Source organism: Struthio camelus, chromosome Z (genome assembly GCF_040807025.1).
Source record: "Struthio camelus isolate bStrCam1 chromosome Z, bStrCam1.hap1, whole genome shotgun sequence".
NCBI lineage: Eukaryota > Metazoa > Chordata > Aves > Struthioniformes > Struthionidae > Struthio > Struthio camelus.
Window position 1 is genome coordinate 36,245,883 of NC_090982.1, and position 64,545 is coordinate 36,310,427.

General features: G+C 40.7%; 1 protein-coding gene across 5 annotated transcripts; it reads left to right on the forward strand.

The window, feature by feature from the left end:
• Positions 1–5,678: 5,678 nt before the first annotated feature.
• On the forward strand, positions 5,679–60,679 carry LOC138064477 (tyrosine-protein kinase SYK). 5 transcript variants are annotated; one of them, XM_068927299.1, is made up of 15 exons: positions 5,960–6,055; positions 7,682–7,769; positions 27,881–28,332; positions 29,869–30,029; positions 40,088–40,226; positions 41,659–41,740; positions 42,135–42,184; positions 47,186–47,254; positions 53,581–53,674; positions 54,424–54,601; positions 55,902–56,111; positions 56,550–56,739; positions 58,157–58,297; positions 58,542–58,654; positions 60,261–60,679. In XM_068927299.1, exons 3-15 carry the CDS (start codon positions 27,919–27,921, stop codon positions 60,331–60,333), a joined length of 1,914 nt encoding a protein of 637 aa, XP_068783400.1. In that variant the 5' UTR covers positions 5,960–6,055; positions 7,682–7,769; positions 27,881–27,918; the 3' UTR covers positions 60,334–60,679. The 5 variants fall into 5 exon arrangements, with proteins under 5 accessions (XP_068783398.1, XP_068783397.1, XP_068783401.1 ...); XM_068927297.1 differs by lacking the exons at positions 5,960–6,055; positions 7,682–7,769 and adding an exon at positions 5,679–5,793; XM_068927296.1 differs by lacking the exon at positions 7,682–7,769 and having other exon boundaries at positions 5,919–6,055.
• Positions 60,680–64,545: the final 3,866 nt, after the last annotated feature.

Consider the following 64,545-nt stretch of genomic DNA (forward strand, 5'->3'; position numbering starts at 1 on the left):
GAGAACTTCAGAGATAGGCTGTGGAAAAGTAAAGTCAGGGCTAACAAGCCTCAGAAACCAAAATACGATGGAAAACTGGAAAGTGCTACTTGTGCACCTTTACGATATAACTTGCATTTCACTTCCTTGGGTCACAACATCCCAGGCATATTGCTTCAGCATGAAGGCTCCAGGTACTCTGCAGCAGCAAACAAACTAAAACTACATTATCTATGAGGAGCTATAGATGTTATCTGGTTGGAAAATTATCTGTCACTGGGATGCAGGGTCAGCTCAAGTCTGCAAGGACTTGTTAGGTCAGGTGCAGTGATATGGAAATGCCATACCTCTTCCAGGGCCATTACTAATCCAGAAACAGTACATCTGTTTTTGTGCATTTACCAGATTCTGTGCCAATCATAAACGGGCTTCATGAAGAGACAGACTGGGTGTGTCCATGCCATGTTCTCAAAAAGAAGAGTACTTCTTGCGATTGCAAACACTCGCTGTGCTTCCTCATGGAGCAGTGTAGGTCCAGCTTAGATTATTAGCTCTGAGCACTATGGGTTCCTGCTAATTCACTGTCTGGAAGGGTTTAAAAGTTTAAATACAAATGCACAGACACAGACTAGCCCGGCATTGCCTCTAAGCTATTAAGAGGTCCTGGGCTATAGTGCAGAGATACTGACTGGCCCCGTAGGAAACAGTCTGCATCTGTTATAGCCAGAATAAAACTTAAACTGGATCCAAGGTGACTCTTGCAGTCTCACTCTCTCTCATGTCTGCTCTGTGCTTCCAAGTCCCTGAGATTAGAGACGGTCTAAAGACCAAAGGCACCACATGAGATCCCCAGCTAATAAAAGGTTCTCTAGAACCTAGAGTTTGGGAGAAAAACTGCAGAAAGGCACCATAAGCATGGCTGGGTACTAAACTAGGTTCATACTATTTGTACGTGTGTGTGTGTACGTGTGTGTGTGTGTGTGTGTGTGTGTGTGTGTGTGTGTAAATAATACTATTAAGTACTTTGTACTGTTTATGAATTACACTAACTCCAACTGTGCTTCAGCTGTAAATAAAAAAACGGCAAGTTCTGTACGCCACTTAGTAGGCTTATGTTGGGAACATGTTCTTACATCCTCATTTCTACAGCCTCTTAAGGATCTGTGGTTTTTGTCCAGGGGTCTCTGTATTCAGTGATGCCCTAGTTTCAGCATAAGTATGGGTGCTTTTACTATACACATGAGGATCTAATAGTCTTAGAAGGAAATTTTGGACTCTTAGATACCAAGTCCTGGGACCAGGAGTTTTAACAACTAATAGTACCTCATGTCTCACGCAACACAGTCCCTTTTAACAGTATGTTTCCATTCAGTACTGTCTTGCTCTTTCATTCCTAGGATAATCACACAGGAGTGCCAATTTAGGCACTAAAAATTACACTATACAATGGGTGGAAAGGTGGTTTACTCGGTCAGTTCATTGATCGCCCAACCAGGGGACATCCCAAATGGAAGAGCACCAAAAAAATAAGCACTCCAGCACATCCTCTCCATGCTTCATGTCCATACACAACGGATGATGAAAACAGGCTTACGTAGATGGCGTAGCTTTATGCCAAGGCAATCCCCAGCCCTGACATACTGGCTTCCAACACTGTTCTCATTTGCTGATTGAGATGGACCAAGATAGTTCTCGGAAGTCTCCATATCCAGCATTCCGTAGACTGAAATAATTCTGGAAATGATGCCAAAGCAGAATCTTCCCCCATAGGTACTCAATCCTCTGACAGTTAAAATATGATTATATAGTCTCGAATTCTTTGTCTTTATCCTGGTTTTAATCCAAACCAGAGTTTACCCACTTTTTTACTAATAGTTTCTTCTAGGACTTTGTTCAAGACTTCCTCACAACCTGATAATCAGTTCCCTGCTATCCACTACTTTGGTTATTTTCTGTGCTACAAGTGTGCCGTTATTTTGAAGAACAATTTTACTCTACTAAAGCTCTGCTTTTTGTTCCATCATTTGTTTTCCTTCTACATGCTTTTGCTTTCTCTCAGCATTAGTCTCTCACAATGTGCCTTTCTTCAACACAGCTTTAAACACTCATATTGTTGCTGTAAAATCAAATCTTAAAACTGTTAACCTAAAGTCTTAGGCATGTGGTATATGAACAGTCATAAAGAAAGGATTGGCCCAAGCATGCATCATCACTTTAACATAACTACATATTTTCCATGGTCACCTAAATTCAGCAAATGTCCTTTCTCAGTCAATCTACAATCTTAGCCTGCATTGTGCCACAAAAATTTAAAAAATGTAGATACCGTACATATCATGTTCTCTCAGACATAATGAATGCATCCTGTAACCACTCTGATCACGAGTGAGCAAAAATACCACTAGTTTATTACAGATATGTATATCGAGTGTATTCATTTTTGTTTAAAGACTGTTGGTTTTAGGTCAAAATAGAGGGTAAGACTGACAAATGTGGCTATTACATGCAAAATTCTAGTACTTAAATGATTATAATTACATAGAAAATAATGCACATCTCATTACATTTAGTGTGTATAGATAAAGAAAATGATATTTTGATGGCCTTGCATTTTCTAATTATCATTCTTACTTCATATAGGAAAGAATCTTGCTGTTGACATTTTCTAGTCAAAGCAGCAAATCACTGTATATATGAAAGTCATAATTGATAGATACCCACACTGAACAAGCTGATCTTTACTTTGTTGGGCATTTCTCCCAGTTTATTTCTGTGGAATTGAATTCAGTCTTCCCTAGAGATTGCCACTACTATTTTCCCCTTAAATCCAGATATGTGTAAGTCGAATCCTAATGATTCACATAAAGAGCTGGTATTTTCAATGTATGAAGTATGTTCAGGCTTGGTTCATATGTACAACAGGGGTTTTTGCTGCTTCTTGCACAGCAGAAATAGGCCAAAGCATATGAGAGTATGCTCCTTACTTTCTGAAGCCTGTGATCCAGTTCTGTGATCCAGTTCTTTCTGACTCTAATATATGACATTTGTTTTTGTGTCACAACATTGCTTTCAGACTATAGGCTTTTGATTTTCTCTAATGTTTACTGCTGTTGTGCTAACACTGAATTACTGCTTCCTTCAAAGTTGAAATGAAGTAGATAATAAATAACTCCCAAATAACACGCATTTTTGTTCAAACCATGACCGAATTCAATGAACTGTACAGAAATTTTATATTCCTTAGGCAAAATGAGTCACTTTTGCATTCTTCTCTTTGTATGTACACAGAGCCCCATCTTACTGACACTAATTGTTTTTATCATGGAGACCCTTGACTTTTAGCCGTAGGTATGATAAAGTGTCAAGAATTTGACATCTGGACCCTAAATGCGATTGTCTGTCTACGGTGTGGTATATTTTGTTGTTACAAATTTTTGAGAATCGTTTTTGAGAATTTAACATTAATTTGGACAACAAAGCATCAGCCTTGGTTACAGCCTCCCCTTTTACTGATGGTCTTTTAAAAAACACTTAGCATCAGCCTATTCTTACCTCTGCAGTAAGCAGCAGTAAGACTCTTTCGGCTGGAGCAGAATTCCCCTGGTGCAAATTACCTCTACAAAAGTACTTCCGCAAATTCCACTATGTCTATAAGGCAGAAACTCATCTACAGATTCCATTTGTAATATGAATTTCTTTTTTTCAGTATGGTGGCTTAACTGAAGAAAAGCCTATCTGAACATACCTATTTGTATTTGCCGTCAACAATCTATTCCCTGTAGCAACGGATGGAATTTGGAAGATGGGCAGTGGGAAGGCAACTGAACACGTAGGTCATGAATTCAAATTTCAGAAATTTGGAAAGGCCTGTTTATAGAATTACTTTTTATAAATTATATTCATCATGGAGTCAGTATAGCAAAGAAATCAGAACTGCGAATGCCTTTTAATCAACTCTGTTTTGATTCATGATAGCATAAAAAATAGACTTGAAACAAATTTCATCACCATCAACAGCAATACCCCTCTGTTTACACTTGTTGCTTCATTGTCAGTTCAGGAGGTCATCCAAGTTGTTTTCACTATTCAGGAAAAACTGGCAGATCACGCATGGAACCAGAGCAGCTGATAACTGTGACAGTGTCACAGTATGTGAGAAATTATTATTCATTTTGTATTATATCGGTATTTTTCAGTCTGTTTATATCAGGGAAAATCTGGGCTGCATCTAAAGTAAAAGGCCAACTTTAGGCAGACGAGTCCAACTTTACCAGAAAGAGATGAGACATTTCACCCAATCCCCATCTATCCCCTTTCCTACTAGTATTGACTGACATAGGACACAGTCTTGTAATTGCAAAGCCTCCCACAGTAGATCTCTCCTGGCCTTAGATGAACAGTCATGTCTACTGAAAGTGGAGGTCTTTTCACATCAAATGGCAATGACAACAGTGCTGAAACTCCTTCAAATGCTAAAAAAATGTTTGGAGGATTACAAAGTTACTTCTTGTTGCTGTATGGAATAACCTGTGGCAGGCTATTGGCAAACTACTGGTTTCTACTGTACATATTCATATTGGATAGGAGATTCCTCAAATTTATTGAATGTCTCCAGAAGCAGTAGACATACTCTGATTTTGCCAGGCACAGCGCCCCCAGCCCCCAGAGAGGAATTCCTTTATCGATTACTGGCCTGCTTGTATGGAGTGCAGCCATGCACAACAGAAAGGCTTCGGGATGTTAACAGATAGGAGACCCTCTCCAAAAATCAGCGTAGCAGAACTCCATTAAAACCTCACAGAAAATAAAAGTAAACTGTGAACAGCAGCCAGAAATATGTATTCGCCTTACTTGACTTCCTCTCTACTGCTCAGGTTTAACTGCAGGCCCTGTAGTACCGGTGAGCAGTCTGGACAGCTCCCGGCGAAGGACACTCGCCACCTTTGGGTTGTGTGGGGTCGTCCACGGTGGGAATCCATTCCCCGTCCCACAGGGTGCTCGGGAGGTTTTGGGAGAGGGACTTCTTTCAGCTCGATGTCTTCACGGAGCTGGGCACACTGGAGCTGCCTCCGTGCCGGGCGTTCCTGCAAAACACTGACATTTTTGACTGAATGTATTTTTGGAGTGAAAACATGACAGGAAGGGGAGATGCTGCGTTAAAGCAGGCCCTTGTGTCGCGCCCCACGCCCAGGAGTCACGCTCCCGTCGAATAGCGCTCACGAAATTTCGGGGCGCACAAAAAGGGCGCTTTTCCTCCCTAGCGGACAGCTCCACTGGACGCGCCGCGATCCTCCTGCCCCCCGGGCGGCACCGAGGGCAGCGGGGCCGCTTCAGCGAGCTGCCCGCCCGCAAGGCCACGCCGCACTCGGGCTCCGCGGAGACCCACGGCGCGGGGGTCCCGGGCAGGCGGCGGCGGCGGCGGCGGCGGCTGCTGCTGCGTCCTCGGCGCAGGGAAAGGCGACGGCGGGGCGAGGGGAGGCCGCGCCGCGCCCGGGGCCCCCCGGCGGGGCTGCCAGCCAAGCGGGGGGGCAGGGGGAGGCGGCTGCGCCCGCCGCCGAGCAGGCTGTGTGCGCGCTGACACCGGCCTTGAGGAAGTAGCCGCGGCGGCCCCAGAAAACGAGGAAGCGGCGGCTGCGGCGGCCCCTGAGCGCGGGTGCAGCCCGCTGCCGGGCACCCTCCGCTGGGCGCCCGCCGCGCCGCCCCGCGCCGCCCCCTTCCCGCCCGGCGGCAGCGGCCCCCGCCGCCCCCCACAGGTAGGAGCCGCCGGGCGGCGGGAGGAGGCGGCAGCGCCCCGCCAAGCGGCCTGCGGCGGCGGTGAGTAGCGGCCGCCCGGCCTCTGCGCGGCGCCGCCGCCCGCCCGCCCGCCGGGGGTGGGGTGTCGGCGCCGCCTGAGGCGCGGCCGGGGCGGGCGGACCGTTATTACCGGCCGCCCGGCGGGTGCGGGCGGAGGTGCGAGCGGGGCGGTGGCGGGAGGGCGAGGCCGCCGCCGGGGTCCGCGGCGGGGGAGACAGCAAAAAGGCGACGGCCGTTGGGTCGCGGGAAGCCAGCAGCGTGCGGTGCTTCGGGGCAGGGAAGGGTGAGTGGAGCCGCCAAACGGGAGCGAAGCGGGAAAACCGGGGCCCCGGCGGCGCTGGCGTGAGGGGGCGGGCAGCCGGCCTGGGCAGCCGGCCTGAAAGGCGGCAGCCTTACCGCGCTTTGGAAGACAGTAAATGCGATTAACGTAACATTTCAATACAGAAATCAGGTTTAATTACGTCTTGGTCTCTTCTGGTGGCGGTAGGTCTTTACGTAGCAAAGTTTGCACAAAACGATCGTAGCAGTGCCTGTAACGGCGTGAGGGTAGCTCAGAGGTTTGAAGATTGGCAAAATGGCTTTGAAAATGTGCTGCTTTCTTATCGGACTTCCTTATTTTGCTTCCAAGAAAACAGCGGTACGGTGTTACTGGAAGAGCTGAAATTAGTTGGATGCTGTGGGCCTGATGCCTGACTCAAGGCTGCGCGTTTCATGTGTCCTGCCGACGTTATTTCCTTCTTTGCCCCGGTGCTGCCTAAACTTGTCGTGGTCGTTGGCCAGGCCAGTGTACCGTGGTGGTTTTTGGACAAAGTCAAGCAACACTTTTTGTTAGGTGCTGCTGACGCCGACTCCAGCGGCAAACAGGGTCCCCGTTCGGCCAAATTGCAAGCTATATTGGAAAGTGTTTCCGTTTCAGAAGGAAACGTATGCCTTTTAATGCAGTGAAATGCTCATAATTTTTGTTGATGCTCTTTTCTGTCGAGCTTCTTTCATCCTTTTGTCCACAGAAACACAGATCTCCTGAGCCTTTGGGTTGAATCTGCCTGATCCATAGGCACAGCTGTCCTGTGCAGATCTCGTATCAGAGCCTAAAGCCATATATTTTTACGGGATCAGAGGCTGTAAATTGTAGCAGCGTAGAGTACTTTAAGGCAATGCACTTAGAGGAACTGACTTTTTTTTTTTTAATCCCTCTGTTGAGCACTGAGTGATAAACACACAAATAAGGAAGTTTGAATGTTCTCAATATTCTGACAGTTTTCCTGTGGGGGAGAAAGATCATGGTTTGGCGAGGATAAAATAATTTGGACTAAAGGGTTTGGAATCAGTTAGGATGATCAAAACAGCTGAAATAGAGAAAACAAAATAATTGCTGCAATTGTTTCAATTTTCGCATTCAGTTGAAATAACTGCAAAATCCCAAGAAGAAATACAGTTAAAGTGGTCTGGTTTTGTTTCTGTTAAAAAATATTAACACACTGTGAAATCAAAGGTAAGCTGTGCTACTCTTCCATTTTCTTGCTGTTGTGGTTATAATGTTGTAAGAACAGAATTTGATCTGAAGTCTCAAGAAGACAGAAGCTGAATTTATTTTTAGAAGCAGCTAACAGGTGTCTTTTTAAAAGTTATGCTGAGCACAAAATAGCATTTCAGAAGACTGATGGTAAAATTATAAATTAGATTTAAGCACTTTTAAAGATACTGATGGGAAAATAAGTTGCATGGGGCATTTCCTTAGTCTCCCATCCTTTCTTTTGCTTCTGCCCTGCCAGGGACACTGGAAGCAGGAAAAGTCACTTCTGAAATGTATGTCGTGGTCAGAAGGCATGAGATCACAGTAATTGTTTTTTTAGCAAATTACACTTCTTTTTTCCTTCCTAATGCTTTTCCAATATACAATATTTGGCAGCCATCATGAGTCCGAGGCGCTGCTGATTTGAATATGGTGATTGTAAGAAACTGTTTGCTGTGGCGTCTGGATGCACTGGAGCTATTAGGTAGCGTTATCCCTTTTTTCAGCTTTATAGGCTTTTGGATCAGTGCCTAGAGATCTGTGGTATACACATGAGACTGACTGGGCCAAAATCTGCTTTCAATTGCATATGTTTAGTTCCAGAAAAACACAGCTAAAAAGGGGAACTTGTCTGCTTTTGTAGCATAATTACAAAGACTACAATGCATGTCTTTGAATGTGAGTAGTAGTTACAAACAGACCATTTAAATGAGCCATATAAAATGACTGCTTTTGTACTTAAATGTAAACATGTGCTTATGTGAGGTACTGCACTGCGGCTGGAATTCTTGTACCATTCAAGGTACCCATTTCTTTAGTTCTAGCTCAACTGATCCTTTTTTAAACCTGAAGCTGGTCTTGCAGGTGTTTGAGTAGTAACATTCAGTCATAAGAAGGAAAACTTCTCACCTTGCAAGGATCTGCAGGATCAGGTTGTTAATTTTTCACTTAGGGAAAAAAATAGTAAAACAAGTTTCATAATCAAAATTTAACAGTAGTCTTGCTTGCATTTGACAAAATAAGAAAATCTTGGGGGAGGAGATGAAGGTAGCTCACCTGATATGTCAACTGGCGTTGATAGAAACACTTTTACAGCAAAACATTTTTTCCTGATATTTATAGTTGTAATTTGATTAAGCCCTTGTTATTCTCATGAGTAAAAACAGATCTTAGATTTTGCTGGATCAGACCCTATCGTGTATGCAGTATAGCACGTTACAACACAATTATTAGTATTTATTTTGAGCACAGTAAAAATATTTTGATCACAAAGCTGATAGTTAACATTTGCGTTTTCCTTCTGTAATTTCACGTTTTAGCAGCAAGGTTACATAGTTGGTGCAGTGTATTGTAATTTTAAGCTTTTCATTTTACAACACAATGAGTACTGTGGAGGCATAGAATTAAGCAGAAGAGCTGGGAGCAGAAAATACTCTCTTTGCGTTACGGCTGAAAGCGCTTGGCCGCCGACTTCTGCATTGCTTGTCGGCAACAAGGAAACGGTAGCACTGCAACTGCCAGAAGTGTGGAGAAGCTTGTATGCTCCTGCATCAAAAGCAGTGAATCCAGGATTTGCTGTAAGAAAGGATAAAGGATAAATGTTCATAATGTTTGACACAAAATATCATCTGCCTCAGAAAAGTAAAATAAAATTTGGTAGCTTGTCTTCACATTCCAAAGTTAAAATTAGGTCGTAACTTCCTGTCTGTGCACATGCAATGACTAAGTGGCCACTTTTGTAAGCATGTATGTGTAGTAAGAAGAAAAGAAAGGGGAAAATATTTTTGCGACCTTGTGGGATCCTAGAGTTCTAAGGGCACTCCAGGATATGTAAAATGCTGCAGCCATGCCGCTGTACCAGATACCAGAACAACTGCAAACTGAACAAATATTAGAGCCTAAATAACCAGTATACAGAGGTAGGATACGGAGTACTACTCTGTGCAGTTTCACTATCGTTGAGTTTGTAGCTAGCTGATGGTGGGATGTATTAATCTGAACAGCTAGGAATACCACGCCATTTCTCTAGTTTTGTCCTGATTTACTTTGGCACAGTGTTCTCCAGAACAGATGAGGGATGCCAGATGTCCTGGATGGACAAAATGTAATATGCATAACAACTCCTCCTTTCAAAATTCAAGGAAACGGTGTAAGGAATCTTCCGGCCCTGGTGCTCCATAGAGGTAAGCTGTGAGGTGCTGAAAGCTTTTGTAAAGCTGTAGGACTTGAGGCACTGTAGTACCTAAATCCAGCCACAATAGCGAAGCAACCTCTAGGCTGGGAATGGAGTTGAGTTTGGCAGGAATCACAATTGTGGTTGGAGGTAGCCCGAGGAGAAAACACGGTCAGTAATCATAGGAAAAGTTGAAACAGAATATGTACAAGGGAAATAAGCACAGAATTACGTAAATATTTTAATGCTGTCAGGTACAAAGATATAGCCTAACTATTTTTAAAAGGACTTAAAAATCCTTATCTGAAGCTACAGATTGAATAAAATGACTGGTAGTCATCATCATCTCATGCGCCACCCACAGTTATCCTTCCCGTACCCTCCCAGACAGCCTTTCTCTATATTTTTTCCCCTACTTGGTTAAGATAATGAAGTAAGTGAGGAAAAAAGAAAAAACAAGTCCACATTTTTGAGACCTCAGCGTAGAACCTGTAGAAGTCAGTGCTGTTTCTCTTAGCTAAACCCAATGCAACTGAGAGCAGAATTAGACCCGTAGAATGCTAGATGTAAAATGCTAAAATGTGTACTGACCACCAGGTGTGAAGTTCTGTTTTTAGTAATACTAGTTCAGATTCCAAAAGTGACTGTACAAGTTTCAGAGGAATTAAACTTAATGATGTTTGAAATGATCTCTCAATAATTTTTAGCAACTGATTTTCTTTTTTTTTCCTTTTTTTCTTTTTTTTTTTGGTAGAGTTGCGTGAAGAGTTTATTTCTTAATGTAGACTGCAAAACTGAGGTTAGAAACTGGCAATGAGTTTTTTTCAATTCTCTTGAAAAATATAGTAGAGCAAAATTTGAAATGCAAATTTTTTTCCAGAGTTTCGTTTGGAAAGAACATAGAAAAGCAAGCCAGTAGGTATTGTAAGCAGGTATCTGTGGATAAGCTCCCACCCTGGGAAACTCAGCACAAATTTGCTAACCTAAATCAAAATAACTAATTCACTCTACGTAAAACCAAACCAAGGTTCTGACAAGGTGAAAATCTGACATTTGAAATAGGAGGAATGTAATTAAAGGAAGCGACAGTAATGCAGTCTGTCTCTGAGATAAAAAGTTAAATTTTACTGCATTTCAAAGAATACAAACGATTTCCACAGTATTTTCCTCAAAAGTTAGTCAAGCAAATAGCAGGTTGGTTAAGTAAGGATTATTTTTGTAAATTAGATAATGGGATTAGCAATGTTTTCAATCAGTGGAACATCTCGTAAATGTATGAGAATGATGTCTTCGTTAAAATAGCGTCAAGAGGAAGAAAGCTCTTCAAAGCAATTCTGACTCTGAGGCTATCGTTGATGTGGGAGTCTGAGTATGAACAAGGTAGATGGCAAGGGAGATGTTAAGTGAATGTTCTGTCCTCAGTCCTAATAAGTGATTGATAAGAAATCATACACTGCTTCAGTGAGCTGAACTGGTCTGTCTTCATCCAGTGAAAATAATGCAGATCTGGTCAGCCCAGTATGCACTGTTATTCGCAGAAATGCAGGAAAAAAGTCTCGTAAGGGGAGAGTGAACTAAAATCCAATGGAGTTTTTTTCTACAGAGGGTGCAGCTCAGTTCACTTGAAAGCAGTGGTGTATTCAGGAACAGACGTTGCTAGCATGAAAACTAGTTGCCTTTGACTCCTGAGACCCAAGTCTGGTCAAACGCGGGCAGCTTTTTGGTAGCTTTATGCCTGGACCTGTAGCAAACCCATGAAGTCACTTGAGTGCTGAGCCCATCCAACAGGTGGAGGGCAACCACGCTATCCTGTTCCATATCCAGGTGTTGGGAGCATCAGAGCCTCCATATTGCACTGAGGCACAGAGCCTGTGAGAATGGGTGTGCAAAGAGGAGGGCTTCGCAGCTGCCCTGCTGCAGGCATGCTACTTCCCACAGAAGCTGCTTGGCACCTGGCGGCCCTGGCACAGCACAGAGTATGCTTGTGTTGCGAGCCTTGCGGCTGGGCCGAGGCCGGGGAGGAAGGCCGTACCTGTCCTCCTTGGATGGTACCCATGCACCTGCCAACCAATTACTGGTAGCAGAAATTACTGTTGGATCATTCGTCAGCGTACCAACTGATACGTGGAGGATGGCACAAGGTAGGAATACAAACCTGACTACAACATATTTTTTCCAGCTTGGCAGTTTGTGATGCAAGAGCTCGGGAAATACAGCCTGCTGGCCCAGAACGTGCGGAGGCCAGGTGCATCCTCTCTGTGCCCAGCACACGACAGGGGCCTTTTCGAGAGCATCACACCCGTCCAGACGCAGCCAGTAGGCTTCCTCTGTGGGAGGGGAGGAGAGGGCTCTGCTCTCCGTAGTAGCATTTCTGAAACGCTTCTGTGTGAGAGGTGAAGCGTATGGTTAATCCAAGTGGTCATTTGCTGGCTAGAAGGGATTCCTGCTCATTAGGAGACTGCTTGATCCATCATTGCCTGTAGCAATTAGGGTTGAACTTTAGCTGGCTGAGCAGTGCTGTTCGTGCTGAGGATACAGGATGGGGTGAGGAGAGGACACAGACTTAGACTGTGTAAGCTCTTGATTCACTGACGTGCTAAACGGTATCAGGTGCTTTTTGTTATGTAATCTGCCTTTCTGATACATGTCTCCTCACAAAAGCTGGTCAGGAAGAGTTGCCTCCGTTGTTGGAGGATGCTGTTGTTGGAGAAGCCACCCTTTGGGTAGCTTCCTAATTAGAAAGCCATTATACAGAAGAAATTTACTGAAGAAATTGTTCCTTAATGTTTGCAGTGTAACTACATGAAGTAGTATCACACCTTCCTTTCAAAAAAAAAAAAAATTTTGTCCTCCTTTCTTTCATACTTTCCCAGGTGTGAACTGTTCCTGAGTAATTGCCAGCAGGAGATGAGCCAGTGTCAGTTACGCTGCCTTTGCAGCAGAGCATTAACCTTGCTATTTCCTCATACCAGGAGCATTTCAAAGAAGAAAGTAACCTAGCATAGTTTTTACAGGCTCTAGGAAGCGGCACTGAAGAATCTCTGTCAGTTCTGTAGCAACTTGCCTGTTCTAGGAGCAGGGAAAGCAGGCTATTTTTCTTCCTGTAAGAATTTTCTACCTTGTATAGAGCAGGATGCTGCAGACTGTGTTTCAGGTGACAGATAACCCTGACCTGAAGGAGGAACCTGCCTAGGTTTGCCACTCTAACTCACAGTGAGTTCATTGAGGCTTCCATTCAGCAACAGGTTCTAGGAATCCTGGAGATAGAATCAGTGTTTCAGTGAAACAAAGTAACTAAAATTGGATGCAAATGTTTTTGTTGATCGCTTAACAGTGCCTGATTGCTGATATTCTTGTCTGAAAAACTGAGGTCATTGTGTACGTTTGTATGTTTTAGACCAGGAATTAAAGCTGAGACATGCAAAGCTGCACAAAGAAGGGGAGTCCACACCCTCCTAGTAACTTTGGAAATGTCAGCCTGTAACAGCTAGTTGAAAAAAATGTTGTCAAATGCTTTATGGAAGCAGAAATCAAACAGATCTTTTGGATCTGCACGCTACTAAAAACAGAATGTTGTTTGTTCCCAATTTTGAATGAAATGTGGCCCTGAATAGTTCTAAAAATGAGCCAGGCATTTTGTTCTAGTCATGTGATGGCTTTGTAACTTCTAAACAGCTGGAACGATGTTCAACTTCCGCTGGGATATCTTTTACTTTTGAGGGGGAAGTTTTACTTTTCTTCCACCTTCTGTTTGATAGTGGTGACTTCTGTCTAGACCTGATGGCACTTGAGTTCAGAGAGAGGTCTTGTTTACCAGAGTGTATGCAACAACAACGACAACAAATCCTACCGAAGGACAAACAAGCAAAGCTATGGATTGTGTTTGTATGCAAGTTCAGGGCCTGACCCTTCTGAATGAAGCCAAGCTATCTCTCTTCTCACAGTAGTAAGAATCCACAGCACCACCAGCTCTGTGCTCAAGACTGCAGTTTCTTCAGATCTTTTTGTGTCTGGAAACCAGGAAGTTCTTCCAAGGTTTGTCTTTCTGGAAAATGAATATTGCCCTTCTGCTACATTCTAGTAGGTCTGCTGCTTTTAAGAAGTACTGAGTTTTAAAAAATAAGAAAACAGAGAACCTTGAAAAAAGATTTGAGAGTCACTTTTAGTGAAAGCTTAATGGAAGCTTGATGTGTCTTAGCTTAACTGTTTTGCCTTGCCCATAACTGTTTTGTCATAGCAGCCTCTGGATTACAACCACAGTCTTCTGTGAAAAGAGAAATGTATTCCATCTGGAAACATGCTGTGATGACATACGTAATAACACTGCATCACTGAACCTGAAAATATCCAGGCCATTGGATAGAGAGATACAGTTATTTTTTGGTGATTCTCCTTGCAAATATACTGACAGTATTTTTATTTTATTTCTCACGTGTTCTCAACAACTTTGTAAGTTCATTTCACAGCTCTGTCTGAACTGCAGTAATAGCTTCTACGTATCGTATCTCCATTGTGAGTTTTAGTTTTTACCCTGTAAGTGCTAATAATTCTCTTCACTTGCATCTTTTTCAGTTCTGACCTTGCTTCCATTTCAGTTCATTCTTTCTCTTTCATGACATACTTTTAAGAGAGCAGATAGTCTCCACCCTATGATGGTTAAATATGAACTTTGAGAACAACTTAAAGAAACAAAATCTGACTAGTAATCAAACAGGTGTAAACACATAAGATACAAGACAATATTATGCCTGCCAGGAGGGGCACTGTCAGGCAATAAAACAGTCAAGTCCCAAAAGTAAAATCTTACATAACGCTTCTTTTTCTCTGAGTAGCCAATTGTGCTGCCCTGTAGTGATGAAGGTTTGAGTCTACCTGTTTCACAGCTCCAAAGCTGGGCAACAAGGACACTAGATGAAGAAGGGAATGTGCTTGCTAGTGAGTTCCTGAGTAATCTTTTAGCAAAGATCAAAGGTATCTTGCAGTGCCCCTTCCTCTCTCATATATCTGCATCAGACTCCAGATGTTTTTTGAACAGCTCTTGGTTGTGTTTTCATATAGCAGTGAGCTGCCTGAAAGTGCTTGCTGGATCACAGACATAAATTCTGAAGCTCTACTTGAATACTCTTCTCTTGAAGGACAACGTCCAACTTTGGAAAGATACAACATTTTAATAAAAGTGTATGAATATGTGGAGCAATGGAGGATTTGCTTTAAGTATTCACAGAAAGTCTAAATGAAAGCATTGCCCTACTAACAGCTAAATTCATTCTGCCCTTGATTCCTATGCAAGTCAGAGAATTTTTAGCTCAGGTGAGTTAGAAACAGGATTGAGCTCTGCAATTTCTGTATTCTCAAATTTTATGAGCAGTGATTAGAATGATTACATTGCTGTACAGGTAACTTTGTTTTGGACAGCAGAATTCACTCTGTGATCCTTGGATATTGATGAATTTCTCTTAAAAGAGTTCATAAAAAGTAGTTTAAAAGAATCAAACTCTTCTTTAGTAGGTCTGGTTTTCACACATTTACTGGAGAATTTGGGGGAATCTGCAAGTGAAAAGAAGCTGAGACTTACTGCTTTGGTGCATCAAATTATTATTTACTTTCCTTAACTTGAAACAACAGCAGAGAGGTACTTTATATGTCATGTAACTCAGCTCAATAGTTTCTGAGGCATTCAGAGGTAGCTTTTGGCTCCTTCAATGGACTTTTGCTGCTGTGCACCCCAACCCAGGCTTTTCTGTCAGCATTGGGAAGAGTCAGCTCTCCCTGTACTCTTTGTAGTCATTGCAGAGCCCACAGCTGGTGTTGGTGAAGCTCTGCCTTTGCCCAAAGGGGTTTGTTCACACCTTGTCACAGCAAGGAAGCTGTGACAAGAAGACTAGAGAAGGGTCTGCCAGGAGTATCTTGAATGCTTTCCTTTGGATGTTAGTAAGTCCCCACTGGCTCTGCTCTTTTTATGGTGGCTTAATGGGTACCAATTACAGTAAACTACTTTACCCAAAAGGGAGCATGTTTCCATGCAAACCATGTAGTCTGTTTTCAGGTGGAAATGTTTGCTTTGACAGGAGGCATCTTTCTGCCAGAGGCAGTGGTTGTATTCATGGCAGCATAAGAGTTCCTTAGGCAGGAGGCTCAGGAATGGTTAGCAGAGCGTTGCCAGGGTGGGGAAGGGAGTGTTGACGTTAATTTTCAAAAGAAAAAAAAAAGGAACAAGGATTTTCTGTTGTGGTGGTTTTTCGGTTTTTGTTTTGTTTTGCTTTGTTTTGTTTTTTGCTAAATATATGTGAAAATGATAGGGTTTCTACCCCCAGGGAAAAAAGCAGCTCTAATTAATAAATGCCTGACAGTATTTTATTAAGCTTTTTCAGCTCTTTAAGCTTTTTTTTTTTTTTGAGCTTTTTAAAAGCTCAAAACATAAATAATTTTTCAGAGGAAAACTATGACATGTGAAAAGGTTGCTGGAGTTAGAGGAGTCCCAAAAGGAAGATACTATGAAAGAGACAGGATGGAGTCCCAGCACTGAAGAAGAACGATTTCTACTGAGCTCTGCCTCTCCATGATCTCAGTACAAAAGCTCGTGGAAGACACCAGAGAAGTTTTAAAAACACCAAAATAAATTCAGTTTTTTAGAATTCACACTCTGAATATAGGAAACCCCTAAATAACAGAAGAATACTATGATACTTTTTCTAAGCATCTATTTACCTAACAGCTGGGCAGTAATAGTGTTGCCAAGTCAAGTAGTATTTCCTGAGGAAATATTTCAAGAGCTACAGTGCCTGTAGTCATCAGATGATATCAGGGTGTTAGCTGCAATTTAAAATAAGTGAGGGCCATTCTGACATGCTTCAATGTAGATAAAAACATCTATCTAACTTTTTTCCACATAGGTAAAAATGACTCTGGAAAGCAAATCCAAAGACCAATGTTTTTTAAATTGCTTTTTTTTTAATCTGATGATACTTTGAGGTGTGTTTGTGGGTTTTGGGCTCTTTTTTTTTTTTAAGGCTTTGGATGAATGAGTCTATATGATATAAGAGGGAAGAAAAATATCATTTCCTTGAAATCTGGTAAATGAAGCCCCAGTATCACCTGTACAGCAGGCTGTTTTGTGTTCTTGAGTGGTCAGAAAGCTGAGGACCTGCATGACTAGGAAAAACATTTTTCCTGTTAAGCTGAGAAAGCCGCTAGCCACAACTCTCAGAAGCAGGAGAACACACAAAACCTGCCACAGATTGCCAGTCCCACAGATTACTGCGAGTGTTGTAAGGTCCAAGTTGAGAACCCCCCTGCAAGAATGTCTTCTGAATCCAAAGCTACCACATGCCTGCCTTGCTCCCTAAGTAGAGTTCTGCTGAAGAATACATTTCTGTTTAAAAAACCTAGCAGGAACACAGTAGTTGTCCTAAGAACATTGCAAAAAATCTCAAGTGCATGAAAGAAGGAGAATGTTCCTGAAATTGACCTGCTATACAGTAAAATAGGCACCCAAAACAGAGACCTCTAGTAAAATACTAAGGAAAGAGACCAAAATTGAAGCAGCAGTAAAAGTGGAATGTGTTTAAATAATAACAGATACATTTTGTGCATCTGTCAGTGTGGAGTGTGTGGAGCAACAGGCAAGCCTTTGAAGCAGAAAGAAGGCATATTTTAGAGTCTGAAGTGCAGAGAAAGAATAGTTGACCTTGATGAGGGAAGTGTGGTGGTGTTGGAGTCTGAAGGAACAGCATAATGCAGTGATGTTCAGGAAGAAGCTGCAGAGATCAGAGACCTCCTTTTGATCATTTAAGGAAAGCAATTTTCTTTTCATGGAGACAGAGGCCAGAGCAGGAGCGGTGGAAAAGTTGCTGTAGGTTGTAAGGTGGTTAGAGAGGCAACAGGTGGAGACTGAGGCATGCTGCCTTAGGCTTCAGTGTGTAGTCAGGGCTATTCCCTGAGGAAGACCAGGATCCTGCAAGAAATGTGATGATGATCCCATGGACCTCACTTTTCCCTTTGAGCCAATACCAAACCCATCTTCTTCAGTATGGTGAACGGGACATTATATGGAGATGCCACTGTCTACAAAAGGTGTAAAACTCGTCATTGTTACCAGCTAAATTAAGGAAGATCTCAGATTTTTTGCAGTAGATCAGAACGTTCACCCTGGTGTCCTAATCAAATTCTAGTTTGCTAGAACTTCAGCTTCTGCTCCACTTCCTTCCCTAGCTACTTACTGTTAAACACTCACTGCGTTCTTCCTTGATATCTGCCTAATTTTCTCATAAAAATTCCTCTCCTAAGGTCTGGATCGAAATACAATCTTCATGTTTATGCAGGAAGGTAAAGCAGGTGTTTAAGTAATCTGGTGAATCAAATTAATACCATCATTTAGCTTCCTAGACAGACTGGAAGGTCATTTTAAAGCTGAAGATGAAGAAGTGAGCATTGAATGATCTGTTAAATCCATTTTATTTGTTAAAATACTATAAAAATGTAAATATCTGAAGCAGTAACAATGGATTTGTAGTACCTTTCTGGTACTGATCTCAGAATTTACATCAGTATGGAATGTACCATTAAGATTATACTTACCCCTGAAAGTACTACAGTACTTAATGCACTTGATGAAATAACCATCAAATGTATATTTCTCATTCTATGCATGCTTAATTCATTTCAGCTTTTATGTGTGTTATAGAAGGAGAGAACATAGGAAAGAATTTAAAATGAAAAGTTGTACTGCTGTTCACAGATGTACTCATCTTGTTTTCAAGAATACTAGTTAAACTAAAATTTTCGAAAAAATTGCATGTTCACATTGTTCAAATATTGTTTCAAGGTATAATCAGGGAACTATAGAAGTTGCCAATTAGATGCTTAAAAGATCTATTGGTTCACCCTGTGCTAGAACAGTGTTCCAGTCAGCGTAGTTTCATTATTCTATGCTGTCTAGTTTTAAATGTGCCAAAGTATAACCATTCTTGCAGCTCTTTTGGAGCCTTTCTTCTGTCTTGCCCGTGCAGAAGAGACTCACGCTGTACTTTCATGTGTTACTCACAGAATATTACTTTAAAAAACAAAGGTAGGAGAAAAATTAACCCCATTCAAATGAAGAGCTTACTCAGAACTCTGTTTCACCACTACACAGCTTTTGAACTTTGGTCCTGGGTTAGTGCCTTTGCTCATCTTACAGTTGAATGAGTACACCTAACCAGCTGTCTCCCAAGTCTCCTTCCACATTGTTGTTTGGTCTTTGTAGCCAGGTTCATATTTCTACATATTATTGTCTAATAAGAGTAGAGTTTAGTGCCTCAACAACACTGTGCTTGCTGCTGTGCAAACCTTTGTATAAAACAATGTTTTTTAACGCTGTCTAAATAGGTAAGGTGAAAGAGAAGCAAGCCAAGGGTAACAGTGCGGACAGCATAAGTTCATTTCAACGCTTTTCAGCTCAGGTGTCTTGCTAATGAGTTTTGCTCTTCTATTTCGTGTAAATATTCTGTTTCCCTAAATGCATGAGATGCCTAAGATGCTAAACTCTTGATTTATGTTAGGAGTACGCGCTGTCTGCAACACTGATCACATCACTGGTGCGGAAGCTACCTGGGAGGAAGTGGGTATCTCATTTTCCTATGTGTTTGCATATTGCTTTTTTTTTTCATGCAAGATAACCACGATATTTGCTTGCACTTGTAGCTTCCTTAAAAGTTAAATGTCATGGCTATGAGGAAAGTTGCACTTTAGACCCTCTCTTTCTCTTATATGCAAGTGCTTCCCTCGGGTAACCAACTACACTTCCTTCAGCCCTCTCAGGAGTAAAGTCTTATGGTTAGCCCTTTGGGGACTGAATCTCCATTTCACAGCCTCATGTTTGTAACTGTGCTAACTTGGCAAGCTCAGCGTTATTTGGCCCCTGTAAGAATTTGGGGGAGGAGGAAAAAATGTGAATCCAGATGCATTCTCTTTTACTGTATTAGTGGTCCTATGAGGATATTTGAACTCCAGAAAGGAAGGGAAGATGTGAAGGTCCGTTCCAAAGGAGCAGCCATCTCAAACCCACAATTTTTTCCAAAGTAAATAAGAAATTTTAAAATATTATTTGATGTTTGTCTGTATATTTGGCTCCTTGCATGTCTGTGCAGCACTACATAAGTCCAAACATTTCCACATGTTGCCACAGACCTATAACATTCCTTGTATATTAGGCAAGCTAAAGAAACCTTATCTGAACTTTATCAATGCTAGCCTGTTTTGCAAACGTATATCAAGTCTTTGTTATCTGAAGCAGTTATGAGTAAGTGGCTTGTGATATTTAGGAGCTCAAAGGAATCATGCTGCTATTTCAGTAATAATTGATAAAACTTCCCCATATTTTAAAAGCTTTAAGAGGATATTTATGTTTGTTTGAACATTGAACTTCTCCATCTTATGTTCTGAAGAACTAAGAAGTAGTCCCTCATCTCCAAAGTTCAACTACAGGTCTCTGCCACTGCCGTTCAGAGGGTAGATCAGAGAATTTTTTTCTCTTTTCTAGAGAGTATGAACTGGTGAAAAGGAACAACATTTTAAAGTGTACTTATCACAGGAAGACATTAGGTATAGAAATACGTTTGCTAAAAAAGTGAAGAAAAGTTACTGTTTTTTCCTGATCTTCAGCTACCAATGAATGGCATCTTGCCTAAAAAAATCATAGGATTACAAGAAATTAATCAGATATGAGAGTTATTCTGACTTACATGTGAAAATGGAGGATTTTGTTAGAAGCAAGTTTTCATAAATTCAGACTCCTGAATTTGTCGTATTGCAGGTAAAACTCTGAGTTAGAATAGCAGAGTGAGAAGTGTCAGCAACTGAAAGCATCCAGTCCTCACCCAGCTACAGTAGGCCAGTGTTTCTAGTATATCCCCCAACATACTGCCTTGATATTTTTCATAGTTTCATTATAAACTTTTTATTGATCTTTTTACAGGAGCAGCATATGGTAATTTTAAATATGGAATAACGTAGAAAATGACATTTTCACTAAATAGGTCACCGATGTTTTGTAGCCTTGCCTCTTTGTTAGAAGCTGTAAACCTCAGGAAAGAACTTGGAGTTTTACTTATACCGGTTATGTATTTAATGTTATACATAAGCGCTTGTTTTCCATGCAAGACTATAGGAGTAAGCTTTAGGTTTTGTAAGGAGTGGCAGGATTAAGTTCCCTGAGTAGGAACTCTCGTGTTCAGGGACTTTCTGGTCTGTATGAACTCAAACTCCAAATGGATCTTCAGCAAATGCCAGTGAAACAGCAGTTTTGTAGTGCACGCTGTATCTGGAGTCCACCATAAAATAAAAACCTCTTCCTAGATAATGCTAAGACAATAGGACATTTGCCAGTAGTCTAGCTCTTGGAAGCAGGTGTCCAGCCTGCCTAAAAGAGAGCTCCTATTTTCTGTGATACCATCAGAAATGTTGCTAAAATGACCAGGTGAAGGCGAGAATCAAGAGAGGGATCTTATAGTGAGCTTTTTATGATGAGATGTGAATACCTTTCTTTAGGGCAGTAGTCAACACAACTAAGCATACGACGTGTTACTCGCTCTCTCCTATTTTGCTCTGAGCGAGAAGCATACAGAACATGTTGATAGGCTTCTAGGAGCTGGGGTGGCTGTGCTTAAATTCGTTTGTTGATGTCTTATGGGGGGAGGTTGGCATATATAACAACAAAAGCAAAGTCAAAGAAACAAGTTTTGCACTTGCAACAGAGGTTCTTTCTGTTACTTTGTTCAATCTGTTGGACAAACCTTCTACTCGGGCAAAACTGAATCTTCTCTTACAAAGACCTGTTGTGCCAAGGAAGCATCATTACCCACAGTCCTTACGTTAGAGCATCCAGCACCTTAAAGATTAAAAAAAAAATTTTTAATTGAGCTTTGAAGTTAACTATGGTAGGAATATAGCAAATGATGGGTGTAATGCATACACGATAGCCTGTGTTGCAGAAGAGATGTGTTTTAATGTTTTGTAGTGGTTGAAGTTTATCACAGAATGAAGACTTCTCAAGCAAATATTCTGGGCAACCCTGGGATATCATAGGCAGCTTGGTCCTGCAAATATATCAGTTGCTGAGGTAAAGTCCTTGTCTGTGTTTAAATGAAGTCTCTTCACCAGCTGAAGTTTGTGGAGAGTGTGGTGAGGTCACAATGTAAATAAGAAATCCAAGATGTTTGAATACAGACCTATCACAGATGCTTACCTATTACCAAACAAGTCTCCACCATATCTACCCTTTCTTCAAAATGTTTTCTTCTGCCCATCTGTAACTCTGTCAAGCTGGGGTCCAGAACTCCTGATATTTCTTGTATTTTCAAGAAAGTTCCGAGTTTGATGTGAAATAATCACTTATATTTCCAATATTTTTTGTCTGGTTTTCTAAAGAACCGGGCTTATGCAGTCGCTAGTCTTTCAGTCTATCCTGGGTAGCTTTTTAACTTTAACCAAATTTTTCAGTGGAGAGGATCCCAAGGATAGTCCGATAAATCATTTATAGGAATAAATGGATGTGTGGAGAGAATGAGCCAACACAGTGCCTCCATTGCAGGACAACATGAACTCAACATTTTCAACACATACTTTTTTTTTTTTTTAAAGCCTGCAAACAGCACATTCATAGCTGCAGTATGTTTCCCAGCTATCCAGAGAATTTTGGAAGAAGGAGCAAGAGGGAGCCTAATGGGAAGAGCTTGAGTTATTGCTTGAAGGCTGTAGTGCGCTAATTCAAAGGAAACCAGGCCGTGTTCACAGAGCAGTTTGCTGTTTCAGTGAAAGTTTTGCATGATGTTCACTAATTTGAGTTAAAGATGAAAAGGAAGAAGAGGACTGAGAGTAAAACCAATTTTTCCTTTTTTTGCAAACTTCTAGACAGTGTCTGCTTCTAAAAAATGGATCAGACAGAACAGTGTGACTGATCAACAGAGTAGAATGATTGAACTACTTGCCCAATACCTCCACTCCTATGCTGACATGGTGCTGAGTCACTCATTGTGCTTTGTCCCTTTGGCACCAGTGCTGATACTTTTTCAAGATCGGGAGGTTTGATTTTATGTCAAACTGGATATAAAAAGGAGGACAGAACCCAGTCTATGTCTTTGAATAGCCATATAGAATTCATCTCAATGGTTTCTGTGATATCTTTGGGAGATTTTTATTAGAGCCTCTTATTTTAATCTTTTATTTCTATTTCTTTGCCATGTTTAAATACTAGTTTGAAAAGAAATAAAAGAAAACTAGATCACTGAATAATAAGATAAGAACCCTTAAAGGAAAGATCTTCAGCAGATTGGATTTGGGCATTTTACTTCAGTGGTACTACACCTGTGTACAACAGTGGAGTTTCCGATTGCCTGTCCTTAGTCAGAGTGAAGCGCTGACTCAAATCCACAAACTCTTTAATTGCTTTAACAAAGCTAGCGGTTAAAACTAGAGGTATCTTCCCACAGTAATATACATTCCATAACTCATATACTAGAAAGGAATGTATAGAGACTGAATTTGTCAAAACCAATACCCTTTCACTTGCAGACTTAAACCTGACTGTTCAGGGTACAGATTATTTCTTTCTAGCTTAAAATAGGTCATAATGGGCTTTAAACCGAGAATGATATGAAGAACTGCAGCCAGCAGACAGGAAGATGGTCCAGGCCAACACCATTACATGTTAGCAGGTCAGTCAGTTGAGGGTCACTACAATTCAAGCTGCAGCAAGAAGCAACAAGGGCCAGTTCCAGTCCCCCAGTCCTTCAGCAGAGGAGCCTCCCAAACGCAGAGCATCTCTGTTCTCAGCCAGGGGATTTGAGCCTCAACCTTACCAGCATGTATCCAACAGTCATGCCAAAGGCACAGCTGCAGCTTGTGTGAAAACACAAACTATCTTCAGATCTGTTGGTTTGGTAATGACAGCACTGCCAGAACAGCAGCATGTAGCTGGGCACTGACTAGTTTCCAGGGCATTTGTCCAGCTTTCCAGGTGAACTTTTAAACCCACAATGAATGTCCTGCCATAGCAGCTTCATTGCTTTCTGTATCCGAAATGAATAGTTCAATTTAACTGGGTATGACAAAGCACGCTGCCCCTTTGGAGAGACGTTTAGAACATCTTTTAGCAACAGAAGAGGAGTTTTACTCAGAGGCTCTTGGTCCTACTGCTGGGCATACTTACTGTTTGTCTGTGTACACTGTGACTTTTAATGGATAAATACAGGAGTGTTTTGAACATTTATTTTACTGTTCATAAACCTGCTGAATTATCAGCAGTGGAAAAACTTGGCATTACAGATCACAGAAAAAGCAGACTGCCAAAGAGAACTTGTGTCTGGCTGATTAATCCTGAAGGGAGTATGGCAAATCTGAGTCTAAGCAATACTCTCAGGAGCAGCTTGAAACATGGCAAAGTCAAAGTGGGTTTTAATTTCAGTAGCCATTGTGTCAGAATATTTAGTGGCCAGACAGCACGAGGTTATCTCTCTTTTTATTTTATTCGTTCTTAATTTTAAAGATTTTTACTTTATCCTTTTAGACAAAAAGTTCCTTGCATTTTTCTTTTTGTAGAGGTTATATGAGTCTAAAAGCCCTAGGTACCTGGCAAAGGATGTGTGTACTTCCATGAAAATAAATTCCCACAGGTAGAGAGTGTGGTGGCATTTTTCTATTTGACCTCAGTTCACTACAGTATTACTGAGCTGTTTTGAACAGCTACCACACAGTGCTGTACTATTCTTGGTGTGCGAACTATTATGGGATTATTTTGGCTTTTTTTTTCCAATTACGCGCATTTAGCTGTACAGGTGTGGTGGAGGGCCAAAATGGATTGTGCTGTAACACATTTCTGTGTCCAGGCCCACCAAGGTGCTGATGACATTAACATTTGACAGCTGTTGTCCTCTTTGTCGCAGCTGCGTCTGCTGTTGCAGGCCATAAAGATTTGTGTGGGATAAAAGCCCCTCAAAATTTGTCGTCTTTTGTTTTAATTGTGCTGGATTTTGCTACTGGTTTCTACAAGCTTTTTGAAAACCTAGCAGCAAACCTATTCCCTTCCACTCCCCCTGGCAATGAGACTGATGACTTGCACCCTACCTTCAAGGAGCACTCAGCTGAGAAGGGATGATGTGCATTCATCTCCTAAGCAGTGGTGTCTGTGGTATACCATGGAGGAAAGCCAACGCGACAGAGGTATCGGAGAGCCACAAGCAGGCAGGAGTGAAGTGCATATAAGGAAAGAGGATAGTGGGCGAACCAGGTCTCTGTATTTATAACGACTTTCAGAGTAGTAATAATCCAGCAGACCGTTTTCGGTGGAATGTTTCTGAATGTTTCTATGTATATAGAGATTTTAACGAGAAAAACAATTTTATACAACAGTTACATAGTGAATTTCGTTTCAACCTGGTGTTACAAAGGAAAAAATCTCATATTTTCTTTATGGAGTCCTTAGTCCTATATTAGCTACGCCGAGAATGCATTCAATTCAAGGAAAGCCTTCTTTGTCTTCATCTGGTGCAGGCAAAATTACCCTTGCAAATGGTGTTTTGTGCAGAACGAATCTTTGATGGTGAATTACTGGTGACTGCCTTCTGCTGTCTCTTCAGTGATAGCTTTCTTTTGTAACTAATAATCAGAAGGTACGTGAATAGATCATTTGGATTAAGAACATGAATGTTCAGAAGAACCAAGAGATTTAAAAGGGAAAAGAGAAGGAAATTTTTGTCAACAAAAATGACAGAAATATTCACTTAAGCACAGTAAGTAAGTGATAATCTTAAACCGCTGACTTTTGGTCGCAGACCAAAAGAGTAATAAATAAGATGGTGTACGCACCTCTGCTTTGTAGAGCTGCAGTAGCTCCACAGCTCCAATTTGTTCCTTCTTTGGGAAGGCGTGAGAAGACCAGAAGATTCACACAACAGGTGACAGGACATGGTCAGGGTTTTCCTAGTTTTCCATATGGTGTGAGTCCTGTGCATTTGACTTGTTGTATCCTCCCTGCCACTGTGCCTGCACCTCACGTCTTCACAGAGCAGCACAGATATTTTTGTCCTGCTTCCGGACCCCAAGCGCAAGACACGGCTGGTCAGTAGGGATTTGCCCATGGCCGTGTCTGGAGGAGCAGGGATGCCGCAGCTCTGCCCACTGCAGAGCACTGACAGGGAAGGGATCCACCTGAAGCACCCTGGTTAACCCTTCGTTAGGAAGCCTGTTCCTCAGTTGCAGTTTTGCAGCCTTCCCTTTTCACTTGCTCTGCCATAAAGGCCTCCCCACCCATGCTCATATGACTCAGTGAGCAGTCTTGCCCTTCAGCCACCTGCAAGCTGAGAGGTTCTTTAACCCAGTTCACATACCTCCTCGTGCTAATACCACAGACAGCTGCATGGCTTCCCTAAAATCCTGCCCTTCCTTTTGACTGTGAAGGGCACATTGGTTCTGCTGCTGGAGATCCTGCACAGCAAGAGCAACGGGAATTGAGCTTCTGATCCTATCGTCTGCTTTCACTCAAGGTAGTGGAAGGTGGGAAAAGGGAGCTGTAGTAGCCTGGATAAAATTTAAAAAAATGCAGATAATACAGTATTTAGTAGACTAATCTCCATGGATTTTGTATTTAGTATATATACATTGGAAAAAAGTGTGTAGGATTTTCAGTGATCCTGTAACTAAAAAGAAATAACAATATTTTTCCTTTGTTATGCTAGTAGAGTTGCCTAGTTAGCCTGTGTCCGGATAATCCACTTACAGATAACAGAGGCCGTCTGATACTGTGCACACTTGAGAGTATTACAAAATTAGATTATCACAGCTGGACTTAAAAGACAAGTAAATCAAAATTCATGCAGTGAACTTGTGAGTTATTTCCTAAAGAAAATTTTCCTTTAGTAAGCACGACTACATACAAACATAAGAATGTTCTGCTAGTTGTATTCAGCTCTCCATGTCTTCTCTGAAAGTCATTTTCAGATGATGAGTTTGTGGATGCACAAGCATTAATACTTAGTGGGTTTTTTTTTTTCCCCTTCAAAAGTGATTCTTCCTAGACTGAAAGATGTTGAAATGTTCCTACATGGAGTTCCTTCCTTCTCATGCCCCGGTAAACCATGGATGTAACAATCTGTGACCACTTTTGATTAACCTGTGATTGGATTTAGGAAGCATTTGGAAGGAAAAATATACGAAAAACTCATAAGATTGCTGAAACAATTTATGACTCAACTGGTAGACTCGAGATGACATAAGTAATTGCAGTTGTGGACCACTTCCTCTGATGAAAAAAAGCCTGCAAATATTCTTGCATGAATACAGGTCTTATGCGTGTCTAATATATTCACTGCCTATGCACTTAAATGTTCTCAGCAGGTAGCTAAGGTATTCTTCCCTATAGCTATTAGATAGTCATTTAAGTGTCACTAATAAGAAAACCAAATCTAGCTTTTGCATTCTGGTGTCTCCGCTCCAGTGACTTGAAAGAGACAAAGGTAATTCCAGCGCAACATCTAGCTGTCCAGGCAGTGTAAACCTGCCGGCAGGCTTAATGAAAATTAGTTTTTCTGCTCACAGTGTAGGTAGATGCTGGGATAGCTCGGGAGAGGGGACATAAGAGGAACAGCATTGGTATAGCTGAAGTCCTACAGAATCCTTGTGCGTCCTTTTTGAAATAGAGTATATAAATTTAAGAGGTTATTTTTACTGTTAAATTAAGAATGAAAGAATTGAAGCCACATATATTGTCTTCATTATTATTCTTCAGAGATGCTGAACTTTGTTCTCGTCTATGTTTTTGTCGGTAGCATGTCTTCATATTATTTCAATAGAAGTAAGCTGTTTGAAATGAAAGCTGTTCAAAATGGCACTATCACATTAATTTGTTTTCTTTTTTCACCATTAAAATGTGAAAGGTGGTGTTCAGGGAAAAATCTATGGGAGAGGAATGTTACCTATTTGACTATAGGACTTTCATCCATACTCAAAACATTTTTACACTAGCATAAGCCAGTTATAAAGGGAGTTATGATGGCACAAAACTGGAATGAAGAACTGTTCTGACTGAATCTTTCCTGCCTAGTTAACTCTTTTTACTGGGAAACACCTCAAGGCCAGAACAGCAGGATAAATAGAGGTATTCAGTCAAGTAAAATGTCAGGAGTCCGTATGGCTGGACAAAGACCAGAGGAGAGGGAAGGAGTTACAGGAAACTCTTACAGTGTTATAGGAAACTGTTACATTACTATATGACAGAGGGAAACTTTCCATTGGGATTTGGAAAGACATGTTCTAACAAGTGCAAACTCTTTCCAAAAAGCTTTTCAGAAATACGTTACCAACACACCATGTATGAACTGCCATGTTACTGGTTTATACCCCCTCCTCTTTTTTCTTTCGCCTGATGCTCATGTTGCTTTCTTTCCTTTCAGATATAAAACCTTAGATTGCTAATTGGAAAGAAAAAAGCATGGCTTCCGGCACAGCTAACCCCGCTAACCATCTGCCATACTTCTTTGGCAATATTACACGTGAAGAAGCTGAAGAGTATCTGATGCAAGGAGGAGTGAGCGATGGACTATACTTGCTCCGCCAAAGCCGGAATTTCTTAGGTGGCTTTGCCTTATCCTTGGCCCATGGAAGGAAAGTTCATCATTATACGATTGAGAGGGAGCTGAGCGGCTCGTACGCTATTGCAGGAGGGAAATCTCATGCAAGTCCTGCTGAACTCGTTAACTATCACTCGGAGGAAGCCGATGGCCTTATCTGCCTACTGAGAAAACCTTTCAACCGGCCACCAGGCGTGGAGCCCAAAACAGGACCGTTTGAAGATTTAAAAGAGAACCTCATCCGAGAGTACGTAAAACAAACTTGGAATTTGCAGGTAAATCCAGCCTGGTTTTGCCATAAAGTGGTCTTTGAATTAGGAGAAAAAGGAGAGATGGCAGTGTTTGTTTCCAGCTGTTGTTGCTGCCGTATAGTAGTTCAGATTTGTTGCAATGCAGTGATAATTGCTTGTGTTTTATGAGCAGTGTTTCCCACCCCCCAGTACATTGCAATAACTTGGCCATAAGTGTGTTCTTTCCTGAAATTTGGCAAGGTTTATCACTTCTTAAAATGCCGTAGGCTAGCATAGCCTTACCTCTCACTGTGCTAACCTATGCCACTCGGATTGCCGCATAAGCGAAAAAATTATAAAACTAATGAATGAGGTAGAGAAACTGTTTGTTTGTTTGCTTTTGATTCTGAAATTGTGAGGATCGTGTGTGAGTGCAGGCAAGCACAGCCACATGTACGCTTGTTTTACATCCTCCCCTCTTAACCAGTATTGTTTTCGTGATGCTTGCTTAGATTACGTCCAGGGTACAGCTTTGTTTCTTAGCTGCAAGGCACTACCTACTCTTTTTTTTGGTACTGCATGTGTCAAGCAGGACTGTTCAGTGCTGAGGAAGATGGGCTGGATTTATTTACTCGAGTGACTGCAAAGAAGTCATTCATAACATAGAAATCCTAGGAGCCTAGAGGCTGCTAAAGGGATATTGTTTCAAAGTGCCTTGGGATGTCCCAAGTTACCGTTATCAACTCTCAGAGTTAGGCCAGCTTTCTCATCTCTTTTGGCATTAGCAAGTATGACCCCTTATGATCCCAGCTGTGCAAAATTTTTGGAGTAATGTCCAAACTAGAAACCTGAAACTCAAACTGTATTTACTGCAAATAGTGCTGAGGTTTACAGGTTTTTCTGATGAGTCTGAAGCCAGTCGAGATAGAAGCTGGTGAATTCAAGATGAAATCTAGTGAAACTAGGGGAATTTACCCTGAAATGCTAGGCCAAATTTAGAAGTGATGGGTTATAGGTGGGTTTAGAAGTGTTTAGGCTATACCTAAAACATTAACATAATGTTATATTATATATATAATTAACATAACTTTAAAATTGGGAACGTCCTGTCTCCTTTTAGGAAATAGGCATTGTCATCTTCAACAAGGATATACTGCAACAATACAAACCGACGTGGGCTTGTTGAATTTATTTCAATAATCTGCCATAGGAAAAGTAATATGGAGGTTTTGTCACAACATTTCAGCGTGACACTGAACATGTATTTAGCTATGTCTCATTAACGTAAAAAAGTAACATAATTTTCAATTAATATTGATTAAGGGCTTGCTTTACTGGTTATTTTTCCTTTTGCTTCATACTAGAGACAAAGGAAGAATACCAGCTTTACAATGTTTAGATTACCCTGTGTTAGTTACTGTTTCAATATTTCTATAGCAACCAGATCTTTTTTTCACATGAAACAAGTAGTTATTTGCAGATTTTGGATGCCCGCAAAGCAATCCAATACTGTGAGTTTACCTGTAATATTTTTATTGGAGAAAACAGTTGCACTGTCCCTCTGTGGTTTTCTCAATCCAGGGTCATGCCCTTGAACAAGCTATCATTAGTCAAAAACCTCAACTGGAGAAACTGATTGCCACTACAGCCCATGAGAAGATGCCTTGGTTCCACGGGAAGATCTCTCGGGAAGAATCAGAACACCGTATCCTTGTAGGGTTAAGAAACAATGGAAAATTTTTGTGAGTACTTTCTTTTCTGTGGTTTTGCTATTTGCCAACAGTGTTTCTATGCCGTTCCCGTGAATGAATCTCAAGTGAGAGTCTGCCCAAAGAGATGTTTCCTTCACAGTGAGAGACCCCAATCCAGCATGACATTCATTAGATTACATCACATATATGTTAACCATTCCTGTACTAAGCAAATGTCTCCAAGATCAGTTTTTCTTAACTACCAAGATGGGAAACTATAGAAAAAGCGTGGGTCACTGTTTTTTTCAGCAAATACTAGCTTTAATTCTAAATGTAGCATCAGAGAAGCCCAGTGTCAGGAAAAAAATCATTGAACTTTATTGTAGAAATGAAAAACAATAGTCAATGTCCCATCAAAGCAAGAAAAATACTAACTGCCTATATTAGCAACTTTTGGTGTCCGTAACTGTCAGCTTTCCCAAGGGCAGTGCCATTGCTTTGTTTTGCAGTTAAGCAGTATAAGGAATCTCTTTTACCTTGATGATTTTATTTTGTGTCTGTCTCTTTATACGTTTACACAACCTTGTTACTGGAATTTCTGAACACAAACGTGTCATTTTGGATGGTGACTGCTAGCCATCACAGTCATCACTGTCATCTTGTGAGGACTGGAGCTAGACAATATCTTCTAACAAAATGCCTTTTCTTTAAGAAAAACCTAATTTGAATAAATCAAGGTTTTACATTTTGCCATTTTTGACAAAAAAAAAAGAGGAAGTATGTACATAATCATCAAAAATAAAGCTTAAAGGTGATGGCCAATGAAGGATCTAGTAGAGCTGCGTAATTCCTGACAGAAGTTTCATACTACCTACATAATCTCTTCCAGTGCTTAACTATCTTTGACTTTTCCATAGCTAGTCCAAAGTAAAACCTCAGAAGTAAATACAGTGTGGATATACTTCTTCGGTACCAACTGTTTCACTTCACTGAAATGCTGCTGTTGTACCACACTAACTGTTGATGTAGATGCAGCCTTCAAACGTTTCCCTGTATGTGGGACAGTTTTCATTTTCAATCTTAATAATTTATTTTAGGAACTGATAACTCCTCTAAATCTTTTTTCTAGTAGAATTAAATCCTGTCACGTCTTGCCCACTGATACTTTGAGTGTACGGCAGTCTCATTTCTTGACATCTCTTCCTTTCCTTCAGTCCTTGAACTCTTTCTACTTCATGCTCGTTCTCATCCAAGTCTCATCACATTTTTAGCCTGTGCTCCCTCTTTCTGCGAATCACATCCAGAAGGTCATTTATCCAGTTATTTTCTCTGCAATTTGTAACCGAAGTCACGAAAGTTTGTGCAACGAGTGTTTCCCCTTATCAGAAATCCCTGTCTTTTGGATGCTTCTTACAGTAGCACAGAAGTTTCATTGATCTGATGAAAGTAGTCACTGTAGTAGAAAACCAGTACAACAATACCCTCCTTCATTTCCTCTCCTTTTTATTCCCTGTGACTTTGCTAGTCTCCTCTTTGACTTTTTATACGTAGGGGTAGGTGTATATATATTCTTGAAACAAAGCAACAACTCTACTTTTTCATGACTTGCCTCTTCTAAAAAAAAATACTACCTTCTGTATTAACATCTTACCAAGTCTATGTTCTGCCAGCTTAGTCATCATGGTGATCATTTAATAAAACTTGCAGCTTCTGCAGTTTACCTCTTGCACATGTTGGTTTCAGTGTGGTCGAAGTGCTTCTCTTCAGATTTGTTATTTCGATTTTTATCACTGGACCTTTGTAATGTGACATGATAAATTGGGCAAGATGATTTTTTTGCCAAGATTGTAATTATGTTTCTGAAAGTCCTAACTCCTTTATAAGGGAAATTTGAAAACCTTCATTTATTTATTTTTTATTCCAGTGTAGATTAAAAGAAGTATCAAAAATAACACAATAGCCCATAAAATGGAATTTCTGTGATTCTACAAGATCAGACCAGGGTTTAGATACTATTTGTAAACAGCTGATCCAGTGAGTGGTCAAATGTTAGTACTCTTGTAAGTACTTCATTTTGACCAAAACCACCTTCAACTGCTTTAGCAGAAATAGTCCAAGGATCTGTTTGGCCCACTACATATGATAATTCTTTTCCCTGTGGAGAGCAGAGAAGTAGGTTACAGTAAGAAAGGCTTGTGAGTAAGGCAGAGGAATCAAATATACATGACTCATTTTAAATGCTATGTAAAAACTTGGAGGGAAAAAAAGGAAGCTATTTGTCTTCAAAAAACTGGATTGCTTAGCTAACATTTCCTCAAAACAGGGGTGCGGTTTGAAGTAGATGATGGTAGTTTTTTAGCAGACTTGATATTTGCAGTCCCCTTTCTAGATCCCAGTCTCTTAATGTTCTCTGAGCACTGCTGCAGTTTTATATAGAAGTACTTTCTCAGCATTTTCCTGTTCCCCTGAGAGATGACCCAGGAGGCAGTTCTGGAGCTGTATGCAACAATACTGTGGGTGAGCTGTAGAGGAGGTGGTCAGACCTTCCCCTGTGAAACTGGCCATGTCAGTGGAAGTATGTCGTAGGTAGTTCTGTTGGACTTCAGAAGGCTTCTTTCAGATCTGGTAGGTAAACCCTTAGAGGGGAAAATGCTTTAAGGCTCTATTTAAACCATGAGAAGTGCCATCAGAGCTTGGGTAGTATCAAACTATAACTGTTAGTACGTTCAGCTTGGTTCCCTCTTATTAAGGACAGCACTGTTCACTTTTGCATTGGTAGGTGCTTTAAGACATATGAACTGTCCTTGCACAGGTTGCCTACGTGGCAGAGGTTTTAGAGCTCGGTAACTGCTTGACTGCTTTTCACTCTCATGCCCCTTGACAAGAAACAGGGGCAGCACCTTTGTCCGACCCATGACCCAGCAGCCAGAGCAGCAAGAGGAGTAATCTGTTGCTCATCTGTACCAGCAATCTGTTATTTTCCTTCTGGAGCTGTTCTAGCTCCCAGGACAGTAGACCTAGAGGCTCATAGCAAATAACAAACAAACTTCTAATTCAGAGTCATTTTCTGTTTCCTGTAATGCTTTGCCTAATACTGACTTGCTCAGTAGAGGTTGAGAAATAAACCGCACATCTATTAGCTAACTGAAGCAGTAGCAGGAAAATTGTCGTGAGTGCTAGAAAGGTGCGTTGTTTTAGATTTCAGGCACATGTATCACATACGTTTTCCTTATCAAATAAGAGTGCATGTCAGAATCTTCTGTATGTCTGTGGACTGAATGCTGTGAACTTGTGCCTGTGAATGTAGCTGCTTAAGGATTATTTTTTTCATACTGGTTGAGATAGTCAAGCCTAGTAGCTGATTGAAGGGGTAGACTTAGAAACATTAGATGGCTAAGGGAAGTTCACTTGTCGCACGTAGATGTTGGAGGGAAGCTAAAAGATAAAGGGAAGATAGATTTTTCCAAGAGGTAAGGTACTCCAAAGCTATTCAGCAGGTCCACAAACAGGTCTCAGTTAAGTGCTGGTACATGGCAAACATCATCCTGTTTATTATGGAAAAAAATAATGAATTTTAGAAGGCTAGTATAAGGCTTATTCACCCAGAAATCTGCTACCTGCACGATCTGTCTTGAAACAAAAGCCAATATGGGAGTCTCTGTGTTGAACACATCTGAAACCTAGACTTCTTTAGTGGTATCTTGCCATGTTACGAGGTTATCAAATCTAGAATTTTTTTGTGTACAATCAATATGAAAATAGCTGAAAAGGCTTCTGATCGCACCTCAAAATGTCATGAACAGCATCAGAAATCTAACACTCTGCCCCCTCCTGCAAGCCACTGGAAGAGTACTGAGGTAACCAGGAGTGTTTTGCTAAGGAATTTTCCAAGTACTTTTTAAGATTTTTGTCGTGACTGAAAAGTCAGTGAAAGACGTATGTATGCAGGTGCTATAGAGTTTGTTTTCAAGGCCAAGTATAAGAAACAATAGCACGTGTGAAATAGCAAGCAGTGCCCACCACTTCCAGGAAGAAGACTCATGGGAAAGATTGCCACGGCAGCTACAAAATTGGGAGATAAAAACCTAGCAGCAGAATAGAATGAGCTGAGGAGCAACTGAAAGTAGAGGACTTGACTGAAGGCTCAAGCCTCTGTCAGCTTCATTAACATTACTTTTTGTGCTATGTAGGCCTCCTCGTTCTTACCTGAATTCTGATAGATACTAGTTTTCCATGAAACCTTGCCTTATAGGGGGCATAATTCTAGAATATGGTGATCAATGTTATCTAAACTATCATAAGTAATATTATGGATGTTATGCGTATGAGTGTGTGCATGCAGGGATCAGGTTAAAAATAAACTAAACATTTGCTAATAGTGACAGACCAATAGTAAAAGAAATGGTAGTTTTCTCCGCAGTTTCACACAGGAAAGAATTGTGATAAGCATGTGGTAGCTCTTGGCATATCTTGGTTTGTCACCAGTGGTGACTGCTTAGTTATATGGACATGGGGTCTTGCATACGTGTTAAGAACCACATGCAGAAAGTAAGATAAACAATATTCAGAAATGCCATTAAACATAAAAAGTCAACATCAAGGAAGCTGTAGGTGAAGGCATCCCATAATTAGGAGTTTAAGTTCCATGCACCTTATATATATGTCCATAATCATATGTAATTCACATAAAATGTGAACAGTTGTGCAAGAGGAAAAGTAAAAAAATCATTTTAGTACCGTAAGAATATCTTCAGTATGTGACTGAACATGCCAAAGATGACAAGACTAGTTTAGACCATTAATATATCTCACAGCAGTACTCATGATAGCATCTCTAGAGACCAAGCTGTCTTTTATATGTCACAATAGTTAACACTGGTAACACCATTTCAAAGTAATGAGTTCTGAAGTGCAGTTGTCCCCAAGAGTTTGCTTATCTTTTTTTTTCTTCTTTTTTTTAACAAAAATCTGTGGTGCTGATACATGTAGCAGTCTATATTTGCCTTACTGTCTTTTCCTAGGCATTTCCCACTGTCAGAGAGTTTACAGAGCTAGGCGGACCATTTATCTGATCTCACATCTATCCTTATTACGTGCACAACCATGAATAGGACTGGGCAGCAGACAGCAGTTGACAACAGACATGATGAAAATAATACTGCTAAACACGACCTTAAGTCAGGGACGTTAATTAATGACGAAGCTTATCTTGAAAAAGCCAAGCAGTCGCTAGGCTTAGAAGATGACTGTAAGATTTTTCCGAGATAAATGCGGAAATATAGCCTGTACACCAGGTTGCCAGAGCTGCTGTGTCCCCACGATGATCACAGCTCTTTGAGAGAGCTGTTTATTGATCTGCAGTTGGGCGCATGTTGCTTGCAGAGGGCTACAGCAGTGCTGTGGCTTCTCAGTGCTAGCTCTGTGCTGTGCGCTTTGGCAGCGGAGCTCGAACAGAGATGTGAAAAAAAAAAAAAAAAAAAAGATCCCTGACCAAAATAGCTACACTGAGAAAAGTCCCTGTTGCAGGTGCAGTTATAGCTGTGTGTTTGGCTGTGGGGGCAGCACAGCATATTTTGCTGGTAGGGGGACACCACCAAAATAGGCTACAGTGAAGCAGTCAGCTCACTGAGGTGTTTCATCATTGTGGTACGTTGGCCGTGTAGTGCAGCACAATAGTCTTATCAAGAGATCAAATTTTAGGCTGCAACATAGATGGTGACAGCGTGCAGCAGAGCTACCTCTTGAATTCTGTAGTATGTGAATACACTCCCAAACAGGAGAGAAATAATGATGTGAATGAAGACTGCAGTCAATCCAATTTCTCCTTTGCGTGATCCTATTACAGGCGGCACTGAATTCGTTCCTTATCGCCCTCAGACTTCCAGTGTTGAGTGTGCTGCTGGTCCTCAAAGAGATAATGAATAGCCATGTTGTAAATAACATTGCAAGAAAGATGCACGTAGGGGCAGACAAGTAGGGGAAGGCTGGAGCTTGAGGAGGGGTTGGGAACGTCAGTATTTTGGCATGGAAGAAATTGTCATTGAGCAGGGAAAGTAGGGCCAAGAACAAACTTTCTCACACGCTTGGATTCAGGAGTGGGATTAATTTCACACCATTCCTAAAGCAAGCATTTTGCCAGTTGATTTCCTTTATTATTCTCCGTTGCAGAATGCTGTGGCTTCTTTCTTCTATACACTCAATGAGCCATGTTGTAATGGCAATTTTTTTTTTTTTACCCTCGGGGATTTTTTCCTTTAGAAAGAAAGGGATCATTTGGCTTTTTACTTGGAAGCAAGGAAAATTGAGCTGTAGTTCTTTTTGCTTCCAAGCAAAAATAGAGATTTTACCAAAGTAAAGAATGGATAGTTATTTGCAGAGCCTGTAATGTAACTCCCGATAGTATTGGTTGCTATTTGGGTTACAGTCATAAAAACATATGAAATAGCCATAGATGGCATAAAAATTAAAATCAATGACTAAACCTTTTTTGCATTGCATCATGTAACACTTTGGATTTCTCAGTTCCTCGCAGAACTGCTGTTTTAAAATGTATGTATTAGAAAATTGGTTCTTGTCTTGAATATGTCTGTGAACCTAGACTTGCTCTCAGAGAAAGTATTCATGTTTTTATATTAGTGTCAGAGGATGAAGGTGCATTCTTTATTTCTAGGTTATTAACTTTGTGTTTTTTTCTGTACTTCTGTAGTTCTGCATGATGGTATAAGATGGAAGAGTGGGTGATATTTCACTAGTGGTTTCCTTCCTTACCAAAATGTTTTTTTCTTTTATTTCAAGTCTGTAGCATTTTTTTTTTAATTAAGAGTTTTAGTTATCACTTGGTGTCAATACTGTGCTTTATTGCAGAACACATTTAAAGCACATAGTGCAATTGGAATTTTTTTTCTCTCACTGTCCCAAAATTATTATTTTTCATGGAATGAAACTTGCATATAACGAGAGAGCCTCCAAATCTAACACGATGACCCTGAGTAACACTGCCAGCACCATCATGAGATGTGAAAAGCGTGGTGATTTCTGTTCAAACAGGTTTTAAGTTTATAACCCTTCAGTTTGAGCAGCCTTTTTCTTCAATTCCATTTTTTACACCAATAATTAAGTACTTGATATTATATCTTTAGCTGGCGTTCTCGAGGGTTAACTTAACCTACAAAGCCATTATCACAGGTTACAAAGCCAAAATGAAGTTGTGAAATCAAGCCTCTGACAGTCCATGTGAGCAGAGACAGGAAAAATTTTGGTTTAGATTGTGACGGTAAGTTCTGTGGGCAGGCTTTTAGGATCAGTAAGGGATCTAATTGCCAAAAACAGGGCTTCGGCAATCGTTTGGCTATTGTTTAAAAGCTCTTGACACTTCTGCTCTTCAGTCACTTTTTGAAAGAGAGCGGTGGCTCCTGCCGCTCTGTTTGGCAGCGATTCAAATTGTGCTGTTGTTGGCAGGACACAACTTGAGAAAACACTTCCTGGATCACAACCCCAAGAGAATGAGGCTCCTCCGGATGCTGGTCAAGCATAGGCATTAGATGTGAGATTTTTTGAATGTGCCGTGAGAGAACCGTCAGCCATAAGTTGCCCTGACTGAACTCCAGGTGTCTTCATAGTTAGGTAGCTGTTGAGTGGGGGGAAAGGAAGAGCTCAGAAATGCAACTACAACCTTACAAATTTGAATTCTACCTAAATCTTGCACTGGATACTCACAGGGTTTTCTGGATCTGTACCATGGTCCTAAGATATCAGGACTCTCTTCTCCTGCTGAAGTCTGTACTCTACAAAATTTTCAGGTACCTTCCGTGATAGTAATGATTGTTGCAAAGTTTCAGCAGAGCTAATTTTACTTGAGCTGCTATTTCTTTTTGTGAATCAAGAAGGGAACTTGTTGCTGGGAAACTGTATATTGCATTTTTATAGTCTTACACGTGCTTTATTCTGAACAGAAGTCTGAATTCAATGAAGTGGCCTTCATTTGGGTTTCAGAGACAATGATGTCCTCTATTCTGAAAATACTTTTCTAAATCTTGTTTGCTAAAAAGCAAGTCAGAGAAAGACAAAGTGAAAGTTATTCTTCATTTTAGCAGAACCTGCTGCTCTCCACTGGTCAGTCTGCACAGGAAATCAGCATGCTAAGAAAATACCTGCTTATCTTGAAAAACCACAGTGTGTTTCAAGTTGCTTTAGAGGCACTAGGCAAGATGCTTTAGTTTCAAAAAAAAAATACTAACTCTACTTTCCTATTCCTTTGGCCAGTGTCATGTTCCCATCTTAGGCAATGAGAATCACTCTACGTGAAAGAGAGTTGCATGAGTAATTCAGACAAAACAAACCTTGTTTTAGTTTAGCCTTGAGGGACTGAGGAGCAGAATGCAATGCTTGTCTCGACAGTCTCTGGAGATGTGATACCAAGCAGTAATGTTGCACCAGCAAAGCATCCCAACACTTTAGTGAGAGTACCCTGCTGTATTTCTTTTCAGTGTATTGTAGCCTCATCATAGTAGTTATTCACGTTACCTGGCATGATGTAGCTCAGTGTTCTGCAGGTGATAACTGCTGATGCGTATAACAACAGTTAATCTCAGTTTTCATGTGAAATGTGAAAACTGCTTGACAGATAAAGTTGGCCCCGAAGGTCTTTCCTCTTGCCAAAAACCATGAGTTTTTAAAATAGTTTTCTCAAACCCTGCTGAGAGGTCCTTTGAACGTTTCCTTGGGGGAGATTGGAATTTGGGCTCTGTTGATTTGGGGATTTTAAACATTTACTGAGCTGCTCAATTCCCTAGAGAGGTCTTGGAGATCAGTGGTCAAGTGGGTCACTCCCTGGCTCCTCTAGGGCACTGAAGGCCCTGCCTCATCAGTGTCACATGCTGCTGGCAAAGTGGGAAGCACGAAGAGAAGGGGAGGCGCACTCAATGGAAAGTGAGTGGGCTTCAGTGCTGGAACAAGAACTGTTTCATTGTTGCTGAATCTGGGCTTTTCAGAAGAAAAACCCATCATTCCAGAAAACTTCTACCTAACTCTATTGCCGTCTCTCTGTCAGCCGCAATTGAACACAGGCAACTCGAATTAAAAACAAAAGTTTACTTTTTAGATGTAGAAATGCCAGGCCGACTGTGAGGGAACTAGTAGCAAATTCCTACATACTCTGGGTCTAGTCACCCGAAGACTTTGACCTTCATGTGAGCTAGCCCTGAGTACATTTTAAACAGCTATGCAACCCAGCACAGGCATTTCAGCTATGGCTTCCAGATCTCCTGTCTTCCTGCCATCCTGGTCCCTACAAATTTTAGACAAGGTTTTATAATATTTGTTATGGTCTCTTCTTGGTGAAATGTGGGCCAGCTGCATAACCCAGTACTGTATGAGATATCCTGTGAATTTCATGTGAAATCTATGACAATGCATTAATGTTGTTACAGAAATTACAAAACGGATTTACAGAAACGTGTAATTTGTTTTCAGTTCCCAACCAGGCCAGTTTGTTCAGCTGTAAACTTATAATCATGTAAACCACAAGCTGTTCCAGTGCGCAAAGAAAGATTTTCCCATTATTTGTATTTCACATTACATTCTTTCAGTATTTTATCTTCTCCCCTCACTGCCACCTCTGTATTTCAAAAAAAAAGATAAAAGATAGAAATCTGGCCTTAACACAGGCACTTACCTGTTGTTTTTAATTTTAGGTCAGCTGTAGAAGAGATTGAAGTAGAACAGCTTATGCATGCTGGATCTGGGTCTCTGACGTCTCTGGGCTTTGTAGGCCTGGAGTGCACAAGCCTTGATGTGCTTCCTAGCTCAGTGAGCGCTTTGTGCTCTGCTCCTGCAGCCGCCTAGCAAACAGCTCCACATGGTGGATTTTCTGTTGTTGCCAGTTGCCCTTTGGAGAAAAGAAAAGAAACTTTAGGGAGTTCTATCTGAAAACAAATGATGGTAACGCAATTCAATGAAAGGTTAAACAAACGTCCTCAAAAGTTGCAGTGCAGATTTTGCCTTGTTTCTTACTTGGAAAGCATATAGGAAGAAGTGATGTAAAAAAAATCTCTATCCCCAAAGCTCATTGGTAGTAAAGAGTAACACTGAAATCTCTCTTCTTCTTACAGAATCAGAGAAAGGGACAGCAATGGTTCCTATGCTCTGTGTGTGCTCAGTGATGGAAAAGTACTGCATTACCGTATTGACAGAGATAAGACAGGAAAGCTCTCCATACCAGATGGGAAAAGATTTGACACCCTTTGGCAGGTCTGTTAAATTTGAATCACTTGGGTATCTGTCATCATGTTTCAATATAACCCACTTAGGCAGTTTGTTTTACTTTGCTGTGCATCAACAATCTTTAGCTAAATACCAACATGTTTTGGCGGGTTATTTGTCATATGTTTCCAACATTTTGTGAGTTTTGTACATGAAGAGAATCTGTGTTAATATAGAAAGTTATGTAAATGTACAGATTTTAATCATTTTAAAATGTGTTGTTGCAGCTTGGCTTAGTTTAAAATTGCTGTAATTACTGTTCCGTGAACTGATCATTCCCTAGAATGGAAAACCATTTGCATTTGTAAGTGACCATATTTGATAATAGCTATCTGAGGTACAGTCTTTCACTAATGTCCTTATGATAGCAGGAAATGAGATTCTAGGAAGCACAAAGGGAATGGTTTAGGATGCTGTACACACACTGCACTCCTTAGTAAACATAGTTTGCTAAGGATTACCACTGATATATATCTGAGTCCTGGCAAAGATTAAGCAGTCAAGGAACGGATATCTGACTATGCTATAGCCTGTAATAAAACTGAGTCCTGGAGAAATGACTCGGTAAACTGAAAATGCTAAAGGAAATGAAACCCTCGCAGAAATCTGCTATGTGCTCTTACTTAAAATTCTGTTAAAACAAATAAAAGTGAGTCATAAACCTAGAATGTGAGACTCTTCACCTGTATATACTAACTCTTAGCCTTTTCTATAAATATCCATGTCATTCCTGTTGTCACTGTGAATTTGAGAGCAGCTATGACATCTTAGTATGTTTTTTTGAATGTGGCTCTGTTTCACTTGCAGACTGCCTCCTTCCCTACTCAAATGCACCAGGACCACAATAGCAATCATGTGCCTGGGATAAAAAGGCAAGAGGCATGGAGAGGACAATCCAGAAATACGTATGGCCACAACTATTGGTGCTATACATTATTATTAACTATTTACATCGCATTGTGGTTTTGAGGCCCAAAGAAAGCATTTTACATTTGCACAATTCCTGCACTGGCGTGTTGCCCATCCTTATTTGGAGAAAGAAAGAAAAAGGCAGGGAAAAAAACAAGGAAGGGGGAAATCAGACGTATAAAAAGAAGTGGTTTGCTCAGAGTTACAGAGTTTTTCAGTAGCAGAACCAGGCACAGGTTCTGTGCAGTGCCAGAAATCCTGTTCCTTGGATTCAGCCACAAGATTGCCTCAAAATCCTCCACCTCTGTTAGAGAGAACTACAGATGAGATAGATAAGAATATGTGCACTAAAGATCCGCTATATGTCCAGTTAATTTGCTGTAATATACCAATTACCGAACACATGCACACAATTTTAAAGGAACAATTTATTTAATTATACCTATGTTATCTTTTCATGTGTGTGTGTGTGTCTCTCTCTCTTTTTTTTTCTTTCCTCTCATTGTGGCAGTTGGTTGAACATTATTCATACAAACCAGATGGATTATTAAGGGTTCTTACCATTCCTTGTCCACGACTTGGCTCAGAAAATGGTGAGTTATTCCTATTATTTGCATATTATATTCCCATCATGTGCATTTATTCCACTTTCCAGGTAGGTAGGTGCAGATTATTGTAGATTTAAATTAAAGTTGAATATAAGATTATAAAAATTCCCTCTGTCTTTCTGGCCAGATACCAGTGCCGTGCTGAGAGAGGGTAGGCCCTTACTTCTCCACTCCTTTGAATCATTATTAAGGGACTGCACATAGTTTGTCTCTGTGGCACTAAATCCCGGACATGGGAGACAAAAGTAAAGATGGGCCAGGAGAAGCATTGCAATATGATTTAAAAACTAGAAAGTTGATTCCCCGATGCAAAATTATTTGTTCTTAAAGTACGTTTCCCATCTTGCTCAGTATCTTTCTATATTTGACTCCTTTGCAGATAGTATTGTTTTTGACACTCGTCCTCCACTTCCTGGAGCCGCTCTTAAGGTAAGAGTAGGTGGTGGTATAGCAGCAATGTTCATTTCAGAAGGCTTAATCTTACGCAGTGCTCTAGGAATCCTAATGCATGGATATCACTGCAGCAGTGAATTTATTTTCTAGGGACTGTTAAATAGGTAGAAAAGGATAAGTTAAAATATTCTAGCAAGGTTGTTTCTTTCATCAGTTTTGCCCTGAGCTGTTTAGCAGTTAATTCTGTGACTGTGTTTTATACTCATAATGTATGTGGAAATCAGTATTTTTCATGCGTGAAATGACTCATTGAATGAGTTTTAGTTAAGAAATTTTTGGTTAAAGGGTTTTGGTTAAAGCTATGGAAAAGTATTACAGGGTTTTCACTGATTAGAGCTTTACCAGTGTGAACTGCAAAGAAAAAAAACCTCTTTCTTTCATTAAATGATCACTATAGTCATATGAAGTATTATCTCCAGAGGCATAGAGGGAGACCTGCAAAGGAAGATGAATCTTTCAAAGATGGAAGGAAAGGGCATCAGTAGTACATTAAAGCTGGTGGAAACCACAGTCCTCTTAGTGAAGAGCCACCTGAGGCGTGATACAAAACACCATCTCATTCAGTGATAGTTGGCCTAATTGGAAACAGGGACTTAAACTTAAACGTTTTACCTCTCCTGGAAAAGCCTAATCATCTAGGCTGTTGAGTGGTCTAGGTGCTTCTCTGCTATTGATGCCACCGCACGTTATAGAAACAAATGTTGCAGGTCAGATAAACTAATTGCATTTAATTTACTACTCTGAGTCCCCATGGGCCCACTGAGCAACCATTTTCATGCCTCCACTTTCTGAAAATCAGGTGCCTTTTAAAGTCATTGGAGATCACACACTGAAAATCATAGGAAGTTACGCACCTAAAGTCATTGTCATTTGTTAAAATGTTGTCTCAGGGTTTGGGTCTGAGTCATTTACAAAGACAAAGCTGAAGTTTAAGCATGTCAGACCGCATGCAGACCATCTACACACAAAGTTATGGTGACAAGCATATTCAGTGTAGGTATATTACATGAGTGTTAGGTTATCCAGAGAAAAAATCTGCAGTTTAAACACAACTGAAAAGTAAAGGCATGAAATCCTTTAAAATCTTACTTTAGAATATTTAAATTTCTCCGAGAAGTAGCAGCAAGAAACCATGCGTCTGACTAAACTGACTGATGTTTAGGACTGTGTAATGAATGAAAATGGTCCCAACTCTTCTCTTTTTCATCAGTGCCATTGCAGTTATACCACCCCAGTTGCTCACAGTGCCTTACAGATGAATGACTTGGTCCTGCAAACAGGGCACAATTAATTCTGACTAATGTTAATAATCTCAGATGAGACAGCCAGTCTTAACGAATCACCTAGGCTCACTTTAGGCAAATTTTGGAGGAAGACAGAGACACGTACTTGTCCACATATCACTTTATCCCAGAAGTGTCTCAAAGTGGTAGGATGACTTTCCACCAGTAACTGCCTGTTTCTTTCTACTGAGAAGCAGTCCAGGTGATTAGCCAAGACTGATTGCCTCACTTTTAGATAGCTGCAGTTAAATGAGATTAATTCCACCCTTAAACATGTACTTTTGTCACAGGTAGGTGAGTTAAATTCGCTTCTTCATGTGAGCAGTTTTACACACAGCCATTAGTGTTTTCAGGGTTCAGTAATAGATTTAAGACTAGTCATGATGGATAAAAGGAAAAACACTTTCTTCAAACTGAAATCTGAATTCTGTCGTTTAGGAGTTCTTGAAAACAAATCTACTCTCGAAGGTACTTTCATATAGTGTAAAGATAAAAATATAAAATGGAAATTTTAAAATTAAGATTACTTAATTATTAATTACTTCATATTATTTAAATTAAAATTATGGAGCCCAAAGACTTCAGGTAACATTGCCAGGTTCTCACATATTAACACCTTTGTGCAAAAACAGTAATTCTCTAACTAAGACCACTCATGCAGCTGTTCTTATACATAGAGCTTGAAATTCAAGTGAATTCAGATTGCAAAAACGGAAATGCATACTGAGAGGAATGAATAAAAACCACAGAACCTTATGCAGAAGATGTGCAATCTATCTTCACAGTTCCTAAGCCATCACAATTAAGATTTAAGTCTGAAAGAGTTTCTGGCATTCCTGAAACTCTACATCTTTTTGATTTTACAAAACAGACTACCAAAATGTGTGAAAACAGAATTGGGATTCAAATTGATTGTGATGAGTTACTGTGATGAGAAATGTCCTGGAAAAGAAAATAGGGTGAAATTCAGTAGGAACGAGTGCAAGATACTGCACTTCTAATAATCAACTGCAGAGTGTGTGCTGGGGAGCAGCAAGCACTTTTCAGAGCATGTGGGGCCTGTAGTGGATCAGAACAGAAACAGGAATCATCAAACCAGCATCATCATGTTGTTACAAAAAAGGGAAACCTCATGAGTGCTTTCAGGTTGTTCACCGTTGTTACAGTCTCAGCTGGAATACCTTCTCCAGCTTTTGGCACTGCACTTCTAGAACTACGTTGTCCAACTGGAGAGAATCCAGGTCAAAGCAACAAGAATGACCATGACTTATGAGAAAACATTGTTTAGAATAAAGAAGGAAAATTGAGAGACTAGAGGGGCAGAACATGATTAACTACTGAAAAAAGGAGGGGGAATGGTCTGTTCAAATTCTTCAGCCTAGCTAGGAGAAGTAGTAATGGGTTTAAATGGCAGCAAGAAAAGTTTGGGCTAAATGAAAGGAAAATCTCCCTAAGATTTGGGTGGTAATGAGGCACTGAAATAAGTCCTTTGGAGAGACAGTGAAGGCCTCTGGAAGCCATTACAAGCAGGTTAGATGGCCATCAAGAATGATGCAGCACACCTTTCTAGTAGCAGAGGGCCTGTCTAGTAACTTCTGATGTTCCCATCTAGCCCAGTTTTTCAATGATTTTGTAATGTATTCCTACCTGAATTAGGCTGGTGAGAAATTCCAAAGCCTTAGTGGAGAACATGCCCAAACTGGAAGTTGCTTTGAAGGTAAGAAGGTGGATGACTAGTGTAGAAATATCAGTTGTGGAATGATATGCAGAGCAGACTGTCTGTCCAGCTAATTTAACTCCAAAGTTAGCTCGTAAAGGCTTGGACTGCGATTTGCAACTTCAGGAAAATGATTTTTGTAGTATTTGCTAATGCTCCAAGAACAAACAAAGACTAGCAGAATATTGCTGTTTCCCAGAACGCAACCACAAGGCTGCCAGGCAAGATAGCAGAGTTGCTGGTCTTGTCCCCTTCCCTGTCATCCACACATCTCCTTTGCAGTGATTCTGATATGCCTCGTCAGCAAAGGAGCAACCTTGTGCTGCAAGTGTGTATAGGAGGTGTCTTCTCCGTGCAGAACGTGGAGACTAATTCCTTAATATTTCTGTCAGCAGGGCTGTATGTGGACTAGGATTTTTCTTGCCTTTCACCCAGAAGCTCCATAAGTTGATTTAAGGTGAATTTTGATCCCCTCTGATTCTGGAGATGATTTTTTTTTTCTCCCTGCACATCATCCCAAAAGTATTTAAACTTGGAGATGAGCTTTTGATATGAGCCTAAAATCAGCTGTTGACATTGTAGTGAACCTGCAAACATGAGAGCATTCTCCTGAAGTCTCTGTTCACTTATTCTAGTATTTTATTTGTTTACCAGATAGTATTAATATACTTACTTAAACTCTGTGAGTACAGCCTAAGTTCAGATTGGTACTGTTGCTGTCTGTTTTCGGCTTTTAAAATATTCCTCTTAAGAATGCATTTGTAGTTCTAATATAATCATCCGAGTTAAGCATCATTACTGTCAAAACAGTTCAGGTGGCTGCAAGGTCAAGTGTTAGGAGTTACTGTTGCCAGAAAAGTATAACGAACTATGTCCACTATGTGCAAAAGATCACTATAACCCCTAAGAGGATTTATTTGTTGCAAAATTATAGCTAGTAAGTGCTCCAGGTTTCTTTTATTCCCATATGGAAAGAGAATTTCGTGAGGTGAAAGAAAAAAGCAGATTCAGTAAGCTGTTCCAGTATGCAGTATCTGAATTTTGATACCACAGCTATGAAGACTGTCAAACATCACAAAAGTTTCTGTCCTTCCAGCAGCAATAGGAACTGTTTTAAAACAAAAAATGCTTTTTTGTATGTGAAATCAGTTTTTCAAAGGAAAGCTAGGGGGAAAACACCAGGCCTATCCAATTATCTTTATATTTAAGAAAATGGGATTATTTAAAAGTTCCTAACGTCTAAGTGTAAGTCAGTCCCAAGACTGCTGAATGTGACTGAAAAAGCGGGTTAGATTATTATTCTGGCCTGAGCATCAAGCGTAAATGCTTGGTCACTACAGTATGGCATCAAAATCTTAATTAGGCAAGTATGATCTCTCAGTGACCCTTGGAAATGCTAATTAATTGCATTAAATGAATGTATTTCTGTAGAATATATTTGCATTTCATTTAAAGGTATCTTTATGGAGAACCCAAGTGCACTTGTAAAATCCAGCGCCTGTTCATTTTTGTTTGAAATGAATGTCAGTTTATGTGCTCTTTGCTTCAGTAACCACATTATGTTTATTGTAAAATCAAGGTATGCTTCAAATCCTGCTTGGTACATTAGTCTTTCTCAACAGACTCAGGTTATTATCTGATTTACATTGCTAAATGTGTTTCATTGGGACTAAAATTCAATAATGGAGGCAAAAGAAACTCACTGTGTGAGAGGGCCAGGGAAAGGGCAACACGCTTGCATTTTAAAACTGCCTCAAGGTGTATCTACAGATTCAAGGTGCTTTGAGAGCAATATAGTTTAAAGAAAATTTAATATTAAGATTTCATGTAGTACTTTGCATCTTAAATGTACTTGCAGGCACGAACAAGAGAAAGATCGGGAGTGTTTTATTCTTTTATACTACATCTGTTTTATAAAGTACCTCCAGCTATTTTCCTGACACATTTACTGTTCCTCTTTGACATTGTGGTTTCTAGAGTTGGGCAAGAGGTGGAATTATCTCAAGACTCAAATCGTACACCTTTCCAAAGGCTGGCAGCAAAAAGGTGCATCATACAGTCTTTCTAGGTTTTTGATTGAGTTAAAAGGACTTACACTTGGCTAATTTCACTTCTTTTTGTTTTTTCCTTTGGCTTGCTGATATTAAATGTCTGTCTTGACTACTAACAATCAGATTGTGAAGATTTTATGATCTTTCTGCTTCTTTCCTAATCATATGCATAATCATGGCCTTGATTGTGTAGAATTAAAGCAGTGGCTTGAAAGAAGTTTTAAAAGTTGGGGGCATTATTTTTAAATAATTTCTCACATCCCAGAATATTAGCACTGTTCTCAGCATGTCTGCAAATAACATGTAAGTGATGAAATGTACTTTTAAAAATAGTCACTTATAGCAGACTGATATTTCTAGTGAGAATTATCCCTCCTAATCTGAAAATTGGCTTGCTTGCCAGGCTGTTAGTGAGCACATTTAGGGAACAATTTATTCATAACAATCACAAAATATATTTTTGCGGAACTTGTGTGCACAAATCTTGTTATGCATTGAAGTTAATTACATTTAGGCAACTGTAGGTTGTTGCAGGACTAAGCAGACGTGGAAGGGGGACAAGAAGTCAGGGAGTGCAAGGGAGCTCAGTCCTGTGTTAGTGAGAATGCTGCATGGCCAGGAAATGATGCTGCCCAGTAATCCACGTAGTTGCGAAGCATGTAATTAAGACCTTTGTTTGCATGCTGAGAATAACATGCATGTCCCTGTTCCCCCTGCCACTCTTTCGTTTTGTTTATTTATTTATTGCCATTTGCTCTTGAACAAAAATGAGCAGGCACAAGAAGTCTTAGAGATATATTGCTGTTCAGAGTGAAAAGCTATATTTGGCATTTACTGTATTTGATAATATTAGTAGATAACAATTATGCTTCTTACTTCAGTTCACTTTTACACCGAGGTACCGATAGCTGTTGACATCTGCACATCTTCCAAGGACTTGCGGGACCTATGCTTCATTTTTAATGTGCTGTCAGCATGTACACATGCACATACGGTGGCTGGAAGCTTTCTAAAGCCACCCTGAAAGCTTTGCCATAATACTACTTATCAGACAAGAGGAGTATTTTGCTTCTGTTCAGAAAAAGTGAGTGCTGTGGGGTCTGAATTCTCCAGACATGTATTGAAGAGGTTTGTTCACTGCCGTCTGTTCACCCGGTAGAGCCCGTGCTGCTTCTTCCTGGTTGCTCTCTGCAACCACATGCCTACTTGCTGCACAGAGCAGACTGAAGCATGTTGGGCAGAGAAAGATCCATCTTTTTTAAGAAAGTACTTTTGGGAATCTGATTTGGTCATAATTTCTGCGTACTGAATACCCAACCCCACAAATTTTATCATGCTTCTGAATTCTAGCCGCTGAGCCCAACAAAAACTCAGCTATTACCGTCTCCAACACTTGCCATCCCTTAACCCTAACGTGTGGAGTTTACTTAAAACCTGCTTAATTAGGAAGACGGTTACTTCTCAATATGTCAAAAACTTTCAGACACGTAGAAGGAAAAATCATGCTGCTACATTTATTCAGACTAGGAGATTGTTTTTTTAAAAGGTCACAAACTCATTGCGTGGATACTGCTTTGGCACCCAAATCAAAATACTGCCAGCTACTTTACTCACTGATATGGACTGGCAATTTAGATGACAATGTAAATGAACCGGTGCCACCTAGTGGCGATAAGCCGTCTTAATCAACGCTCAAGGACTAGTTGGCTAATAAAATCTTTTGTCGTGCTACATTTTGGTAGGCAGTTTGGTTTAGTCAACAAAGAAGATTTTGTAGTCCTACGAATCCGTTTGGGTTGTTACAAATCAGAATCATTGACAGGAAAAGAAATCACGCTTGCTGTACTGATTGCCTTCATAGTAATAATCTTTACTCCAAAAATGAGATTTAACTAGAAGTAGGGAAAGGCATTTCATTCATATTTTAAAGTAAAGTACCCAGGAAGTGCATCTTGTTTGGAGTGTAACAACTAGATGCTATCATGCCTGCTCTGGGATTATCCTACTAAGGCCTTATCCAGAGGGAGACGGAAACTTGTATTAATTTCACTAGAAAGGTATCTTTGAGTCTATACAAACTCTCTGCCTCCTACTCTCCTCTTACCGTGGATACAGCTATATTATTATTGAAGTGCTTACACCAGCGTAGTCCCCCCTAACAAGAGGAACGATAGCACATTTGGATTAACTAAACTATGTATCCCTGAAAAGTATAACCAATATTAATTAAAATCTAGCTGAAAAAAATCCGTGGATATGAAAAAGGGACAAGCGCATAACACCATTTTAGGATAAGAATAGAAAATGACAGCCTGCCCAGTAGTTTACTAGTGTGCATACCGCAAGATATCACCAGTATGTGCTGTTTTTAACAGGTTCCTCTAGTGGACTTTTTTCTTTTATTCCTTTTTAACTGTGAGAGCAAATCCATAGTCATTTTATTCATTCTCTGCTTTTTTGTAAGAATACCATGACTAATCCTCTAGCCTATACACTGGTCGTATAAAGACAAAGCTCCCTTTGTCAGAAAAAGACCTGCAGAATTAAACTTTCTATTTTTAAAGCAGAGGGCAGAAAATACTGTGGATTTAAACGCTAGTTAAATAAAAAGGAAATTTTCTTGTATTTTTACCTGTAATGATATGCACCTCCTGCACCATTTCTGGACAGCCTCACTTGACTTGAGGAGAAAAATGCCAACCTTTCTGCTAGAACATCCTGTTAAAACGCAAGCAGAGTGTGCTGCATGTCACGAATGTATAGTTGACAAAAGTTAAAAAAAAAAAAAAAGCTATCTGAACTGTTCCGAGGGCTACATAATATTCCCAAGTTACTAATTTGAGCTGAAAAGGTACCTGTGAAACCTCAAATAGCAGTTCAGCCAGAAATGTTAATAAAAAAAGCCATTGTTAAGCTATTTAATCAAACTGCAACAATGGAGAATATCATTCCACATGTACATATGTATTAGTTAACTAAGCCGGCAGTAAGGATATATAAGCTGTTATTGTTCATCGTAAAGATTAGCAGCTCTGAGAAGAGAAGTAGAGCCAGATCAAAACGTGGGTGGATTTGGTGTCTCAGTATCACTCCCAATTCACAGCTTCAGAGTTACATTCACGGCAGAGGAGCGATGCACTCATTTTCCTGTGCAGTTCCTGAACAAGAGCATCTGACCCTTTCTGATCCTTCCTTTTGTTCTTGGAGCACAAAGGAGAGGAAATGTCTTTATACCCCCCCCATCTGAGGAGTCCTCTGTGACATGGCCAGCGCTGTTATGTTTACCAGTTCTTCTATACCGCTGGATGGCTTCTTGTGAGCTACAAGAATTTGGTGCACGTTAGTTCTGCTTGCCTAGTCCAAAGTATGCCATTTCGTACTCTGAGACCTAGGATCAGGGACATGCAACTACTTTCCTAGACCCAGAGAGAGTTTGCCCCCTGAGTTCTTCAAAAGTTGTTGGGCTTGTGCAGTATTGGCAGAGCCTCCTGCACTTCCTACATGCTTCTACCTTGTTGTTCAGGACTAATCAAGTCGAGCAAGTGATTTAGACACGGTACCGCAGTGGAATTACCAAAGGATGATTTCTGTTGTTACAGTTCTGGCTGCCAGGTGGTCTTGCCTTCAAGCAAGCACTTGTTCAAGCAGCAAGTTCAAGTGCATTAAAAGTCCCGAGCTCATCATTTTTAAAGGCCTTTCCCAAAGTGCTTGTATTGCATTTCTCCGCAGCTTCTGTTATGATGAGGAAAGGCAATGCACAATTTTTTTGCTCATCTCTCAGGGAGATCTGCTGAAGCTGTATGTTTCCATGGGCTGAATTTATATTCCCTGTTAGGTAACAGCAGCTGCCCAAACTCTAGAGCTCACTGGGCTACTTGTAGAGAGAAATAAAATAGGGCTATGGTTAGCTTGGAGCTACAGCAGTGCCAGTATGACTTTGTATAATTGTGATTACAGGAAGGATTTCACTGTTTCAGTGAGGGATGTGTGGCAGGACACCCCCCAAGGCTTGAGTTCAGAGATTCTCATCATGCTTTTTGGTGCGCAGTTGAGGTACTCCCAGTGGCGAGCAGAGGGCACTTGACGTTCCTATCCAAAGCTTTCAAAAAGCATGAAGAGTCCCAGAGCAATGCGTTATCTTCTAGATGCCATATAGTGAATCCTTTGTGTTTCTGTTGAAGAGATTATATGGGGGATAAAGTAGGCAAAAAGCACCTGCGTACCTTTTGAAATTGAGTTTCTATCGTTCCTAAGTATTTCAGAAGTTTCCTTCCAGTGTTCTGAAAACTGCCTCTGAAGACACAGCATCTCAGTCCCTTTCCTAGGTGGTCAGTATGTTTTTGTCGTTTTTTCCCACTCTTCTTTTGGACCCCCTTGGCCAAGAATTGTTAACCAGAGGCTTCCAGAAAATCAATGCAGTTTGATGATTTGCACCCGTTAATGATCTGTCTATCCACATGTGTTAGTATCTGCTTGCATTGCTTTTGTGTACACTCAGTGAATTAACTGATTCTGCTGAGGTATAGGAATATACTTTTGGAAGGTAAAATGATCTCATTTCTTAAATATAAATATACTTAGCTTAGGAAGAAAGAGAATAGCCAGGAAGTTGTCCAGTGGACTACTCTTCTTAATAGAAACACTGAATAGGTCCTAGTAACTAGCAATACCAAAAAAAATTAAAAAAAAAAAAAAAACCCTTGATATGGGCTGGGAAGTAATACAGGCTATATTAAATGCCCAGACCAAAATCACTGTGGCCTCAGTAAGTATAATTCCATCTGATTCGTTTTTGACCCCTCAATCTCGTGGCTGGCTGGTCAGTTTAGCCCCTGACCTAGGTCAGAACCAGCTCACAGGCCCCCTGGCTCACCCTGAGAGCAACTGGCCTCGCAGCGCTGATCCACAGGACTGAGCACCGTTGCCCTTCCAGCCCTGGGTGCCACCACGCTCATCCCAAGTGAGTCGGAATGATCCTGAGTGTTAGTCCCCTGCACGGTGTCTGTTGTAAGTCCACTTATTAAAACCACTTGTGCGTCACTGAGCTGGGCAGATCACTTCATTGTGGTTTAATGGTCTGCATCGCCCGGTTCAGGTGCTTTCCCTGCAAAACGCTGTTTCCCATGATAGAGCCCCTGTTGTATGCAGTAATTCAATCCTCAGCATCTCTCAAGCCCTCTTTCTCCTTACTTGAAAACTGCAACTTTGTTGGAGGGCAACTTATGCCACTGAAAGCTTCAGTTATTAAAAAGAAAAAAACCTGATATACTCAAGTGTTTGCAAAATAGCCCATCCAGTGTTTTGCAAGTACAGTAAACACTTGCTTCTTATGGGAGCTCAGCAACCTTTTTTTGCTGTCTGAATTTCTGGTTTTGAGTGACACTCTGCCAGAAAGATGAGATCATTCACTGGTAAACTTAGACCTTTTTTCTTTTTTTCCTTTTTGTTCTTTTTGTTTTACATAGACTGCAGAAAAAGGTTCTGTAATTCCCCGTTCTTAAAGTATTCTCTCACAGTCCACAGACAGGAGGGAGCAGGTTATAAATTTCTGTCATCTATGCCATATTGTGGTGCACACCCCTGCAAGAACCATCCTCCGGCCAAGGAGCTCTGGAACAGGCTGGGATTGTGCTTGGGTGGTTTTTGTGAGCTCCGTGGTATTCCTCAGACAGAAGAATCAAGGCAGAAGGGTGGTATTTGAACTGCATGGCTCAGGTGTGGTAGGGAATTAGGTCATTTTCTCCCTCCCCAGACCATCACAGAGCAGACAGACTGGCCCAAAGCACCTGGTCCATGAGGTCTGATTTGTCAAGCTTATTAAAATAATTTCTGTTTACCCTTGTTTCCTCAAAGTAATAAAAGTGAAGTCATTCTATAACACCCACAAGAAAAGCAGGGGGTGGGGTTTCCCCATTTGAATTTCTCTATGACCTAGATATGGAGAGAGATAATGGTGGGGGTGAGGGGGAGAAGAGATTAAAGAGAAATCCTTAGGACTTCCAGTGTTACATGGAAGCATGTAAATTTAACATCTGCAGGATAAGATTTGTGCATGACCCATCCCAGTTAATTTGCTCAGATCAAATGCTCTGAAATATTTGCAGTAACTTTTTATGCTTTAGCAGTGTGTGTTTTATTTGGCCTGCATATTTACTTAAGCAATGATCTCCAGAATGAGATAAGCTTTGTTTGATCCCTTTCTTACTCTCTGATTCTCACCTACATGTCTCTTGCAATCATTATGCCATAGTCATCTGGAAAACAATGTATTTAACTTACCAGTTTGTTGCTAAACAGAAAAATTCTATTTGTGTGCTGCAGCAACAGTCACCTACTGCTTACTCCACTGATGAATCAGCATCTTTTAATCCTTATGTGCTCCAAAGGACAAGAACGCTCATGGGAGCTGAAAGAGGTATGCAGAGTAATTCATATCATGAATAAAATTTTTTTCTTTCTCCTAGCGATCTCTGCTCCACTCATGTTTCTTTTTTTTCTTGCATATATTGTGTGCCATTTCATGTATCGGCAGAGCAAGTATCATAGCTTAAGCCTAGTAGCAGCGGTTGCCAGATGTCAGCATCTGTAACGAAAGTGAGTTAGCAGAAATCCCCTTTTCCCTGTTGAAGTGGAAGACTTTCACCTCCTTGACTCTAAAAGCTGCATGCTTCCAGATGGTAAAAAAGTATTGTACCCTGCTGAATCCACAGTGCCAAGCCATTGCCTAGGCTCTAGGTTAAAATGCATCGAAAAGATGAGTGCCTAAAAATGAAATGTATCTAGAACAGCATTCTGAATGAAGAATTGCCTGAGGTAACAAATAGGAAATGCTAAGGGGGAAGGCACTTCTTAAACCCTCCTTCTGCCAAGGACCCATATGCCTAATGCAGCTACTGCACGTAACGTAGGAAGAGGTGTCTCCCGGTTTCCCTTTTGTCCGGTTGCTCCATAGTTAAAGGACTCCCTCAGGTGGAGGTCCCTCTTTTGGGGGACGTTTTAAAGTGCCTGTGGCTGGACTGCATGTGGGTTCTCTGTGATAATCTCAGTAAAGCAAAGGCCACGATGTGACTGGTGATCCTGAGCTTGGAAAGAGTGAATGAATAGAGTGCCTGTGGCAGCAAAATACTCTCATAATCTGTCATTTGTTCATTGGTTGAACTGCAGGTGATCAGAGAGAGGCCTTACCCATGGACACTGAGGTCTACGAAAGTCCATATGCTGATCCAGATGAAATGAGACCAAAAAATGTCACTCTTGACAGGAATTTGTTAACTCTGGAGGATGGGGAACTTGGCTCTGGCAACTTTGGTACAGTAAAGAAAGGGTTCTATAAGATGAAAAAGTAAGTGTTCCCTTCTGTTTTTATGGAGTCTAATGTACGAAAGCTTTAGCCTGTATTTTTTGGAGCAGAAATAATGTTTGCCTGTCATTTGGTGTGACAGACTGCACCTACAGGAATTTGGGCTAAAATTCACCAGTTTCTCTTCCTTTACGCGCTCATTTTCTTTGGAATTGAGGAGCCTCTTTGCCTACAGCACGGTCGCCTCCCAGCCATAATTGTTGTCTGTAAAGTGGGGAAATGCCCCTTACGATTATTTAGTCTCCTGCCAGGGACAGTGGAGTGGGGAGCGTTCTGCCTTGCTCGGTAATTCGTACAGGTAGTCGTGCTACTCATCCTTTCCAGCCTACACAGCCTCTCTGTGAGAAACAGAGAGCTATGCACAGCTTACCCGTAGCTAAGGGATTTTTTCCTTGAATAACTACGATAAATACCTGTTTCATGAGGCTGGAACGTTGATTTTCTAGAAGACAGAACACGCTATGGCCTATCTTACTGTAAAATTGCTGTCAGAACAGACCCTGTTTATACTGGCAGAAATGGGAGCACCTGAGCATTTGCATAATAAAATGCTATCAGGATGTCGTTTAAGTGCATGAGCTGATTGCGTATAAGCTTTCACTGTTAAAAACTGTTAGCTACAGGCTTTCAGAGCCAGGAAGGATTTTTCTCTTTCCTGTAGAGGCTGAGGGGATTAGAGTGGTTCTGGTGCTGGCTTGTATATTTGCTAATGTTGTTTCACACTGGTAGTTCATAGTTGAGCTCTGTCGGTCTCGTCAGTGACTTTTTCGCTCAGTTGCCTGAGCCAGGTTACGGTAGCAGGCTCAGTTGCCCAGTAGGTCAGAGCACTGCCTTGGGACCATGCAATGCTGCGTTTTCTAGTCTCAAAACACCCCAGTGCTTAGCAAGGCCCTTACGGCTTTTCTTCTGGGGATTCTTTCATCAGTCAGACACTTTTTAGAGAGCCTTTCTACTGTTACTGGTCTTTTTATTCATTGAGAATAGCCAGAAAGGGCAAGAAAATTTTGTCCAAAACATTTGGGTTCAGCCTTGTTAAGATCTTAATGACTATTTATATTTCCCTGAGGTTCCTCCCATTCTCCCTCTTTTGCTTAGCTGTCTTCTGAGCATTTGGTAGAGAGAGATTCCTGTTACGGTTAGGTCTTCTTCCCTCTGAAATGTTCGATTCTGTCTTTCCTCACAATTTGTACTATGTGCACAGAAATATCAGTTGAAGATTGTACGCATTTGCACACGGTAGATTTTTCAGCAACTAATCCCAGAACTGGATTCTCCTTTGTAGGGGTGCCAAGCCAGTGGCTGTAAAAATTCTTAAGAATGAGAGCAATGATCCAACCATAAAGGATGAGCTTCTGAGAGAAGCAAATGTAATGCAGCAGCTGGATAACCCATATATTGTCCGAATGATAGGCATATGTGAAGCTGAGGCCTGGATGTTAGTAATGGAAATGGCTGAACTTGGGCCCTTGAACAAATTTTTGCAAAAAAATAGGTATGTAAGCTTTGATTTCATTTTATAGGGTTTATCTAAAGGGAAAAAGAGAGAGAGGTTCTTTTTTGTCTTAAATTAAGTGCAATTTTTAAATTGTAATGCTGTTATTGCAATAATTATAATATTTACGCTTACCTGGGGCATGATTATCTTGCACATGTCTCCCAGCTATCGAATACTTCTGATAAAATAGTGCATTCTGAATAGATGAAAAATTTCCAGATGTCTTTCAATTGCTCATTTGCTGATATGATCACACATTTTCTTGCTCAGGACATTCTTATGCTGCCTGTTCTAATTAAAGCTTAGCTAAACATAAATGGACCAGGTTGCTGTTATGATGTGGGGAAGGTCATAGTGCAGATTTGTATTGTAGCTCCATGAAAAATCATGAAAATGAACTACTGACCTCTTAAAAGATTCAATTATGATTTTCAGACATGTCACAGAAAAGAATATAACAGAGCTGGTACATCAGGTTTCCATGGGGATGAAATACCTGGAGGAGAATAACTTTGTACACAGGGATCTGGCTGCAAGAAACGTACTATTAGTCACCCAACATTATGCCAAAATCAGTGACTTTGGACTTTCTAAAGCTCTTAGTGCTGATGAAAGTTATTACAAGGTAAGGTGTGTACAGGATATCAAATCTGAATAGCAGTATAGCTTAACACGATTATTTTGCAATGGAAGCACTGCTGTTTTCAAAAGTTCAAAATTAGAAACACTATGATAGATATATCATCTATTATTTTTTAGCTTGTTAGCAGGTCACTGAAGCAGATTTTGAAAAAGGCATTATCAACATAAAGAGATGGGTAGGAGAAAGCCAGTTCCTTCCTTATTTACTTACTTTTCGATGCATGTGTAATTAGAAGGTTGAAATGTACTGTGGAAATTGGGTACTTCCCAATTTGGGTACAAGGAGGAAAATATCTTTGTTGCAGGTAGGAACTTTTCAGCACATATGTTTTTCACCATCTCCAAGAAAAATTTAGGGCAGCACACTGTATTATTGACTAAGAGAACTGTATTTTGGGAGTGTGCTGAGAAAGGGCAATTGGTAAATAATCACTTGAGCTATGCAGAGTTTGTTTAGCTCAGCTTTAAATTAATTGGACCTCCCTACGGCTAAAGGGACTGAAATAACTGCTACGTTTAATAAGGTAAAACCATCCTTGGGAGACAAAGGCTCTCATCATGTCTGCATCTTTTATTCTGATATACTGCTCCTGCAGTTCAAATTATTCCTTCCGCCTTTTCCCCTTCATCATCCCTTTAAAGCCAACAAGCCAAACCATGAAATGGAGCAGAGGAGGAACAAGCAAATACGCCCTTCTGATGTCCTTCCTATGGGAACAGTAACTGCTTGCAGAAAAAGCAGTAACGTCCTAATCACTGCACCTAGCCTAACCAGAGCTGCTTGTCAGAGATCTGAGATTTGGTGTTAAAGGCCGGTTCCCTTTACAATGCCACAAAATGCTGTGGGACTGCTTCACTACGTCTACCACTCTGCTGTGATAGCTTGACGCTTGTGTCGTCGTAATACAGTGTCACGGCTGAATTTAATCAAATTGCCGTCCATCACGAGGCAGTCACTGCATTTTGAAATGAAGCATCAACTTCAAGCAAATATGAGCCTCAGCATAGCTGGATATCTATCTCTTACCCTCTTGTGGAGAGTCTGTATGAAAAATCTGACTTTTAAAGAGCAACTTACAATTGAATGCCACTACAAGCATAACTCCAGGGCATTTAGTTAAGCTTTGCTTTGCCATAACATTCATTTCACTGCTTTATTTAGAAAGTGGAAGATGATGAACAGTTTACTAACAGTTTTGAAGATGCTCCTACATGTTATCCCTTAATGGCAACTATTGTCAGAAAAGTTACGGTTCTCAGTGCAAACGTGTGCAGGCATTTTGACTCCTTTCTGTCACGTTTTCTAAGTTAACATGGTCTATATGAATTCTGATGTTGTTTGCTACCTACTGCTATGTCTCTAGCCTGTTTTTTTTCTTCTCTATTATGGTATACTTTAGGCACAAAGTCATGGAAAATGGCCAGTCAAGTGGTACGCTCCAGAATGCATGAATTTCTACAAATTTTCTAGCAAAAGTGATGTCTGGAGCTTTGGGGTTTTAATGTGGGAAGCTTTCTCTTATGGACAAAAGCCATATAAGGTAAGCAGTTGTGTCAGTTTTTTTTTTTTTTTCCTGTCAAAATTCAGAACATATTTGAACCAACACCTTATCCTACCTAGAAGGGTTGTCACAGGCCAGAGCAGGCCTTAGCTACCTATCTGTGGCAACAAATGAGTCAAAGGATAGCCCAGAAATCAGCTCTGGGCCTCTGTTTGTGTTATGCTGGCATGTATGCTGTAATCATTTGTAACTCGGACAACTGTTTGGATCACCCGTATTCCAGGGAATGAAAGGTGGCGAAGTTGCACAGATGATTGAAAGAGGAGAACGAATGGAGCGTCCTGAAGGCTGTCCAACTGAAGTCTACGATTTAATGAAATTGTGTTGGACATATAAGTGAGTGTGATGCAATATTCTCTATTTTAATGGCAGTTTATTTTAATCTGCTTAATTAATAGCCAGAAAAGAAACAAGAAAGGTATTTCATAACAAATCCTTTCAGCTGGTCTGTAGTTTACAAATGACCTCCAAACTAAGGAGTCAGTTGCGCTTTCAGATGAAAATGATTTGAGGTAATTATGGTGTACCACAGAGGCTGATTTTGCACATTGCTCCATTTTTTGCCAGAATGCTTATCTACAAAAACAGGGTATCGTCAAAAACAGTTATTGTTCAGAAATATCAATCTGATGTATTTTGAAAAGAAAGTTTGAAATGAAGCAAACATTTTTATTTCGTTTTGGATTGTATTTTGTTTCATTTTCATTTCCAAAGCCTTTTCTGTACTGAAATTATAAAGTCATGTTATTCCAAAATATTCCTTACATTCCCCATTTCTTAATTGCTTTGAGCTTCTTTTTTTCCCCTCTCATTTGAAAATATCCTCAACTTGGATTCCATCTTTGCAAATCTTACTTAACCCATAAGAATCTTGTTTTCTGCTCTGTTACTTTTCAAAAGTTAGTTATGAAAAACAGAGCAGAAGAAGATGGAATAAAACCTATTTAATATTCTTTTCTAATTGATATATTGAAAAACAATCAAGAAAAAAATTGGTTCGTAATTTATCATTTTTAACTGTGTTGTTGAAGTCATTTTTTACCGGTAGGAAGGTTTCCATATAGCACCCAAATCCCACCGTAGCATGACTTAATCTTCCACTTCAGTGAATATTTATGTATGTCAAATAAAGGTCTTTGGATTCCACTTCAGCAGCTGTAGTACTTCACTTGTAGATACCTCACTTCTTTATTAATCTATTGCACCTGGAACGTGGAGCCATAAAATAATTTCCGCCTGTCTGTTTGTCTCAAAGAATGGCATAACTGTTGTAGAGTGCATCAGGATCACTTTTATTAGGACCAGTTATGAAGCTTTAAATAACAGCATTTAATAGCTATATCATAAAAGGATGCTGCTTTCTACTTATTGATATTAAAATATCCTTGATAGAGGAAATAAAAAGGAGAAAAATGAAAATACAATAAGACTGCTCAAGTCAAGCAGTATAACTGTGTCAGTATGTTACGTGCTTTTGCCAGGACTCGTTCTCAGTTTAATCGTGTTCTTCCAAGTCAACAAAGATCTGCCGACACAGAGGAAAGCAAGGTATTATGGCCATACATCAGAAGACTCCTCTCAATGGTGCTAAGCCACTCCATATGATAGTAGCACCCATTTTAAGGCAGACATTACATATTCTGTTCTCTAGATTATTACTGAAGTAAATGAGGTAGAAAATAAAAGGGAGCTGATTTAGTATTTCTTTCACATTGTACATTCACAGACCATAAGCCACAAAGTATCAGGCATGCCAGTCTGCTCTGTAGTGGCATTTACCACTTGGTATTCGTTTTGTAGCCTATTCATTTTTGGTAGCCTTAGAAGTATTGTGAGCAGCTTTATATGAGCCATGACCGAGGCAGTCTGAAATGTTACAAGGCCCACATGCCTTTTGCAGCTTTCTCCTTCGCATGCAGTGATATTTGCCATCTTTTCACAGCGTTGATGACCGACCAGGATTTGTTGCAGTTGAGCTGAGATTACGTAACTACTATTACGACATTTCCCACTAACAACCCAAGGAACAGCAGCTTCCGTTGTCTTCAGGGAGCACCTTCTGAGAAGCTACGGCCGTCCATGTGTTCAGTTTCCGAAACCGAGTGACTTCTTTGATTTTTGTACTGCCGCTTTCACCCTGTAAAGCTCTAAGCTAAGCCCTGTGTGCGGAATTGCCTTTGCTTGCTTTCTGCGCAATATCCAGCCCCAAAACAGGGTGTCAAAAGTGGAGGGGCCACAGAGCGTGCAGAAAGGACAGTGGCACAGATGCTTAGACTTCTGCTACATTCTATTTTATTTTATTTACATCTTATTGACGTATTTTGCTGTAGTGTAAAACCAATTTAACGTCTTTCAGCTCTCTTCCTCTCTTGTATTTGAATGCAGATTGGGATTTAGAGTCTTGTTATTAATTTTCTTAGCCTTCGAATACATTGAGTCATTCCAGCCTTCCCCCTCCCCATGAAGGAATATCATAAACATTCCTCACTGTGAAAGAAATTCACTGTGAAAGTCTGTCAGCCACTTTGACTGACAGCACGTTTGATTTTTACCCCCAAGTCCCTTTAAAAGCAAATCCTATTTTCAGTAGTAATGTAAGCCGAGAGCAACTGGGAGATGTGTATTTCTGATGTTTGGAAAGAGAAAAGGAATCGTCAGCTCCTTTAATTGATACCAACTTCTCTCTTTCTTCATCTCACGTGGAAGCCCAGCTGTCCCCCAGGGTGCTATTTTCTTCCTGGTGAAACCTAGGAACTCAGGGACAGGTTCTCATCTGAAGCTATGTTGGCAAGACATATCAGCACCCAAGAAAATGGTTTGGGGTTTTAACATAAAGTCCATGATTGTGTTTCCTAAAAAGACAGCTGTACGTTGAAAGGTAAAGAGCAGCACCTTTCTCGTTCTGTCCTGTTTCAGCTCTCTCCAGAGGTCTTTTCCATGTGTCTCTTTGGGATATACCAAAGCTCCTTGTGCAGCAGAGTGAGCAGCAAACACTTTTTAATCTTTCTTTAAAAACATTTGAGATATACCACAGCTTATCGTCTCTAAAGCTAAATTTCACCCCAGCTCAAAACATTTTTAAACTGGATTATGTTTACTTTTGTCCTCTCCTAAATGCATTTGCCCTGTTAATAAGCCTTCATTTTGCATTAGACTGCAGACCCCATGGATCTTGCTCCTTTTTTGTAATGCACTTTGCAGTGTCTCCAGTACTGTACAAGTATAGCAATAATAACAACAAATAATGTAGTCAACCCCTGTTCCCATTTTTTGTACCTTTATGTACTGTTTGTCCAGTCTCATTTTTAATATTCTAGACATCAAAATTTCTATCCCTTGTTTCCCCACAATCAGTCACTTGACTGGCGTTTACATATATCTCAGGAATCTATGCACATTGCATCTACTGGATGTAGGTTTCAGATGAATATGAAAAATAAGATTTAGAGATAGATATATTTATTGTATACAGCTGTTTAGGGCATCTGTGTTTAATTGTGGTATTATCAGGGTATTCTTAGAGATGCAGTGGTATTTTTCTCTCTAGAGAAAGAAGCTGCTGGCAGCTAGAGTGCAAAAATGTTAATTTGCAGTCTATGATAAAACAACTGTAAACAAATGTAGGATTTAATGTAGAATAATTTGTCTCTTTTTAATTATTTTAGGGTCTGCTCTTCCAAAAGAACCTGGTCATTTTTGGTAGTTTTATTTTTGAGTGTCCAATGCAAAACACTTCAGAAAGCATGTCCTACTGAGGTGCTCGGTAAAATGAACCGTGTTTCAAATGTGACCCAAATGTGATTTGTATTGAAGCTGATTGATTGATACTTTGTTTTGTTTTTTAAGAAACATTTTTCTACAAAAAGAGGCATCTAGCAGTTGCCTATAGTTGTACTTATATGGTTTTTAGCATTGTCCCTGCTGCAGAGAAATTGTCAGCTCTACATGTGCAGTCAGTACATTCATGGGGAGCCCAATCATAAATCAGTTGCACAAATCCCTACCAGCCAGCACGTGACAGCACTCAATTTCCCTGCGAGATATATATATATATATATATATATATATATATATGTTTTAAAGCGTTACCTAATGCAACAAAACTGGAGGAATATTTCCTCCCTTCCAATTGTGGCTGCGGAGCTGAGGGCCAGCGCACTGGTGCATGCAGGAAGGGGAGCTGGTGTGAGCGGCTGGCGGCAGGAGCAGCAGGCGCGGTTGGGTTGAAACAGCTTTTCAGTGAAGGAAAACACGCAGTGTAATTACAGCTTTGGGTAGGGTTCAGACCTGCAAAACCATGGCTCCTCTGGAGCACTGGAGGCCCCCATGCACCTTTCCCTTTAAAGACTCACCCAAACTGTATTACAATTCCTGCCTCAATCCCCCGGCCCTCCCTCTTCAAACCCTATGCAAAAAGGGGGTTTTTAATCAGAGAAACAAAAATACCCGTGCTTTTCACGTCCAAAAGTAACTACAGTCAGAACTGCAGGCTTGATAAAGGGAACATGAGAGAAAGGCGCTGTCGGTTTGACTTTGTGCTAAGGCCCTGCCAGGAGGTGGCGATACCTGAACACTTCTAGCCTCCTGCACTTGCCTGTGAACGCTTCGTTTTCTGGCGCTCTCCTTCTCATTCACATACTGCCTTGCATATGCAGGACAAAGCAACGTGTTAATTTATTTACCATGTGCTGTGAAGCAAGCTCCAGGTGAATATAAATCGTGATATTAGTTGCGAAGGATTAAGAAGTATTTCTGAGACGCTTTGTCCCCGTTTTCTTGAACTGGTAGCAGGAATAGGGAATTTGAGGTAGAACAATGCCAGTTATGTCCCACATACACAGAAAAGGGGGTGAGTGTTGCTCCTGACGCCTTCTCCGGGGCTGAAGCGAACCCAGCTCAGGGATCAAACGTGGCATCCTTAAAGGTCATGTGAGAATATTGTGCAAGTTTTGGAATGGAAAAGGACCATGGTTGTGCTGAATGGTGCAGGGGAACATTAAGCTAGCAAATGTCATTACCGGCCCTAAGCATAGGCAGGACACAAAGCCTGTAACTCATGAAGAAGAAGAAAAAGAAAAAAACAGCTCCAACCATATGATTCTTGGCAACCACAGTGAAGAGAACCAAAAGCGGAGGCAAAGCAAGCCCAGATTCAGATGGAAAAAGGTCACTTCAGTGGTCAACATGACCGATACCCCAGAAACCTGCCCAAATACTAGACTGCATGGTGCAATGTGGCTGCGAGCCAGCCCAGGACGCAATGGTATCTGGGCCCTTGCTTTCCCTGCCGGGGCAACATGTGATCCAGCTGAGGGCAGGGGCTGGTTATGTGACTGCTGTACAACGTTCAACAGCCAAATGCCTCCTCCTGTAACTACAGGGAGCTGAGCCTCCAACACCTGGACTACTACAGCCAGGTGGCCTGCAATGTTATCCCAAAGTCTGCAGCCAAATTTGGCACTGGGAAAGGAAGGAATGATCAGAAAGGTGAGGTGTGCAGAGAAAGGCGTTATCTTCTATTAGCTTGACTAATACTGCTGGAAAAAGAGAGACAAGCTTGCACATCTTTCTTCAGACTTGTATCCTGGCGACACCACTGAAAGAGTAACTTCTCTCATACCTAACTGAAAACATCCCTCCAACCACCCAGAGCGCTCTGAAGCCGGGCTAGTACTGTGCATCACTCACCAAATGAGTATTTTTCTCTGCTGTCATGTATGTGTTAACTGAAGCGAAGACTCACACGATTCCTTGGCATATAATTAGCTCTGCACTGAGTCTCACCATTGCTTCCCTGGGGCTGGGAGCTGTGCACATTTCTTGACAACCAAAGAAGCAGAGGAAACAAGAGGGAGCTGGAGAAAGTATTGCCTTGCTGGCCATTAAAATTCATAACACTGAATTCAAATAGCGCCTTGATGACCAGCCCTGTATAAAAATAGCCCATTAACTCTCCACGTCTGTCCACCATCATAAATGCTTTGCACTGGCAGCATAGGGCACTGCTAGTCGCCTCTGGGCTTTGCATTACAGTACCAAAGGACTGGCTCTTGGACCAAGCCCACTGTTGTGCAGAAGCAGCTACAGCTGCCTTTCCCTACCATTTATTCCTAGCTGTGCTTGATAATGCCCTGTCCTCCTGCCTCTGTTCTTACTACATAGTTGTATCTTTAGATCTTGTTTTAATTGTGTGCAGATTTCATCAATGTTGTCAAGTGATTTCTATC

What these genes read in the sequence shown, in the direction of transcription:
- LOC138064477 (XM_068927297.1), top strand. Translation starts at nt 27,919, where the DNA reads ATGGCTTCCGGCACAGCTAACCCCGCTAACCATCTGCCATACTTCTTT. An exon ending in ACGACTTGGCTCAGAAAATG is followed by an intron (nt 41,741 to 42,134) that starts GTGAGTTATTCC and finishes ACTCCTTTGCAG; the next exon opens with ATAGTATTGTTTTTGACACT. An exon ending in AAATTGTGTTGGACATATAA is followed by an intron (nt 58,655 to 60,260) that starts GTGAGTGTGATG and finishes ATCTTTTCACAG; the next exon opens with CGTTGATGACCGACCAGGAT.